Source organism: Oncorhynchus tshawytscha, linkage group LG06 (assembly GCF_018296145.1).
Source record: "Oncorhynchus tshawytscha isolate Ot180627B linkage group LG06, Otsh_v2.0, whole genome shotgun sequence".
Classification (NCBI taxonomy): Eukaryota; Metazoa; Chordata; class Actinopteri; order Salmoniformes; family Salmonidae; genus Oncorhynchus; species Oncorhynchus tshawytscha.
Genome location: NC_056434.1, coordinates 72,964,174 through 73,036,262, shown reverse-complemented (window position 1 = coordinate 73,036,262; position 72,089 = coordinate 72,964,174). Strand labels below are relative to the sequence as shown.

The 72,089-nt window shown below is 41.5% G+C and overlaps 2 protein-coding genes across 10 annotated transcripts in view; one reads left to right on the top strand and one right to left on the bottom strand.

The window, feature by feature from the left end:
• The first annotated feature begins 24,106 nt into the window (after positions 1-24,106).
• On the top strand, positions 24,107-51,432 carry mgmt (O-6-methylguanine-DNA methyltransferase). 2 transcript variants are annotated; one of them, XM_024424933.2, is made up of 6 exons: positions 24,107-24,251; positions 25,876-26,015; positions 33,591-33,757; positions 38,886-39,025; positions 41,348-41,495; positions 50,438-51,432. In XM_024424933.2, the coding sequence occupies exons 1-5, from the start codon at positions 24,243-24,245 to the stop codon at positions 41,474-41,476; spliced, it is 585 nt and encodes a 194-aa protein (XP_024280701.1). In that variant the 5' UTR covers positions 24,107-24,242; the 3' UTR covers positions 41,477-41,495; positions 50,438-51,432. The 2 variants fall into 2 exon arrangements, with proteins under 2 accessions (XP_024280701.1, XP_024280700.1); XM_024424932.2 differs by lacking the exon at positions 50,438-51,432 and having other exon boundaries at positions 41,348-45,063.
• A 9,368-nt stretch (positions 51,433-60,800) lies between these two features.
• LOC112253057 (transcription factor COE3) overlaps positions 60,801-72,089 on the bottom strand; it is a 75,085-nt gene continuing 63,796 nt past the window's right edge. For 4 of the 8 annotated variants that reach the window (XM_042323597.1, XM_042323598.1, XM_042323599.1 and 1 more), the window contains exons 11-16: positions 69,886-69,974; positions 65,014-65,079; positions 64,732-64,903; positions 64,420-64,605; positions 64,008-64,175; positions 60,801-62,540 (exon numbers count right to left, since the gene is read on the bottom strand). In XM_042323597.1, the coding sequence (XP_042179531.1) occupies positions 62,509-62,540; positions 64,008-64,175; positions 64,420-64,605; positions 64,732-64,903; positions 65,014-65,079; positions 69,886-69,974 (713 nt within the window). In that variant the 3' untranslated portion in view covers positions 60,801-62,508. The remainder of the gene's footprint in view (positions 62,541-64,007; positions 64,176-64,419; positions 64,606-64,731; positions 64,904-65,013; positions 65,080-69,885; positions 69,975-72,089) is intronic. The other 4 variants (XM_042323601.1, XM_042323602.1, XM_042323604.1 and 1 more) reach the window with 1 other exon arrangement.

The following is a 72,089-nucleotide window of genomic DNA, read 5'->3' as shown; positions in this document are numbered from 1 at the left end:
GATAACAATGTATCGAGCAAGTCAGAAAGTGTAGCCCCAGGTTAATGAAACAGGGTACCTGAAGATGATCCTAGACATGTGTGTGGTACAAGCCCACTATTCCTATCTAGTGTGGGAGGTTAGGTTCTGGATTACTAATCACGGGAGAGCTGAGAGGTGGGAGAGGAAATCTGCTTCATTCATCACAACCGTCCTCTAGTGAGGAAACATGGCAAATGGCCAAATGAATGCACTTCATAAAGCTCCACTGACTCCTTTGATATGTATCTCAATGAGTTTCTGTACTAGGGAAAGATATCTGCCGATATTACTGTCAGAGGACTGCTAAACTCAGCTTCCCCCCACCCAAACCCAAGCGTTATGGACGACTTAGTGCATGAGATACAAGAAGAACAGTACAGTGGGACGTACAATACGGCAGGGAGGTGGTGTGGGCCTGCCTGCCCTGAAACATACAGTACCTGTCCAAGGAGAAGGCAGTGACAACAAGAAAGAACTCTCTCCATTACTCTCCACTCGAGTGCTTTCTTGCATGCTCCTTCGCCTTTTTTGATAACACAAGTGTTGGTATTATGGTGGTATTATGGTCATAACCGCAGATGACAAGCCATATAACACCATCTTAAAGCACAAAGAAATTAGTTTAAATATTTTACTGAAATATTTCAACATTCAGAACAGTGTTGATACATGCTATAACACTACTATGACAATGTCATTACAATGGGAATTGTCAATATTGTCACCAGTAGTACCTTAATCTGTGAGAAATAGAGTCAAGATTTTTTGGCTTGTGTAATTACACCTCTCAAGATGGCATATTTACTGCGACTGCCCTTGAGGTCATGCCTCCGTCCTGGTAAACGTAGGGAGGTGTGAAAGAACCAATTACAGCTCAACAGGGCAACCTTTTAACAACCATTACCACATCCTATCCACACATTATCATTATAGGGCCGTGATTCCTAAGAATTACAACATTAGGGTGAGACGCATTCAACTCATGTGAGCATGTGTCTGACGATAAAGCCAGCATATCCCTGAGAATCCGCACAATGAAAAAAGACAAGTGAAAGAATAGAAAGCGAGGGGAAAAGCTGAGGGGGTGCGACAATAGACCATACAGTACATTAGCTGAGGATGTCAAGCACTCCAGTCGTTCCCAATGAAAAGCACAACAAATAAGACGTTGCCCTGTTTGTATTCATTATCAGTCAGCACACGCCCCGGCTCCTGCATTAAACATTAGACAGCCTGTGATGTCTGCTTAACAGTTTAATTCCCTCCCCGCCGCTCAGCCTGTCATAATAAACCCGGCGAAGCACACAAAGTCAAATAAGAGTGTGAGGGGGCCGCCTTTGTGTGTGAGGGGGCTGTGTGTGTGTGTGTGTGTGTGTGTGTGTGTGTGTGTGTGTGTGTGTGTGTGTGTGTGTGTGTGTGTGTGTGTGTGTGTGTGTGTGTGTGTGTGTGTGTGTGTGTGTGTGTGTGTGTGTGTGTGTGTGTGTGTAAGAGAGAAAGAGAAGAGTCATTAAGCCACTCTCCTCAGTAGCCTCTTCTTTCATTACTGCAGCAGGGATCTTTACATAGAGTAAGACCCGGAGTGACACCCGATGTTTGTCTATACCCCATCCTGTATGTGCGTGTGGGTGGGTGCGTGTGAGTGTGTGCCTGCGTGAATGCTTTTTTTGAGTGAGCTCGCTATCTCCCTGGTACAGGGAGAGGTTGGCGCACACGCCACATGGCGATAGCAGGTCCTTGAGAAGGGGACCAGCCTCTTAGGTTGGCAGGCTGGCACCAAAAAGCCCAATCCTGTCAAGAAGGAGGAGATCAAATAGACATAAATTCTCCATTCCAGAGAGATGATTAGATACATTATATAAATCCACTGTAATTCTGTGTGCTCAAGAAATATGCCAGTGGTATTGGTAAAGGTACAACCTTCCACACAGTGACCCTGATAAAAGGATGACTATCTGGGCCATAATCAGAGAGGGATGGCAATATGACGTCTTTCACTTCTGACATCAAAATTGTTTGGATATATTTAGACTTTATTGTCTGTTGGTCCCAGAAATGTGAGACACGTACAGAAAATGCACTGCGTCAAAAAAAATCCACAACCAAAACAATGACATGGTATAGACATAACATTGGTCATCCATACTCATGAAGAAGAAAAAAGAACAGCCTACAGACATAACATTAGACATCCAAACTCACGAAGAAGAAAAAAGAACAGCCTACAGACATAACATTAGACATCCAAACTCACGAAGAAGAAAAAAGAACAGCCTACAGACATAACATTAGACATCCAAACTCACGAAGAAGAAAAAAGAACAGCCTACAGACATAACATTAGACATCCAAACTCACGAAGAAGAAAAAAGAACAGCCTACAGACATAACATTAGACATCCAAACTCACGAAGAAGAAAAAAGAACAGCCTACAGACATAACATTAGACATCCAAACTCACGAAGAAGAAAAAAGAACAGCCTACAGACATAACATTAGACATCCAAACTCACGAAGAAGAAAAAAGAACAGCCTACAGACATAACATTAGACATCCAAACTCACGAAGAAGAAAAAAGAACAGCCTACATACTTTTACCCCTCCCTTCCCTGTCTTGTACATCCACAACATAAATACTCTGAATGTATGACACATCCCCTTTACAGTATGTTACTGTATGTTACAGTATTGTCTTCATCAATGTTTTCATTTATTTAGTTGTTGTCGTTTTCGTTCATGACTGAGAAGATTAAAAAACAGGCAGCTGTCAAAGCGACAACATCTCCTAGAGAAATAAACCAAATCGTTGACCTAAACATATTTCTTTATAGATATCAATATCTGACTTGAAATATATATATATATATATATATTATATATACACAGTACCAGTCAAAAGTTTGAACACACCTACTCATTCAAGGGGTTTTCTTTATTTTTACTATTTTATACATTGTAGAATAATAGTGAAGACATCAAAACTATGAAATAACACATATAATAACCAAAAAAGTGTTAAACAAATACAAATATATGTTATATTTGAGATTGATCAACGTAGCCTCCCTTTGCCTTGATGAGAGCTTTGCACACTCTTGGCATTCTCTCAACCAGCTTCATGAGGTAGTCACCTGGAATGTATTTCAATTAACAGGTGTGCCTTGTTAAAAGATCATTTGTGGAATTTCTTTCCTTTTTAATGCGTTTGAGCCAATCAGTTGTGTTGTGACAAGGTATTGGTAGTATACAGAAGATAGCCCTATTGTGTAAGACCAAGTCCATATTATGGCAAGAACAGCTCAAATAAGCAAAGAGAAATGACAGTCCATCATTACTTTAAGACATGGAGGTCAGTCAAACGGAACATTTCAAGAACTTTGAACATTTCTTCAAGTGCAGTCGCAAAAACCCTCAAGCGCTAAAATGAAACTGGCTCTCAAGAGGACCGCCACAGGAAAGGAAGACCCAGAGTTACCTCTGCTGCAGGGGATAAGTTCCTTAGAGTTAACTGCACCTCAGATTGCAGCCCAAATAAATGCTTCACAGAGTTCAGGTAATAAACACATCTCAACATCAACTGTTCAGAGGAGACTGCGTGAATCAGGCCTTCATGGTCAGATCACTGCAAAGAAACCACTACTAAAGGACACCAATAAGAAGAAGAGACTTTCTTGGGACAATAAATACGAGCAATGGACATTAGACTGGTGGAAATCTGTCCTTTGGTCTGATGAGTACAAATTTGACATTTTTGGTTGCAACCGCCATGTCTTTGTGAGATGCAGAGTAGGTGAACGGATGATCTCCGCATGCGTGGTTCTCACCGTGAAGCATGGAGGTGTGATGTTGTGGGGGTGTTTTGCTGGTGACACTCTCAGTGATTTATTTCGAATTCAAGGCACACTTAACCAGCATGGCTACCACAGCATTCTGCAGCAATATGCCGTGTTATCTGGTTTGCGCTTAGTGGGACTATCATTTGTATTTCAACATGACAGTGACCCAACACACCTCCACGCTGTGTAAGGGCTATTTGACCAAGAAGGAGAGTGATAGAGTGCTGCATCAAATGACATGGCCTCCACAATCACCTGACCTCAACCCAATTGATATGGTTTGGGATGAGTTGGACAGCAGAGTGAAAGAAAAGCAGCCAGCAAGTGCTCAGCATATGTGGGAACTCCTTCAAGACTGTTGAAAAAGCATTCCAGGTGAAGCTGGTTGAGAGAATGCCAAGAGTGTGCAAAGCTGTCATCAAGGCAAAGGATGGCTACTTTGAAGAATCTCAAATATTAAATACATTTTGATATGTTTAACACTTTTTAATTTTTATTCCATAGGTTTGAGGTCTTCACTATTATTCTACAATGTGGGAAATAGTACATTTAAGAAAAACCCATGAATGAGTAGGTTTGTCCAAACTTTTGATATACAGTATGTATACAGTATGTACTCACTTTCCCTTGCAGTAAAACACATACCACTCGGCACTGTAAGAAAGCATTGCATTTACAGATATTCTTTCACAACATGCGAACGGAGAGAAGAGTTCACATTTTCAATAATATAGATTATTAATCATGTACATGTACCATGAAGAAAGACTCACATTAGTAATTTGATGTGCCTTTTCTGGGGAAAAATATGTATTTCTATTGAACAAGGATAAAAATGGGGCCCAAAGACAACTGCTATAGTGATACAATGTGTGTCTTTTAAAAGGCATGTTTAGCCAGCAGAATGTTAACTAAGGTAAGCAGTGTTGTTTTAGCCCCAGCAGTAACCACACCAATTATCTGTAAACTTATTTTTTCGACTTCCATGCATACTTAATGCATCCCCTGTTCCCCCTCGCCATCTGCCCCCTCCCCTCCTTCTTCTCCTCCTCCTCCTCCTCCCCCTCTCCAACATTCTGGAATTTTATGAGATAGGACAAAAATGGGCACTTCCCTTATTACCATCTCACAGTGGAAATCAAATATGCAAGGAAAGTAGTGTATCTACTAATTAGTGCTGAATTCATAATTACTGTGCTCATTGATGGAGATACATTTGAATACGTTCATTTCCTTTGGGAGAGGGGCAGGCTGTCCTGGATAGTCTGGGAGAAAAAAAATACCCTAGCCCCCCCTTTTCTTTTGGAAATTAGGGATCCGTGGCACATGGCGATACTATCAGACTAAGATCCGAAATGCCCACAATTTTCTTCAGATATAATTAATCAAGTGAGGCATGTAACCTAATGAATGTGTTTGATATGACACTCCTATTCAAATATGGGCTTTATCGCGATGTGCTCCGGAATTGCTTAGAGCGATGCATAGGCATTGACATTGCTTGGAAATGTTCTTCAACAGTTTCTCTTTGCATGTAAACAATATCCATGCTTGTCAAAGCATGAAAGCAAAACTGACAGTGAAACACATTTTAATTCCTCTAGATTAATAACAATTAAACCAGAGAATGGTGGCGAGCTGACAGTACTGTGTTGTTGCCATGGAGGTGAACTCATTGACTGTATCCTTCATTCTGCCATTTAAAAAAAAACTTGTTCCTAGTGATTATACATTCACAAAAATATACATTGTCCGCAGCCATGATTTGCCAGACAGATAAATAACAATCAGATGGATCGAGTCCAATACAGTAGCCAGACAAACAGATAAATAGACAGATGGGTGAACGAGCGAACGGACAGACAAACGGACACACCGCCAGATCTTTACGTCCTTACCCTGACCGCAGGTCGTCAGACCACTGAAGTCACATGGCACACGAAACGCTCTAATGAACAGAGAGGACTCTGGGAAGTCTGGTGTATAATGAGGCACCATGCCGGACGGGCTTCCAGTGCAGTGGGGGACTCTGGCCATATGCAGGCCCAGCATCGCATGTAGGAATTTACATAGTGTAGGTCAATGGAGCATATGCACACTCCAAACTGACTAATGACTTCCTGTAGCTCCTCTCTCTGGATGAGTATGTTAACCTAATGAGATGAATGTATAGGAAGTTACTACTGTAATATATTTACTAATACATTAGGCAGATCTCTATCTACATCTTTGGAGTACAGACAGAGAGAGAAGCTGCTGTAGCATTGAGGTGGAGCAGCGAGGGGCTAAAGCCAAAATGTGGGGCAGTTAGGGTTGAAAGATTCCTGGAACTTTCAATAAATTCCCTGGTTTTCCAGAAATCATGGTTGGAGGATTCCGGAATTCCTGCTAATTCCGGGAACTCTCCAACCGGGATTTCAGGGAAACCAGGGAATTTATTGAACATTCCAGGAATTTTGCAACACTAAGTATAGTTGCCATCCTTGTCCCACACATTGACACCCACAAACAGCAGATGCTACAGTACCCACACCAGTCTGAAAGTCTGCCACCAGCAGCCCACAGCATGCATGCATGTGTGTGCGTTCGTTCGTGTGTGTGTGTGCGTGCGTGCATTCGTACGTGTGTGTACATGCATGTGTGGTGGGGGTTGTATTGGACGGGAGAATGGTGTTAAAAGTAGGGGCGGCATGGGGGGTGGCTCTTATTTGGCTGGGTGAGAGAAGAAATGCCCCCAGGTCTCCTGATGGAAGAGACAGGTATTAGCTCTGAGACCTCCACAGTCCCAGCTTGCCATTAGTTTCCTCTCCAGCTGCACCAGGATCCGGACTATGAATCTGCCACGGCTGGTCATTCATCAGTGTCACAGTCCGCACCAGCACACACACACATTCCAATAACAACACAGTGAAATAGTGAGTGAGTGAGTGAGTGAGTGAGTGAGTGAGTGAGTGAGTGAGTGAGTGAGTGAGTGAGTGAGTGAGTGAGTGAGTGAGTGACTGAGTGAGTGAGTGAGTGAGTGGGTGTTTGAGTGAGTGAGTGAGTGAGTGAGTGAGTGAGTGAGTGAGTGAGTGAGTGAGTGAGTGAGTGAGTGAGTGAGTGAGTGACTGAGTGAGTGAGTGAGTGAGTGGGTGTTTGAGTGAGTGACTGAGTGAGTGAGTGAGTGAGTGAGTGAGTGAGTGAGTGTGTGAGTGAGTGAGTGAGTGTGTGAGTGAGTGAGTGAGAGAGTGAGTGAGTGAGTGAGTGAGTGTGTGAGTGAGTGAGTGAGTGTGTGAGTGAGTGAGTGAGTGAGTGAGTGAGTGAGTGAGTGAGTGAGTGAGTGAGTGAGTGAGTGAGTGAGTGAGTGAGTGAGTGAGAAAAGGAGAGAGAAAAAGAAGTGTGAAAGAAAAACATTGTCATAGAGGCTTTACTTTAATGAGTGGTCTATGGCCACTATATAACTAGATGGCAGTTATCGGTCATTGAGAGACTGTGGGGTCGGTGCGTAGATGCAGGTGTTTGTGGCCGGTGATTTTAATGCAGGAAAATCCATTCTACTTCCTTTCTAAAAACATGTTACCTGTGCAACTAGAGATGAAAAAACTCTAGATCACCTGTAATCCACACAGAGATACATACAAAGCTCTTCCTCGTCCTCCATTTGGTAAATCTGACCATAATTCTAATCTCCTGATTCCTGCTTACAAGCAAAAACTCAAAAAGGAAGTACCAGTGACGCGCTCAATACGGAAGTGGTCTGAATAATGTTCAGCTACAGGACTGTTTTGTTAGCACAGACTGGAATATGTTCCGGGATTCATCAGATGGCATTGAAGAGTTTACCACATCAGTCACGGGTTCATTAATAAGTGCGCCAAATATGTCGTCCCCACAGTACATACCGTATCCCAACCAAAAACCATGGATTACAGGCAACATCTGCACTGAGCGAAAGGCTAGAGCAGCCGCTTTCAAGGAATGGGACACTAATCCGGACACTTATAAAATATTGTGGTATGCCCTCCGATGAACCATCAAACAGACAAAGCATCAATACAGGACCAAGATCGAATCCTACTACACTGGTTCTGATGCTCGTAGGATGTGGCAGGGCTTGCATACTATAACGGATAACAAAAAGGAATCTCAGCTGCAAACTGCCCAGTGAAGCGTGCCTAGCAGAGGAGCTAAATGCCTTAAATGCTTGCATCGAGGCAAGCAACACTGAACCATGCATGAGAGCACCAGTTGTTTCAGATGAGTGTGAGTAAGATCTTTAAGCAGGTTAACATTTACAAGGCCACAGGTCCAGACGGATTACCAGGGCGCGAACTCAGAGCATGCACTGACCATCTGGCAAGTGGTTTCACTGACATTTTCAACCTTTCCCTGACCCAGTCTGTAATACCTACATATTTCAAGCAGACCGCCATAGTCCCTGTGCCCAAGAACGCCAAGGTAACCTGTCTAAATCTCTATCGCCCAGTAGCACTCACATCTGTAGCAATGAAATGCTTTGAAAGGCTGGTCATGGCTCACATCAAAACCATCATCCTAGACACCCTGGACCCACTCCAACTTGCATACCGCTCCAACAGATCCACAGATGACGCAATCTCAATTGAACTCCACACTGCCCTTTCCCACCTGTACAAAAGGAACACCTACATTTGTGAGAATGCTGTTCATTGACCAGAGCTAAGAGTTCAACACCATAGTGCCCTCCAAGGTCGTCACTAAGTTAAGGACCCTGGGACTGAACACCTTCCTCTGCAACTGGATCCTGGACTTCCTGACAGAACGCCCCCAGGTGGTGATTGTAGGCAACAACCCGTCCGCCCCGCTGACCCTCAACATGGGGGCTCTTTAGGGGTGCGTGCATAGTTCCCTGCTGTACTCACTGTTCACCCATGATTGCGTGGCCATGCACGACTCCAACACCATTATTAAGATTGCTGACAACACCACGGTGGTAGGCCTGACCACCGACGATGAAGGAGGTCAGGTGCCAGGAGAACAACCTCTCCCTCAATGTCAGAAAGACAAAGGAGCTGATTGTAGACTACATGAAACAGAATGCCAAGCACACCCCCATTCACATCGATGGGGCTGTAGTGGAGTGGGTCAAGAGCTTCAAGTTTCTAGGTGTCCACATCACTAAATAACTATCATTGACCCCCTTTTTTTCCCTTGCACCGACTCTCTTGCACTGGCTCTATGCACACTCACTGGACTCACACATACTACACTGACACTTCAACACAAACACACACACACGTGGTGGTCGGTGCCATTTAAGATGAGGGAGGACGATCCTTTATTACACCGAATTGGATGACTGTACATCATATTCCATTCACCCAGCTCAATGTAACATTGATACTGTAGGTTTAAGACTACTACATGATACTCACATTTTCCATATACCCATCATGAGATTGCTACAACCTAGCCTGTGAATGAAAGTTTACAATGTAGGTGCACAGGTCGAGAGAAATGTGAGTAATCAAGGTTGACAGACATTGACACATTCAATACCGCCTTGCACACTCTTGCCTGCATCTAGCTGATCTAGTGTGTAATCATTAGTCCAACAGTTGCAAAGGAAAGTTTCTATTGGACAAATTCATGTATGTTTATCCCAATTTCATTCTGTTTGCTTCCCTTTAAGAAACTTTTTTCAACAGAATCGGTGGAATGAAAACACCCCTGATTACACACAAACACAGTTCACTTTCATACCAGCCACATACAAACAGCATGATCCCTTTGATCGTTGTATAATTCCTTCTCTCATCTACACGCTCTCCTCCTCTCACCTTTTCCCTTCCCTTGTGGACTTCAGTGCACAACACATCAGCTGTCTGTGTCCAAGCCAAAAAAAACTTTCCAAGCCAAACCTATCATAACCGCTAAATGCAGCCCACATCGTTGTCACCATATTAGCTAACATCATAGTCAACATAACTACTAGAACGAACACATTAGTAAACCTGCTACAATCATGCAGTACAGTGTACAGTCAGCAAGCAGTTTAGGAGTTACACCGGCGTGCCCGGAGGCAACAATTTAATAAAACCAAAAGCCTACGTTGACTTGAAAGAAATCCAGTGTTGGATAGCCATAGCCAGCTAGCTTACATAGCATCACTCTCTGTTTGAGCCTGGTGTTTGAGTAGACTAAACTAGCTAGCTGCATTTTCTAGCTAAGTAAGTGAAAGTGCTACCCTACAGATTGCTGTTGAGGGTACTGTAGACCTTCATTGCAAAACAGTGGATTTAAATAAATTATTTGGTGATGTGAATATATTTACTATCGTTTTATATCAAATAGATAACTTTAATGTTTCACTATTTTTATTTTTATGAAATTCACTGAGGAGGATGGTCCTCCTCTTCCGAGGAGCCGCCACTGACACGCACACACACGCACACACACACACACACACACACACACACACACACACACACACACACACACACACACATACACACAGCTACCATGTTTATTGTGTATCCTGATTGCTTAGTCACTTTTTTATTTATTTTTATTTTATTTCACATTTATTTAACCAGGTAGGCTAGTTGAGAACAAGTTCTCATTTACAACTGCTATAAAGCATAGCAGTGTGAACAGACCACAGAGTTACACATGGAGTAAACAATTAACAAGTCAATAACACAGTAGAAAAAAAGAGAGTCTATATACATTGTGTGCAAAAGGCATGAGGAGGTAGGCGAATAATTACAATTTTGCAGATTAACACTGGAGTGATAAACGATCAGATGGTCATGTACAGGTAGAGATACTGGTGTGCAAAAGAGCAGAAAAGTAAATAAATATAAACAGTATAGGGATGAGGTAGGTAAAATTGGGTGAGCAATTTACCGATAGACTATGTACAGCTGCAGCGATCGGTTAGCTGCTCAGATAGCAGATGTTTGAAGTTGGTGAGGGAGATAAAAGTCTCCAACTTCAGCGATTTTTGCAATTCTTTCCAGTCACAGGCAGCAGAGAACTGGAACGAAAGGCGGTCAAATGAGGTGTTGGCTTTAGGGATGATCAGTGAGATACACCTTTTACCCCTACCGACATGTACATAAACTCAGCAGAAAAAGAAACGTCCCTTTTTCAGGACCCTGTCTTTCCAAATAACTTCACAGATCTTCATTGTAAATGGTTTAACACTGTTTCCCATGCTTGTTCAATGAACCATAAACAATTAATGAACATGCACCTGTGGAATGGTCGTTAAGACACTAAAATCTTACATACGGTAGGCAATTAAGGTCACAGTTATGAAAACTTATGACACTAAAGAGGCATTTCTACTGACTCTGAAGAACACCAAAAGAAAGATGCCCAGGGTCCCTTCTCATCTGTGTGAATGTGCCATGGGCATGCTGCAAGGAGGTATGAGGACTGCAGATGTGACCAGAGCAATAAATTGCAATGTTTGTACTGTGAGATGCCTACAGGGAGACAGGACGGACAGCTGATCGTCCTCACAGTGGCAGATCACGTGTAACAACACCTGCACAGGATCGGTACATCTGACATCACACCTGCGGGACAGGTACAGGATGGCAACAACAACTGCCCGAGTTACACCAGGAACGCACAATCACTCCATCAGTGATCAGACTGTGCGCAATAGGCTGAGAGAGGCTGGACTGAGGGCTTGTAGGCCTGTTGTAAGGCAGATCCTCACCAGACATCACCGGCAACAACGTCGCCTATGGGCACAAACCCACCGTCGCTGGACCAGACAGGACTGGCAAAAAGTGGTCTTCACTGATGAGTCGCGGTTCACCGGGGGTGATGGTCGGATTCACGTTTATCGTCGAAGGAATGAGCATTACACCGAGGCCTGTACTCTGGAGTGGGATAGATTTGGAGGTGGAAGATCCGTCATGGTCTGGGGCGGTGTGTCACAGCATCATCAGACTGAGCTTGTTGTCATTGCAGGCAATCTCAACGCTGTGCGTTACAGGGAAGACATCCTCCTCCCTCATGTGGTACCCTTCCTGCAGGCTCATCCTGACATGACCCTCCAGCATGACAATGCCACCAGCCATACTGCTCGTGCGTGATTTCCTGCAAGGCAGGAATGTCAGTGTTCTGCAATGGCCAGCGAAGAGCCCGGATCTCAATCCCATTGAGCACATCTGGGACCTGTTTGTTTTGGAGGGGGAGGGCTAGGGCCATTCCCCCAGAAATGTCCGGGAACTTGCAGGTGCCTTGGTGGAAGAGTGGGGTAACATCTCACAGCAAGAACTGGCCAATCTGGTGCAGTCCATGAGGAGGAGATGCACTGCAGTACTTAATGCATCTGGTGGCCACACCAGATACTGACTATTACTTTTGATTTTGACCCCACCTTTGTTCAGGGACACATTATTCAATTTCTGTTAGTCACATATCTGTGGAACTTGTCAGTTGTTGAATCTTGTTATGTTCATACAAATATTTACACATGTTAAGTTTGCTGAAAATAAACGCAGTTGACAGTGAGAGGATTTTTTGCTGAGTTTATTGTACCACTGCACATTGAAACGGTACCGTTACTCCTTGTAGTGCATACAGGGTGGCAAGTAGTCTAGTGGTTAGAGCATTGGGCCTGTAACCAAAAGGTTGCCAGATCAAATCCCTGAGCTGAAAAAGTAAAAAATCTGTCATTCTGCCCCTGAACAAGGCAGTTAAACCCACTGTTTCTAGGCTGTCATTGTAAATAAGAATTTCTTTATAACTGACTTGCCTAGTTAAATAGCATTTTTATTTTGTTACTATTTATTTTTTATATTTAGCCAATTTTACTAACTTTTTAGCTCTGCATTGTGGGGAAAGGGCTCGTAAGTAAGCATTTCATGGTAAAGTCTACACCTGTTGTATTTCGTGCATATGACAAATACTAGTTCATTTTATTTGTGCATTCATACGTACGTATTTGTGAGCACATTTGTACGCACATGTGGACATTTTCGTGAGTGTATCCACATGGTATGTGAGAGATGAGGTGATGAGACGTGGTATAAATTATACCAGGTTCCTGCATACTGCCATTCGTTTCGCGCTGTTGAGCGCTGCTCCTGGTCCCACAGAGTGATGGGGAACTTCCTGTTAAACAGGAAGCCTTTAAATGTTGGCTGGAGAATTACGGAATTGCCTGTGGAAACATATTGGAGGAGGTCAGACAGAAAGGTCACTCCCTAAGACTTTACATGTCAAGGTCCTCTTGAGTCAGGCCCTTTGAGTCATCCTTAGGCTATTTGAATTTACATGTGCTTCTTGATATTCAGCATTTCCAAATGATGCAGCCTTTTAGCTACCATATTCATCCATAATATGAAATAAATGTAAGTATTTGGAGAACCAATAATGTCGCTATGGATCAGTGTTGTAACAAGTACGAGCTACTCCAGTAAAACAATTCTATTGTGTCATTCTGCTGTGGAACCCGAAATGGACAATGCCTAGCAATTCAGTTGCTGGGTTGATAGGAACAGGACATGGGCACGGCAGTGATAGTCCGGTTAGGCAACAGTGACACGTCGTCACCATCCATCTTCAGTCTGAAACATTTTAGGATGACTGACAGAGCGTGGAGCTTGCTTACACTCTTCCCAGAGGAAACAGTCCAGACTGGTGGCATCTTGACATGCACTAAACAGTGAGCAGTCCAGAGGTCCTAAGGGCCATTGTTTTTCCAGCCACAGACTTAAGGTTATATCCTATGAAAATGCATAAATAGGAATACAAGAGATATTTTTTATTGAAGGACTGCTGTTGAAGTTGATAATAGGATTTATTGGATATTCAAATCAATTATATTTTAAAAACTTTGTAATGCCATTGTTTGCAGATTTTTTCTGGATCCTACGCCTGTCTGTTATTCCTGTTACTAAGAGTACAAACCTGGTTAAATAAGTCAAATGAATGAATACTTAGAGTGTATGCTTTACTTCATATCAAATGTAATATGTTACCATGAAGAAAATGGGTGAAACAATTTACTTTGCTCCTCCATTCTTCATATATTTGCGATCTCTTTCACATTTTATAGCAAATCTACAGAATATGAATGTATACAAATGTATTACGTCTATTTTCTATTGTCTTAATTTTTTACTAAAATCATGTATCTTGGTCAGACACCCCAAAAAATAAAACTGGGGATAGAAAGAGAATTGAGCAGTGGTTGTAGTAATAAATCACTGGATCGCTGGTGACATTCATACAACACAGATACAGTGTTAACTCAATGAGTCGGACAGCCCTAGCCTGTTCCTCCATCCTGACCTTGCCTCCCTGTCGTAATCAATCATGTTGGCACGGCACACACGTTCCTTATTTATTATTACTCTAGACCCACATGTACTGTAAACAATGAGTAGAATACATTGGAAAGAGTGAGAGGCTTAGGGTGGGCTATTATAAGGAGGAGGTGAGGGTCCAGTGGAATAACCGCAGGGCATATGTGTCCGGCTGGATGGTTAAAGAGTGCTTAGTAGCTTGGTGAGCTGAGCACCAACCATGGCATTATGGGCTATAAGATGGAAGAATGAGCTATAGATGCTCCTCCTTGTGTCAAAGGTCACATCTCTGTATTGTCACTAGGAAGTTTACTAGCATTGCAGGTGTGATGCTCTGCATGTATTTGCTTCAATGTATTGCGTGATTATATGACATCTTACTGCACTGACTCCTAAAGAAAGGAGATTTCGTGAGAGGGTGTTTGGTAAAGGAGTGGAATTTATTGGAATGTGTTTCTGAAAATGGATTTAAGCACGGGGGTGTGTATAACTATGTATTTTTTGTCCTCCTGGAACAGAAGGTTGACCAGAGTGACTTGTTTACAATGTAGGGCTGACAGCACATACACATAAATACCATAATAATGCACCAATGGTAAATTGCCACAGTGTAACCCCTGATATTGCCTGTCGTAAAGCCAAAACTAAGACTGCCATAACGATCTATGAAAAGCAGCCAACCTGCACACACACAGATCCATATGGAGCCTATGCAGGGGGCCTGGTCTGGCAACAAAGGGGGCCCCACGTAAAGCAGGATTCCCCTCAACTCTCCATGAAGGATGGCTCGCTACGAGGAGCGGCCAAGGGGGAGACAGTTTAAAACACATACCATATGGAGTTAGGGAGAGACTCATTTATCAGCCCCTCGGACCCCTCCATCCCCCTATCACTCCCCCAGAAGGAACTCACCTCCTCACCGGTCGGTGCAGATGACAGGTTGCCGAGGCCCTGGTTCAACGGCCGCCCATCTCACTGCTCTCTTTGTAAATTACATGAGAGAGGAGTGGATGTAAGAAATAGAGCTACTGTATGATGATTTAATTAGATCAAAAAGTAGAAGTATGACAAAAATGTTATGTTTCCATATGTGTTTTTAACAATTACCATTTTATGAATCTCTCCTACTTCTTTTGACTTGATGGTTGAACTATTTCTGTTTTATTTGAACCTCGTAAAAGGCTATCTAAAATACCTCTCTTTTGCCCTTCTCTTAACCTTCCTGTCCCAGCTCTTCTTCACAGTAGGATATCATCTGGCCCGTGAAAGGCACATTGTTAAGCTCACTCTACAGCGGAGGTTAGAGCACATAAGACATGTGCAGTCGCCACACTCAGCGCAAGGTTGGAAGTTATAGCATTCAACACAAGGCTGTAAATTACATCTAGTGAACACACAAACACACTCTTCACTCAACTGCACTCCAGCAATTTAAAGCACCATTTGGAGAGCATGGCATATCCCTTCTTTTTTTTTTTTACTTCAGTCTCAAGCAGCGGGGAAGTAGCCCCATGGTGAACGACCATGGCATATACGGGGGAGATCACGGACAGACAGCTGGGCTTTGAACTTGTTACCCCGACGTTGCTGGGGTCAACAGCTCGGTGGCTGCAAAGGTCGACCTGCTGTAAGAGGCGGTCTTCAAGTGAACTGCTGGACTGTTTTCACAAAGTCCCTATGGCACGATTACCTCCTAGGGGCTGGAGGTGAAGTATTGAGGAGGTATCTGGTGTAGTGGGATTTAGGAATAACTTAGATTATATGCATAGATATAGCCAAAGTACACATACTGTAAAGAGCCCAATGAATGGTGCATGTAAACTTGGATTTGAAACATATTGTACAAGAAGATTGTTATCATTATTTTTTTACTTAATATTTTATGGTTTCCACATGCACCTTCAGGATAGAACTCTGATTTGAAGTTGAGACACAGTTGTAAATGGTTTGTAAATGTCTTAGGAGATATTTCATTCCAAATCAAACATTTCATCTGTCTGTTTGAAGAACAAGCATCCTTGTTGCTCCTCATTACAACCAATATTTACACGCTCAAATCCCATGTCTAGTCAAGGCAAGGAGCTCACTAAGATATATGGGTCACTTTATTCATAGCACTTCAATTACAAAATCATGCATTGAGGGAAGGAATAAATTAATAATAAACCCCCTATGTGAACTTCTAATATTTTGCTTGGCGAAGGGAAACGAATTACCCTTTTCAGAACTGATGATATATTACCAGCGTTGGATCCTTAGAGGTTTCACCGTGCTCACATTCATTACTTTCAAGTGCTGAGGTGTATCTGCAATTAGAAGCACCTTGCAGTGGATTCCTGACACTCCTGCAGACTTGAAACACCAGATCATAGAATTATCACAACATTATACTGCAGGAGTGAGGACGCTGAAGGTCTCCACCCCCTTATATGATGGGGGAGGGCTTAATTCAGCCATGTGCCCATAAGTGAGGGGAGCCGGTAAGCAAATGAGGACCTTTCATTAAATCAAAGGTGATTTTTGTTCTGCTAATGGGCGCCCCAAAATCTGATGCAGCAGCGAGACATGTGATCAGTCTCAGCGGAGCCTACTGTACCTCTGCAGAGCGGTCAGGACTATTCTTATTACTGTATGCATAATGTAATGAGTGTGCTTGTTTAATTTAATCACACTGAGTGCATTCTGTATTAATGTGTCATTTACCGACCTAGTCGTATCGCCATGTGGTCTGATAAAGGGAAATAAATAATACAATTACTAAATCGGATGTGCATATGAATGATGTTAGTAGTTTAAGAACGGCAGTCCCATAGACCTATGCTGTTACTGGAAGTTATTTTTTACTGTGGCATGTTCTCTTATACTGACATTAGTCCCACTGGTTCCTTTAAATGTACTCCTAAAAGAAAACTGCAGTTGTAATATTGTCCTCATGTTCCATGTCGATTGGTCAGGATGGGACAAAATGGATGTCACGTTGATGCTTCTAAGAGAGGCAAAGTAGCTTCGGCCAAAGAACACACTGAGCCATTATGTTAAAGTAAACGACAGCACTTCCTAATGTCGTTTGGCAGTGGTAGCACTGGGCAATTAGGCTCTCTCTTAATGTGACGCTGGGAACATTTCTCCTCAAGGTTAGCGCCTCATTTCCCCACGATGGGTCTGCCGGGCAGCAGCTGATGCATTCTGGGAGCTGGGGGGCGCGAGTTAAGACAGGTGTCTGCCACCTTGGAAACCTCCCCACGCAGCTGGCACCAGCTGGTACCCCTGATGCCCTATCCGGACGGTCTGCTCTCTCCTTTCTGCCGAGGGGGGGGGGCATGTCAAGGGCAGCCCCGGTACAAGCTCACTCACAGGGCATCCATGCCATGACATGACCTGGCCACTAGGGGACCATGCAGGCCAACAGTGATGGGGAGGAGTAATGTGGTGCAGCAGAAGCATGCCCGTTTGGAGACCTACTCTAGCATCCCTAATGGACCGGCAATGATGAGACCCAGCAGTGCCAGGGGGTCAAAGGCAGCTTCAGCGGAGGACACTACACAGCACACACTGGGATACAGACTATGCATTGTGTGAAGATGGTCTCTTTGGATGTAGAAGATATTTTGCCACTATTAGGGGTGAATGGAAGATGAATTAAAAGTGAACCACTATCAAAGCATGGTATACCTGTACAATACTAGCTTAATGTAAAGAGAACGCTCTATTCCAAAATGAATGCAATATAATAAACATAAGCATTGTGAATGCGAACAGAGTGTTTTCAGTCTGGTGAAATCACCTGACATTATAACCACATTACCTATCAGGCACTGCACCATAGTGATTCCCATTTCAGAATGTGGTAATTTTCTTAATACGTCTTTAATGGGGAAAGGGGTACAATTATTTAAAAGGGTTTCTATGCTGACCATTATCTGAAATCAACCGTAATGATTGCAAAGTTTTATGTTAATGACCATTATCACAGTGACTACCCTATCTGCCAAATTACCATGCATTTCTTACTTGCGACTATGTGACTTAATTTTTAGCCATGTGGTTGTGATGTTATCTAGATTTCTATGTTATCACTATTCAAACCTAGAATACTGAACCTATGTTGGTCTTTTGAAGTTGTTAGCACCATACAGTGTACAATCATTAGCCTCATAATGGATAATATCCATGCAGAGATTTCATAGTCTACATATTAAACAAAGTGTTCACCCTCAGCACAAAGGTAATTGTGAATCTATAATAATAATTTGTTATAACACACGCTGACTCGCTGTGTCGGATGCCACATGGATCCTTTGAGGTGCAGACTGTTGATTACTGTAAATGAGAGCTGTTTCAGGGTGGATTGTGGGTAATTATATGCAGTGCACCCTGGGGACCGGTGGTGGGACTCAGGGGACAGTGACTCCACACAAGAGAGCGACTACGAAGAGAGCAACACATGCTAGGCTATCGACTCAGAGCAATACAGTGCATGTACAACTATTCAACAGGGCTATCTTTTAATTGTAATATCAATGATATGTCACAGAATCCCTATAACACATTCACAAGAAGTGTGCATATTTTTATGTGATTGAACAGCATTATGTCTTAATGAACCTAAGATGCTTAAAGAAAACAGATGCAGCTGTAGTTTTCTTCCAAACTATTATTATAGCTACTAATCAAAGAAACATATAGTCAAAGTTAGATATAAAATCAAAATGAGAATCAAAACTGACAACTGAATAGGCTTTAGAACAATATTCATGACAATAAGTAAACAAGAAATTGGGAGGATAGCACAATCTGGCCGACATTGTAATCGCAGGGATACAATTAAAATTGGTCACAGCAACTGCAACACAAATTCATGGAGAACATGAACAGGGCTGTCAAGAGTTCAATATTACTGGCAAGGATAATAAAGACAATAAAAATAGCATTGTATAGGCTGAAATATATGTTTTTATAATTGTCTTTATTACACACACATACTGTACATTGGGAATTAAATTCAAATTAGAATGCACTGTGTGGTAAAGTTTCAAACCACGCTGGGAGCCCAGCAATCTCGTTCTCTTCACTTGAGCTCATTTCGCCACTAATGACTTTGCCCCCTGATGCAAGCCAAGGGATCGGCAAAGGTCCTTGAAACAAAAAAGGGAAATATAGCAATTACTGGGACTTTCATCGGCAAGAAAAGAGATTAAAAACCCTTGTGGTTGTATAAGCACCAGAGTTGCAAACCATGACTTTTTCCGTAATACGCATATATTCAAACTGCAGTTCTGTTTTCAATACATGAAATGTATTATTTCCACAACCTTAATGCATTCTCCTTAACATGATAATGGCATCAGATGTGTTATGTATTACTAATCACGATTATAGCCTTTGGTGGTAGCAATGCATGTTGATTTCAAAATGCTGTGCATGTACGGAAAGAAAAGCTATTGCTTTTTAACACGGGCCTAAGGGACTGAAATTGTCCCCTAGTCTCTATATACCCATTGACACAAAGGGTCTCTTAACAATTTCAAATTATTACTTTATTTTCTCTAATATAATCCACCCCCTTTATTAAATCTTTCACCTTCTGGGACTTTAGCGATATAATCATATTACAGTGCTAAGATGTTTACATTTGAGAGACAGGCAGCTTTACTTGTTATGAACATGTAGCCTATACCCTAAGGACTGTTAAAATACGTGTGCATGCTATTTGGTCTAAATGAGGCTCGGGTCACCCATTACCTCAGGGCATCAGGCTAAGGCTGACTGAGCAGAAAATGGCCCCTGATATCCATAGATGAGATCTATTATACATTAAACATGCTTGTAAATATTCACTAGTCAAACCATTTGAATGGAAAATATTGTTTTGTTCAGAGGTCGGTGGGAATGTTGTCTCTAGAGGAAGTCCCATTAGAATAGGACCAACAATGACAATAGGAGACACCTATAGGGGACTGGAGAGAACATTAAGAGTTGTTTAACATGTTTGACTGAAGGACAGCAATGATACCAGAGAGATACATGATGGGTACTTATCATACTGGACTAATCTGGTTTAGACACCACATCCATTGGAAAATGATAGTTATAAATTGAAGTGAATTGGAACTGCATTGCTGCAACATATTATACTGTCACATGTGGTTAACAAAAAAAATGATGCATTGGATCCTCAGAGTAGCCAATCCTACAAAAATGTATAACATTTGTTGGATTAGTGGTTTGTCTCTGTGACAGGCCTGCATGGCCTAAAATGATTGTATCATGTTGAAGTCCAACTATGGTGTTACTGATTGTTTTTGTTTCTAGCCTCATATACAATTTTAAGAGCCAGGAACAATGTGCTCTGACAGATATATTCTTTATAAGAGAGTCGTGGTCTCTCTAATTTGACACAGTTGTCAGATATAAAGCTCCTTAGAGAGTGTGGCCATGCTCTGGGTAAGAATGGGGATTAAATTAACACCCCCACATCTTGTGACCCCAATAGTGCAGAATAAAACATACACCATGACTGAATCAAAGACTACTTCATGCTTCAGACCTCATTTTATGGACTTGGTCTTCTAAAAAGATGGGGTTTTGTTTTGTTTTCTACGTGTTGTAATAGATTTTTTTATTTAACTAGGCAAGTCAGTTAAGAACAAATTCTTATTGAATGATACTAAATTGAATGATACAAAACAATATTGTATAATATAACCGACTTATTACATGGCATTGTGAATACTTGTTTCTGATTGAAGGGCATTCTAGAACATGCATTATTTCCCTATCTGACATATTTGGATATGTCATCTTCAGACACCTTTGAAGCTTTACTGCAAAAAACACCATGAAACAGTTGATATAACCTTTCATTATGTACCCCTCATAATGTTGTAAAATCAACACACATCTTTCATATAGGTACTGTAATTTAGTGGTAAAGGACACCCACTGCCACAAACTTGACATAATGTAGCAGTACTATTTAAAGGGACATTTCTAAAATCTTCATAATCTCCAGCCCAAACGCAACATCAATATATGTGAACATTGTGTTTCTATGTTTTATAGCAAAAAAGATAGGAAGATAAGTGTTTTCATTGATATCATCGATGTGCATCGTGTGATTTAACTAATTATGAGTAGGTATTGCCTAATAATGGTCTACTAAGTGGTTGATGATGTCATTGGAAACACATCTTCCTCTATATTTTTTACTACAAAACATAGAAACGCACCATTTTCACATATGTTGATGTTGACGGTGGTGCTGGAGATGATGAATATGAAGTTGAACATTTTGGAAAAGATCCTTTTAATTTCATATCAAATGGACTGACACAGAAAATCTTATCAATTCGACAGTAAAATAGATCATATCACATTCTAATGAAAGCATAACATTCTCTTAAAACGTCTGTCCCCCTGTGCAGCCAGTCAGTCTTCTGCAGATGACGTGATGAATAGGGAACACTGATGGAATATGCATCAAAGTCGAGCTCATGATTTATGTAATAGCAGTCACTTGGACAATGATTAGCTGCTCTGTCAAGCGTGTAATACAAGAGGTACAACCCCTGGTTTATCAGTCATTTATCTGAAGAGTGTCCTGATATTATCACTGGATCCTAATGTCATCATTATGCCGCGCAGCATGTGCGGGCCAGTGTATCACAGTACCGGCGACAGAGCCTGTCAGGAGTTCAAGCCTCTTCATTTGCAAAGTGCTCAGACATTGTTAACACTGTCAACAGTAAAATAGGAAAATCCACAACATTCCAGAAAAAGGGGGATAGCAGTACAGAGGCACTGAATGAGTGTACACCAGTGGGTATGAAGAATTGTGTGTGTGTGGGGGGGTGGGTGTAATGCAGTTGTCAAGCTTATTTGGTAGAAGGATGTAAACAATAAATGAGAAATAAGCATACAACTAACAAAAAAATATATGTCTCTCATGCAGTACTTCAACTATAATGGGTTTAATACAAATTCACACGTACTGTACATTACGAACAATACAGAGCCCAGGAACTCCAATGTGAGGCCCGGGAAGCATTTCTTCCTGATGAAAATTCACTCACATACCTGTGAAAGAATGATGGTGTTCATATCTCCCAGGACTTTCCTCTACTCCTCAAGCATGCTGGGTATTATAAACGGCAGCTCCTCCCACGTCAATATCAGGAGAAGTCTGCGAACAAAGGAAAAGGGCGAGACAGAGACAGACAGTATAGGACAGAGCCATGACAATCATACGTACAGGAGTGGATGGAAGAAATTGCTCATAAACAATCTCTGTGTTCATGAAGAAGGTCCTGTTATTCTCACAAACATCTGGTACCATAGGCTACACTAAGAGGAAACTGTACTTTAAGTCCATCAACACCTCACACAAACAAATATAGTGAGGGAAACTGAACAGGAAAAGGAGCTCTTTGAGTTTCAAACAAAAGAGATCAGCCTTGCTGCCAACACAGACAGGGCACCACACCTTTACACTGATGCTGCTCACAATCAAAGGAACAGCCGTCACCAGTGGAACTGTGTTTTTAAAGGATATCTTAAAAAGATTAAATTGTGTGCCACTGATGGAAAACAATTGGGACTGGAAGATTTACTGTACAGGCCATTCTCTCACTCACACACACACACATGCACGCACATGCACACACACACACACACACACATTATTCATTTGACCTCAGAGTTTTTCCTGTTTTGTTAAATATTTCCACTCATTTGATTTGAATGAATACCGCTGCGGTGACGCTTAAACCAATACATAATGTATGTGACTTGGATGTTTCAATACAGCATTGCGCCAATACAATGGGTGAGGGCAAAAGGGCAAAAGCAGGAGTAAATATAACAGATAAAAAAACAAAACTTCTTAAAGCTCATTTGAGTTACTACAACATCTTTGTTTGCTAAAATTGGAAAACTCCAATGTAAACGGTTGTAAGAGCAAGGTAGGCCTATATTTTTGTTGGCACATTATCATTAAACCAGAAGTCATGGCATCATGGCCCAGCATTTCCAGCAGAGGGGGCTGCTTACTGCAATCATATGGTGATTAATTGAGCTTGATTCTCACCATGCTGTGAACATAAGCTGTCCTACATGAAGTTATGTGAATAAAGGTCGCAATGCCTCTAATAATCCCTAACTCACTTACTTATAGCCTACATCAGAATCACATGCAGAATTAAGAAAAGTGTAATTTATATTATCACTCATGCAAGCTCATATCAAACCAGGTTATGTTCATTTTTATTAGGTCTAATTGTGCATGTTCCTCTAATTAGCTAACGAGAGACAAAAAGCAGGTTTAGAGCAGCAAAATGCAAATGACTTAGAAATTGCACAAAAAAGTAAATGGCAAGGCTGAGAATCATCTTTCATTGAAATGTCAGAGATAAATGGCTCAAATGTCACATCAATTAAAACGGGGGACAGTTAGTAGTTCATTAGAGAGAGCCATATTGCACCGTCGGGTAGCGCTGCCAACCCTTGCTATCTGGGGCAGACTGGCAGAGGGTCCAGATGGCACGGAAATCCTCAAAGATTTGAAAATGTTCTCTGCAGGGGTGGCGTTTTCTCCCCGCTCCCACCCTTACCACTGAGTGGGGTGTGGGCCTTGCCTGGCTTGCCACCCACAGAAGCTCAATTGGAAACTTGCATGGAAATATAGTACAGAGAAAGTGTAGAGAGTAGGCTACCTAGCTGCTGCAAGCTCATGAAGATACATGAGTTATGAGTGGGTCAAAGAAGCACCAGGAAAGTTGTGGGTGTCACAAATATTTTCATTTAAGTATTCTAGTGGGTGAGATTTGTTTAACTATATTTTTTTCCTACCTGCTTTTAAAAGTTTGATTAGGCATACAGCCTTCATAAGGATGACAAATTGTATATTAACTGAATACTATAGTGCATGTGTGATTTTAGTAGTATAGCTGCATTATTTGCTGTGGGGCATAGGGGGAATCATGTCTGTCCAAATACGGAGTAAAGATAAAGTAGATGCAGCCGTTTGCCTCTTTTGATTGGCTGCCTCCTACACGTTGTGGGAGAAACCAGGAAGAGAAACAACTACACATTGTTACATGGAGCAGGCAAGTATTTGGAAGCATTTGGGCATTATATAAAGTTGTAGGCTACGTTCTTGTTTGTTATTTTCCTGACAATATATTAGGCTACTCTCAATATTACTACACGTACACATGCCTTACATGTTTGCAAATGTTTTTGTTGTTCGAAGATATCAACGTGTGGTGCGCGCCTCATTCCCTCGCTAATATCTGCATCGTCCTTGTGACTCCCCTATGTAGTTGAAGTTGAGATTTGAAATGGTTAGGGTCATGTTCAGAGGGACAGTATGCGCGCGAATTCCAGAGTAGTTAGCGCATTATTTAGTCTCGCGAGGCCATCCAAATCTCGTCTCGCTGACCACGGACACAGTGTTAGACTAGTTGTATGGATTTGTCTGTTCATTATGTGTACAAATAGGCTAAATAAACATAGTATACTGTAAGCTATACTTAAATGCATACACAGTTATTTGCACCAAATTTATCAAATGTATATTAGGTCTAATCAGCACATCAAACAGCTGAACTCTATATTCCGCCTTATCATTTTACATTTTTGGTTACGATACCCTTAGTTTGTTTAGGATAAAAAATATTGTACGTGTGTCATATGTGTAAAGTACCCCAGTGTCAAAGCTGTTTCATTGCTTGGTTTGCTATTGTGGGCGCTGCTCTGCAACATTGCAGCTTGATTGTCTTAGTTCATAGCCCCCCCCTCTCCCCTCCCCCAACCTGGGAGTTGCTGGAAGAGTTAGGGAGGAGTTTACGTGCTCTCCTTTTCCTGGAAGCTATTATGTGGTTACTGTAGATAGAGAGGAAGGGAATTGAGCTATAGGTCCAGTTAAACAGATCTAAATCACTTAAATTATTATGACAGCAACAAATTATTGTATCATGGTTATGTTTTTGTCTGTACCTCCTGTTTACTTTAACAAGTGCATGATGATAATGGGGAAATGTAAACCCATTGTTATTTCTAGACTTTATAACTGATGTGCAGGCCTGTATAGAAAATAGAGATTTCTTGGAATCAATGTGACCTTTATGTATTATAACCCCCATACCTCAAAAAGTCGCAATATAACATAGTCAATCATCTCTCCTTCCCTCAAAGTAAAAATAAAAAATAAAGTGCTGTCTGGTTATTGCCAAAATCCATCTCAGTCGTCAGAAAAGCTGCACGTTTTCACTGTTGTTAAGGGCTGGAAACCGGAATCCCCTTGGAGTTGCACCCTAAGGAACAAATTTAATGCTAGGAAAACATCCCGGCCATCAACCAAAAATGATGGATTGAAAATAATGTTGAGCTATCTAGGGAATCCCTCACCAGACAAGGGAACATACTGCATTGTTTTTCTCATTTATATGATATATAGAAAAGAAATGCGGGGAAAAAACGAGCGATTTATTGGTTAGATGGGCAGATAGTTTTTTTTCTCCATAAAACAAAGAAATACAGGATTTTAATGCAAGGATCATGTCACATCATGACATTGTTTCAAGGGTAGGTATACAAATCATTAACATTTGACTCGTACTTGGCTTGCTTGCTTGCTTTACAACAATTCCTTCAATATAGAATGTGTAAAAAAAAATCTGAAATTTAGCCACCTACATGAATACAACATTGCATACGTTTCCCTACCAGGGCAATGACATGAAGAGTCTGAGTCAGTGCAGACAGAGGACCATCTCGTTGCAAAGTCCCCTGGGAAAGATCCAAGTCAGCGGATGTGAAAATGGTGTGCACACCATCCAGATCTTAATGGATGTTCCACCTGCAGAAAGGTACTGTACTGTACAGCCACCGACATTCTAAACAAAGGTGTGCAATTTACAGGCAGACAGCATCCACCCGTGTGATCGAGTGCTCCCAATTCCTCATTGGAAGCAGGGGCATTTTTGTTGATCCCTTAAGAAATATCCCAAAGAAAGTTGGGCAAAATATAGGAGACACTAGAAATATGAGGGGCACTAGAATACAGTTGCGCTTGGAATTTGATTTCTGATGGCACATTATTCCTGCAGTATATTTGAGATCTTCTGAAATCTAACTGTTTATTACCAACAGGGGTGACTATTAGAGTGGAAGGCTAGGGCCAGCTAAGGGCATAGGGAACATGGCCTTTTCTGTACTGTATACCGGTATGTATTTTGCTTCCTAGTTAGAACTGATATTTATCAGTTCTAGAAAAACCCTTTTACACTCCTCAAACAGGTACAGTGGGATTTCAGAGCAATCATTGCTCAATAATATTGACTATTTGCAATCTTGAATGATTGGAACTGATTAAAATCTGCATAAATAAGTATGTAGTCTTTAATTTTCAACAAATTCCAATTTTCAGGTCCATGCCCTACATTTCAAATTGGTTTTGATTAGATGGAAATTAAATATCCCTGTATCACAGATTCAAATTTGATCAACTTGATTGGTTTGGGAAATTAAAGCTTTTTCACATTCACCAAAAAGGAAGTCACCCTTTTAGTAATGTATGGAAAACTGTAATTTATGGAAACATATTAATGCCCTTGTATATTTTAAATCAATATGTCTGCTACCTAGCTGTCTCCCATCCCTTAAAATTCATCAAGCAGTAAAAACATTATACTTGTTAATCAGCAGAAGTGTAGAAATTAATAATATGGAATGTGATTATCGAATATGTCCTGTAACCATGCACAAGCACCTTTTCTGCCCCTCGTTCTGGATGTGGTTTAATTTGTGTGTTCAGGTTCAGTGAGAATATGCAAATGAATTTAATGATTTGCATCAGTAGATGCTGCGTTTAATATAATTTGCTATGTCGGTCATCAGAGTAGTTTCTATTAGGCTGCAGTGTATCTTCCCAAATGTAAGAACAAGTAAGGATTTAATTTGGATAATGTTTGAATGCTATCACGATCAGTTAGATACTGGCATTGGTAAATTGAGTATGTCAGCAACAACTTAATTGTAAAGTAGCCTATACAATTAGCATCAAAATGGCAAAACAAAGCAAAAAGAATCCAATTGTCTAAGCCAGTCTTCCTCAAGATTTATAATTCTCCAAAAAGTGTGTAATTTTTTGGTTTTGGTCCAGGAGTGTTTAGCACTAGAAGAGTTGGCAACCAAAGATGTGTGCTTGGTTGAAGCCGAGGGTTAGCATTGTTCAGTGCAAAACAACAGCAGTGGTAACAAAGCATTTGCCATATTGAAAAAGTGTGATTGATAAATGACATTATAGTCACACAAATGCACTTGAAGCATTGCTTACACACCATGACCGTCAGCTTTTCTAATAGAAACGTCTCAAGCCCCTTTTGCTTCCTAACTGATATGGCTAGGCAACATTTGCTGAAATAAACCTCCACCAGTCTAACGACAGCCCTGAAGGCAGCGTCAGATGAACAAATTCATTATATCTCAACAACCCCTGTTGGGGACTAAGCCACCCAACACACTGTTAACCAGCATTCCCTTTTTAACATGGCCATAACATTGTTCACTGAAAAATGATACACATTTTGTTTACAGGAGATTACTATTATCTGAAATATGATGCTTCTCACCCCAAAACAGAGACATGTTATACAGAGGAAAAACACAGACTACTTTTTTTGTTAGGGTGAAAAATGGAAAAAGGCTGGACTTTTGGCCCCAAGACATTTTGTGGGCATATTATTTTACAATGCTTTGATCAATTTTTCTGTCAACCTTACTGAGATGTGGGAGAGCTGGAAAAAGCAATTTAGCTTGTGAGGTCCTCAATAGAAATGTAGTGCAGATGCCTGTGTATGACATGTTGCATTAGTTCTTGAGTAGTCTTTATTGCCTGATAATGTTGCAAGGCGATACTGATATCAATCATTCTTTAACAGCTACCAGTATGCTGCAATTTTGTAACAAAAATAATGCATACAATAATTGATTTAATTCAAAGGTAAAGTATTAAAGTGATATATATTCCTGCTTTAACAACTAAAAAACATACAGTAGGACAAACAGAAAATGTGGTGCTCTAACAGAAACTGTTAGAAATACTATCGGCTGGCCCGCGTATGGTTCCATAGATATTCTCATTAATACTACACGGATAAACAATGAACACTCTGTCTCATTTGCATATAGATATAAACAATATATTTGTGCATCCGAATTCCCATCACACATGGATCATGTGATGCGTCGGAAATCCTAAGTGGCTCAAACCAAAATTGTCATTATACTTCCCTATGCCATAAATCCAGCTTTTTTCCTCTCTCACAAAGCTGTATAAATCTGTGTCTGATTTTTCAAAAGTGCACATTGTTTTTAGTTAATTGTTTTCATCTGTTTGTTTTGCCTCTGATAGCAGGGAAATCTACCATATGCTCTTCCAAAAGACAAATGATTAGCAAATGAAATTCTGGACAGCTGTCTGACTGAAAGCATTTGGTTGATAGCATTCTGCTACCATAATTAGCTTAAGCTTTGGGTTAATTAACTTTCTACCTGGATATGCATAATAATAGCAGCACCCTGCACAAAACCAAGGAGCTTGTGGTATATCAGCAGGAAAGGCTGTCTTCATTTTATATTTCAACAGCATATTTCAATTTCAAGAGGCGATTTAACTCGGGAATATCATCAAAAATTGTAGATTTTCTTTTCCGAGCCAGATAATTCTGAAACAATAGGGGTGTATTATGTGGCAGAAATGCCATTTCTGAATGTAATTAAAATGGATGAAAGCAATCACTGATTTTTAAATGCTTTTGTTCAGCATCAGGCCTGCTTGTAAAAGAAACACCCATTGAGAGGAGAAAGAGACAAGAAACCCTTACAGTACACGAGTAATTAGTATTTTGTACGAATGTGCTCACCATACTTGTTATAGTAAAGCATAAGAGAGAAAGACTGTTACACACAAGAGGAATGGATATTGTCAGTGTTTTAGTCTATTTAGCCCCAGCTAGTATAACCTTACACTCTCCATTGTCATAGACCACATGAGGCCGAGTGTTTGATTTGTAACTGTTCTCCCTCAAAATGTTCACTGTCAAACTGTCTAAGCATGCCTGCTATATTCTGTCTAATACCCCAGCTGTCACAGCAGTTTTAACACACTACTAATACTACTAACACTAGTGCCCAGACTCTGTCCTCGGGACTTCAAGGAGTGCATGTTTTGGTTTTTGCCCTAACACTACAAAGCTGATTTTAAATTATCAACTAATCATCAAGCTTTTGAATCAGCTGTGTAGTGTTAGGGCAAAAAACACAACTTCCACCCCTTGGGGTCCCGAGGACCGAGTTTGGGAAACGCTGGTTAAACTATGTCATCATTTTGCATTTAGATTTTATAATGGCCTTAGGTACTGTAGATGTATTTTGTTTTTCTGGCCTAGTGCTCAGCTGCAGGTTCATTAAGGTGCAGTTCCCCGTGGCCCTTGGACCCATCTGTGCTCTGTGCCTATAGCTCTGTCTCCTGGGACTCTTTCCCCAATCAGGCTGCCTGTGTCATTTCCTGTGGAAACCAACACCTGTGTTGACACACTACCTGTAAACAACCCAACACAGCCATTCATTTGTGAATGTAGATTCACCCAGAGCTGAATCCTAACTTGAGATCTGTGTGAAAATGGGAGCACAGATCTCAAGTTATGCCGGTTTGGATTCATGTTGGATTTATTTTAACCAGGGAAGCTGTATTTTTTTTAAGCCGTTCTAGATCAGAATGTTCTATCATTATCTGAACTTTTGATGGTAGCATGATGCCATGTGGCTTGTTTTTGAGACTGAATGTATTCTACATTTGTGCTATTCAACACTGTACAGTGTATGGTGTACTGAGGCAGGAAGATGGTTGTGTTCTGACATCTTGAAGAGAAGTATGAGTCAATTATGGCCAAGTGTTGTTCTTGCTTATCTTCCTGCGGCACCAAACAAGGATTTAGTCAAGGATTTAGGGGTGAGGGGGGCGGTGGTGGGGATCATGGTAAGCGGTTCACAACAAAACACTCAAAACTCCTGGGAACGGGCACTGATTTAAAAATAAATTACAGAAGACGAAGCGCTAACACTCAAGGGCCCTCAGCAGGGCTGGCATACACAGGTGAAGATTACCCTCCTCACTAATCAGAGGAACAAGGCAGTCATTTGCTCCGAACACAGACAGCAATTAGGACTTGGTGACACTGGATTCCCATAATGCCTTTGTGCTTGACATGGTCAAATTTCGACAGAGGCTATCCATGCAGGGTCACTGTCCCTCTCTCTCAGCCCAGGATAGACAGTTGTGGCTCCAGAGGTCCTCATTCCAGGGGATCCTTAATACATTTACTCCCTCACTGCCTTGTTACTGTACCACTCTGGTAATTAGAATCTCCTTGGAAGACACTGGAGACTAGAGGCTGAAAACACTATTTAAAACTGCTCACTAGTCCCATGTAGATACATATTGCTGAGTGGGTTGTATATGGATGATAGAGTAAGAAATAAGCCACTGGTAATGTGTGTCTACTTAGAGTCCATGGTTACTAAGCCGTGTGCTACAGCCAGCTTGAAGTACCTCACTGTCTCTGTGGCTATTGTAGCTAGATACTGTAGTGGGCTACCAGCGGAATTTCAACTGCTTGAGTGAGCTTCATTGAGCAAGTGGCATACAATTGTAACACACCCTTTGCCTTGAAGCCTTCCTTTTTTAGATAGTCATTTCAGGCTGTTTTCATGCTCTCTCGAGTTCTAACATCTCAGCGTTAAGTATCTGCTACTGTAAGGCTAAGGAAAATATGGACCGGTCTTGCCCTTTTCTGTTTCATCCTCTGACCCGCCATGTTAGCCATGATTGGTGAAGGAGAACTCTGGTAAGTGGTGCCAAATGTGGCTGCCAATCGAGACAGGATAAGCAAGATCACACTTCACAGGATGGAGGCATGAAAGCTGAAGGTTTTTCCTCCTTCTAAAATACTCTGACAACAATGTCGACAATTAGATGAAAGCAATTCCTTTTAATGACAGTAGATACTCCCACCAAAGTATGTCCCTGATACACACTGTGCAGTAGATAGCATAAGTCATACTGTAGAAGACCTATAAGTTTTGACAAAACATGGCAACAATATTTTTGTTGATGCGGTATCGCTCCCTGATTAATTTTTTCTGTTCATCCTAGGGTAAATGAAATAGCCATCCTAATAACTATATACATGCTCAATTCATTATTTGCATTAGCTCAAATAAAATAGGTAGAGTGCTAAACGACTCTCACACTGCACAGCAATGATTTATGGTAATTGCAAATCGATTGTGACAGGAGCACAATATTAGAAATTCTTTCAACTCACAATCCACTATCAAGGGAAATATGTTGTCCTCTGACGCAAAGCCTTGCCTGTGGAAACGAATAACCGATGGAAAAAACAGGTCACGGGATGTTAAAAATATTCCGTTCTAAACTATGGAAAAGTAACATTAAAATTGTGCGATTTTAAAAGGGCCTTCAAGGAATTGAACACTTCATTTGAGGGTTGGTTGGTATACAAAAGCTGTATGCGATTTGGCTTTCTTTTTGTTTATCTCAAGACACAAGTATTTCTCCTGGGAGAGTGTTATTGTAATTGGAAGAACATTGAAGACATTGATTGGATATCTCTGATCTCACATTTCAAGGTCATGGTTTCTAATCTTCCTCCCATAAAGTAAAAAAAAAAATGTATTTGCTTTTTCTGTTGAAAGAGATGCTCTCGTACTTAATCTGAGTTTACAAATTGCATATGACGATAAAGAGTACAAACGCCCAGCCTCTCCCAATATGTCTTCAGCTAAACTAACTTTGTAACAATTACACAATAACATGTATGTTTGCTGACTGTATTATATTGACTTGTACTAAATGTAAAATTCAATGTAGGATCACTCATACACCCTCATTGTGAGGGTCTATAGCAGAGGCCTGTGGGATAACAGCCATAGTGACAGGTCTAAAGTGTGAGTGGAGGTTAAAGGTCCCCTGCCTTAAGCAAAGGTGCTCTAGCCTCTGTCCAGTAGATTGTAAGGCCTGCGGGTCCAACAGGAACATTTCCACAAACAATATCCCTGAGCTGTCAGTGTGCAGTGGCTGGAACATCCTCACTGAGAGAAAGAGAGGGATGGGGATGGGGGGTCTGGAGAGGGAATAGAGAAATTCAGAGAAGGGAGAAATGAGGAGAGAAGGGGGAGCGGCGATTGGGGAGGGGGAGAAGGGGGTGAGGGAGAGACAATGAAAAGTAGGGGCTGGCTGGGCGCTCACCCATGCCGAAAGAGATTGCTATGAGCCAGAGCCATTGTTTGACTGGGTCTCGGCTTGGACCAGGGCTAGGTGTCTGAGTTGTCAGCACTTGACTATAAACTCAACTGTGGTTTGGTGTATTTTGATATGAGTATTTACACCTTTTACAGTGTTCACACCTACTGTAAAATAGCACCCCTGAGAGTTTCATTACAACCACAAACACCTAGGCGTTTGCTGCTTTCTGAAAACTGAACTGCACCATAACACACTAGCTAGTAAACCTCAGCCAAGGATGTTGAATTCATGTTTTTTTTCTTTTTTTCTTTGCACAAACTGTTTCCTGCAGCAGTGTTAAAAAGTACACCATGTTGACTTACTTATTGTGGGTTCGAAAAAATGTGCTCTTTGTGTTTAACAAACTAAATGTGTATTATTAATACTATACAGGATAAACCAATCTTCCAAAAAGGCACTTAAATGGTGTCATTATTTATTTACACGTCCATACACCAGTTAATGGAATTGGCGGTGTTGAGCTGCAACACAGCTTGGGGTCTACTTTACTGAAATGCACATGTTCAGAAATGGCTATCCCAGTAGGGTCTTTACATGTCCAATATGGGTCAGTCCACTTGCGGACCTAGAGGCTGGTCAGCATCACAGAGCAACCTCATCTTCGTTAAGTGATGCTAGCTCAACCATAGGCAAAGTGCTTTCCCAGGTGCAAGTCCAAGATTTGTTTGTTGCTTGTAGGCACCCCTTTATATTGATATATGCTGCCTTTGTTTACTGGGACTAAACTAAACTAGTTTTAGAGCCTTGCTGCCATAAGAATAATTGTAAATCCTGTTATTTTTGACAACTGACATGCAATAACACTTTTGCATGAAATACTTAGCTTTTGATGTCATGCCAAACTATTCAGCTGTTTCATTCACATCAACAACCTCTGTCCGTTTGCATACAATGAAACACTTTTGTCATTACTCTATCTATCTATCTATTCATGCCCTTTCATTCAGGACTTTTATTACACACATGCCATGCTATGATACTGTCTAACCGAGAATGGTCTCCTAGTAATCTACTTCTTTTGTGTGGGGGGGGGTGCTTCTCATATCTCTCACAGGAGTGGCGACACCTCCCTAAGCTGTGTGGTCACTGTTAGCAATGGCCAAGAGGAAATGGGCCCAGAGTTGCAGCACTGCGTGGAATGGCTTCGGGCCTACTTCAGCGAGCCGTGGACCGTGGGGAGGCTCCCACTCCCAGTCTTTCATCACCCCACCCTGCATGGAGGTCTGTCGCCATGGATAAATACTTTTTCAGAGCCATGACTGGAATCAGGCTTTCACTCTTAATTGTCAGTTACCTCACTTACACTCTCTGGCTCACTGTGTTATAATGAAGTATTTTATGGCAGAGAGAGAGAACAGAACCCGGAGCTGTAACTTGGTTCAGTAATCTGTGGCAGCCCTTACCATGCGTGTTAGTCTTGGCCGCTGTTCCCATGATTCTTGGCACATTCTTGAAAACTGATCAAATTCCACTCTTGACATGTTCAGACAGGAAGCTTTTTTTTTAATGAGAACATGTGAATGTTAGTAAAGTTTCAATGAGGGCATTGTTGGCTTGACCAGTCACCCACAGCAGGGGACAAGAGAGCCTTCACAATGGACAGTTAGTGTGCTTTCAAGAAATAGCTGTGATTTTATAGTTTATAGGCAGCAGTACATAGGTAGGCAATTATTAGAGCATTTTCTGCTAGAATAAATGAGTATCATAATGCCATAAGACACCATAAATCATTTCCAAGAAAATTACAAATCAGTCAGTTAGACTTTTAAATCTGAATGCTTATTGTATTGAAGCTGATCATTTTCCGAAGCGGTTAAATTTAGGAGGAAATAAAGCGCACCTACACCCCCAAAAATATGACAGCACTCAAATCCACTCCATTGCATGTACTCAACAACCGTGCTACTCTTCCCCTGCTATTAGGTTTTAGTTGCAGTCTAATTTCATGCAGATCCACACAGTGCTTGAGTGATGGCATTTTCAATGAGTAGGTACTCCATTGAGACTCTGTATACTGCAACGAGTCCCACGCTCCCGCAAAGGCAATGCAGAAATACATCAGGAGCAATTACGATATCAACTTCCAGCGTGATTCCCTCCACCACCAAGTGCTTGTGTACCCGCCCCGGGCTCTTTCAAATCGCATCTCATCTGAAGTCTTTGGGGTTTTAATTAAATTTCTGGATAGATGGAATTCTTCATTAGTACCTGATCTGAATAAATGATTGTGCTCTGTTAACCCCCCACCCACACACACACACACACACATCTCTGTTGTTCTGAGGTTGGGTAAATAGATGGTAGCCTAGGAGTGAATTGCTCTCAGTGGTCCAATAGCTGTAACGGTTGTCAGTGAAGACATGTTAAATGCAGGCAGCATGAGTATTTGTCTATTGAGGGAAGAAAATGCTCTTTCTAGATTTTTGATGATCATCAGAATTTTTACATTTTCTTCTGGTTATGAGCAGGGTACGGATGTGTTTACAGTTTGAATGATTTGCTAGTTATACTAACCTGTTGTTAAGTGCCCTCAGGAGATTCATGAAATGCATAGAGTAATTAGAACGACTCATGTCCAACATAAAGGCTTTGTTTTTTTGGGGGTGAGAAAAGCTGAATGTCACATTACTTACAGCTTCTCACAGGAATCATTGCCTCTACTTTTTCAATGTTGTCACGTTCATTTGCTCTGTTCATATGAAATGGAACCACTTTTAATATTAAGCTTCTTTGCGTAAAGTAGCAACCCGGTTGAGGTGACATGAAACAAGATGTGAAACTTGTTTTCCTTCACTCCCTGTCATGCACCACATCACACACAAACTTTGGTTGGTCGAGAAGAGATGGAGAAAGTGAGTGTGTGTCTCCTCAAACACAGACACCACAGGTTCTCAGAATGATGCATATTCTTTCATTAATTATACATCCATATGTAAAAGACGAGAGGATCTTAGTCTGGGTAAGCGGCATGGGGAACGTGTGGGGAGGGGGGAAGGGCGCTCTTCAAAGCCCATATGACTGGGTTCCTGCAGGAGTCTGAACCTCCCTCTGTGCACAGCGCAGTGCGAGATGAGACTCTCCAGGACCCGCCCCTGTGATGTGGAGAGGAATTAGGGAAATGAACGTTTTCAGAATATCGAATAATCAGAGAATCATGAACACCCCGTCAGCCTTCAAAAGTATGGATCCCCTAAGACTCAGGAGACACTTTGACTAGGAGCCAAATTCTCTCCTCCCTGCCATTAGACACAAAGGATAATGAGGGAGCCGCATTTCCACTATTATACTTTATGCTCACAACTACAGAGGGTTGGGTAGCAACTGGAAAATGATCTCTCCAAATCTCATTGTTAGTTAGCTAGGCTCATGTAGTGTCTGCAAATGTTCCACACAGTCACCTACACAACATTTTGAACGGCTAATAAACTACTGGATTTATTATTTTATGTACAGTATTACATTTAAAAAGAACAATTACATCAATAGATTTAAAATCATATAATCCATTCCTACCCATCGATTTTAGTCCCAGCCAATCTGGCCTCTCCAATGTCCCTGTCACCTGCGCTTATGGTAGGTAATGACCTGTGACATCATTATGGGATGTCTGTAAAGGTGTAAGTGGTGCCCCTCAACTTTTATTTAAACAATTGACATCGGTGTGACCCTATCTAAACAGGGTCTTGACCCCAGACACACCATATTAAGCCCTTTATGAAGTATGGGGCTAAGGGACCGCTCTCAAATCATTGCTGGTCACCTGAGGTGACCCTCGTGAAACTCTCCAACACTGTTGAGGCCGGAGTTGTTTAACCTCTAGATGTGTAGGTTTATGTCTGTGGAACCAGTATAAACCTTTTTCTTGTTTGACCAAGAAACTGGGGGTGTACTCACTTAAGACATATAGTGCAAGTTAACATAGACTCGGTCATGATGTAGAGTCTGTCAATTTGACATTGACTAGTTGTTTGTCGATAATGTGTACATAAACACTGATTTGTATCTGTAGTCAGGAAGTGGTGTTGTTTAGCCACCAGAGTCACAGCGGTATCAATATGTAACACACACGCCATGCACGCGAATCCATAATTTACAAGCAAGAATAATCTATTTAAAAATTGAGGATAAAGCTTCCTCTCTCCTCTTTACATGAAGTCTGCCTTCGTAAGAACCCATCAGCTCGTTGACAGCGTGATTATTACCTGAAAAATTATTAAACAGTACCTACGGGCCTCGTTGAAGACAAAGAACTCACATGGGTACGCATCAATCAAATATATCCCCTTCAGGTGTTACACTTATTCCCCCCAGTTTAGGCAAATTGCCTTGTTGGCGTGGCTTTGTGTAGCGGAGAGTGACTATAAGGTGAGAGCCTAGGGAGTGAAGGATGTTCGCTCTGTAGAAGAGATACTGGGGGGGGGTTACATGTTTTCACACAATGCCAATTTAGAGTGATTTCACCTACTGTAGATCACTTGTCATGTGCTCTCTTAGACCAGAATGAGATGGCATGGTAGATGGCTAATTGACTGTGTAGGATGCATGAATTAAAGGACCAACAAGCTTAAGCTGTTCACTATTTCACTTTACAAAGGTACGGTTCAATTGTACACAGATAGTCAATGTTCAGAGTAAAAGATCAGTTTTGAATATATTGCATTTCTACTGTAAGTAATCAGAGTAGTCTGGTAGTACAGCTGAAGATAATGCTACCGCTCAAGTGTTAATGAAATCAAAGCTGTTAATGTGGCTTCTTAAACTGCAAATCATTTCTGAATTCCACTATTTAAGAGAGCCTGATATAATGAATCTACTCTCAATAGAAAGCAATTAAAAGGACACATTAGTCTTATTAACCTCGAAGTCATCCCACTGCCACAAATGGTGTGCAACATTCAAATTATTTTTATTCCAAAAATTAGAACAGATTTGGTGTCTATTTGGCCTCTCTTAATCCTTTTAAATGAAAGAGCGACCTTATAATTGTAGCTGTGACCTTATCTAATATAACCTAGATTGTCCTTCTTCAGAAATCATTTCCTTCATGTAAAACTCTTTCTCTTTTGTAGCTGTTATTGGCAGAAAGGTTTGGAAAGCTCTTTCTTAGTTGTCTATTAAAGATGCACTATTCAGAAATCGCTCTGCCATTTCTTGGTTGCTAAAATCTATTAGTTTGCCTAATTCAGTTTATTTTACAAAACAAGCAAGAATTAGTGTAGAGAATCATTGTACCATCTAAAGCTCTGTGAAGCATTTTGAACCATACCCAAAAATAAAGTAATTTTAGCTGTTTGAAGCTGGTGTACAAAACTGAAAGTAAAAGACGCAAAAACAAAACTTAAGCACAGGAAGCATAGAAATTGAGCACATGGAACAGATCTACCACTTACACTTGTTTTCAATGAGTGACAGATCTATAAATCACATTTCTGTTTGAATTTGATCAGGTCACCCAAAAAGTTACATAAAATCACATTTTATTTGTCACGTGTGGAATACAACATGCGTAGACCTTACAGTGAAATGCTTACTACAAGCCCTTAACCAACAATGCAGTTTTAAGAAAAATAAGTGTTATGAAAGTATTTACAAAAATGAACTGAAGTAAAAAAGAAAGAAATAAAGTAGAAACATAACAAATAATTAAAGAGCAACAATAAAATAACAGTAGCGAGGCTAAATACAGGGGATATCGGAACAGAGTCCGTGTGCGTGGCCACAGGTTAGTCGAGGGAATAAAGGTAATATGTACATGTAGGAAGAGGTAAAGTGACTATGCATAGATAATAAACAGAGAGTAGCAGCAGCGTAGAAGGGAGGGGCAATGCAAATAGTCTGGGTAGCCATTTGATGAGCTGTTCAGGAGTCTCATGTCTTGTGGATAGAAGCTGTTAAGAAGTATTTTGGACATAGACTTGGCGCTCCGGTACCGCTTGCCGTGCGGTAGCAAAGAGAACAGTCTATGACTAGGGTGGCTGGAGTCTTTTTGACATATTCTAGGGCCTTCCTCAGACACCGCCTGGTATAGATGTCCAGGATGGCAGGAAGCTTGGCCCCAGTGATGGACTGGGCCGTACGTACTACCATATTCCAGTTTTAACTCATTTACTGCCTGGTGATGTCACCAAAACAGGCTGAAATTTCAGGCGGTCTTTTCAAACAGCTAAAAGGGCATTATCATAATTTTCACAATTTCACTATATTATTCCAACATCATAGTGTGAAATATTATGTATATAAAATACAGGAAAATCACTTTTTACTGCACTGTGACTAATTATGCATCAATCTCTACCTTTATACCTCCGACTCACTCCCTCTATTTTACTCTTTCTCTTTTATCTTGCAGATTCCTTCACCAGCCGGGTTCTGCAGACTCTTGTGCGGGACGTGAAGGTGGGAGAGACGGTGTCGTATAAGCGGCTGGCTGAGATGGCAGGAAACCCCAGGGCCGTGAGAGCTGTGGGAGGGGCCATGAGGAGGAACCCGGTCAGTAGGGCTCTCTTTGATTGACACTTACACTCCTCTGAGATTAGCCATAAGTAGTCAGGACACCACAGTTGGCTTTAATTTTACCAAAGGTATACCTCTTTTAGTAGTGGGTATCAAGTACATGGGTACGAAGTACAAGTACATACCTGTTACAGCTTCAGTAAGGCACAGACAGCTTTAGCATCCAGCCGTGATCGGGAGTCCCATGGGGCGGCTCACAATTGGCCCAGTGTTGTTTGGCCGGTGTAGGCCGTCATTGTAAATAACAATTTGTTCTTTTTGTCCTTAACTGACTTGCCTAGTTATATAAAGGTTTATTTTTTTTTAAATGATAATTTATTCAAAATAACAACTCAATCATGAATTTTATTATGAGTATCTGCATTATTGTAAAGGCTATGTTCAAATGTATGGCTCTTGTAGGAAACCAGTCATATCCTCTATCTTTTTTTACTGGTGATTTTATTCAGTCTGTACAAAATGAAAAGCTAGAGGGAAAACGCTGTGTCTGCTTTTGATCAGAACCTTTGATCAAAGCCCGTTTAGCTCTGCCCATGTAGTGCTGTGGGCTAGTCGACTAAACTAAACTCCACGATTTGCGATGGAGTTGGGCAGAGACTAGTGTAGGCCGACTGGAGCTCCGACTTCACATAAGATTACTTTCTTTAATCAAAAACTACTGATTTCAGCACCCAAAAAATAGCCGCAATATCACAGAACAATGTCATTCATTTTATGTGACATCGGAGCTCCAGTCGGCCCACACTAGTCGCCAGTCAACTCCATCGTAAATCGTGGAGTTGAGTTTAATCGGCTAGCTGTGGGCATGTGTTGGAGGCACTGCACAGCAGTAGTAGTAATAGTAGTTTTGTGAAGACACACACATTGTGTTTTTACAAAGTAATCAATGTATGTTTTAAAGTCTAAATGTATGGAAAAATAAGTACAATATTATGTGTTATGTTACACTGTAATATGCACTAAAAGTACCCTTACTCACGATTACATTCTAGAGTACCGTACTACCTTCCAGTTAAACAATAAAGAGTCTAGCCTTTTGGCTCATGATCTAGAATCAGATCCTCTCAATGTCAATTACTTGTCAGTACTGCTGATACACTTGGGCTTCAGCTGTGAAAAGCTCTGGAAAGTATTGATTTTTGCCTCTCTGTGGCACTTCTTTACCAGGATTTGAGTATTGATAAGCTTTAGTGTTCTTTCCCCGAGTGAAGAGGCCGATCCAAAGGCCTTGAGAGTACCCTACCTAGACTGCTCTTCAAACCCGGGGAACCCAGTATCGATCCACATAGCGTTGAAGCTTCCCTCTGTCAGTAAGGTTAATCTGGGGTCTGAAGGTTTTATTGCTGTTGACATGAGAGTGGTTTTAATGATCGATTTAAAACACACAGGATTTCCTACAGTAAGAGAAGGGCTGAAGGTACAGCCATCAAACTGTGACAACCAACCCTGAACTAGTGAAATCTAGTTAAATTACAGGGCTATGCCAGCTAATATGTAATTACTAATAACATGTTTTTAATATTTGATCATGACAGCAAAATCCAGGTAATATGCAGGCAATATACAGGCGGCAAAAGGGCAACTCGATGTAAGCTAGGCTAACGTTTGAAAATGCAAACAACTGTTATGAAGTGCCCGCCCTATTGCCACTATTCTTGTTGGGATTCCACAATGAATGAACTTGTGTACTCTCACTTGTTTTATCCTTCACCACTCATTTAGTTTACAAAGAACTCCAGACCCCCTGGCAGTCATCTGCAACAAGAGTAAACGCACCATCGACTTCCTCTTTTTAATGATCACAGGGTTATCAGATCTTAATGTTGACACCCTCTCCATTGAATATTCATCCTGCTGGTGTTTTTGCCCATTAATTTTTGATTGCTGCTTTGCTTTATACTATTAAAGAGTCAAAAATCATTTATAACCAAAGACTGAGAGTTCACGTTCAATGTGGATCCGTTCAGGATCAAACAAAGACACTTTTGACGTGGCTTTTTTACATGATCAAATGAAGGGAAAATGTTGTAGATTCATGTTTTCATATATAGCAAATCAGGGATGCCTCAGTGGTTCTGTGTTATCAAAGCATCAACAAGTATGCTACATTCACAGTGTCTGTCTGTGTCAACATGAGAATGCAGTCCCTGAATTGTCACGTCACTTGACTAAACGTTGTTATGACATGGACGTATTATCTTCATAACTAGTGGTGTGAAACATAAGGAGAGGCTTGTTCAACCAATTGTACCCCCAATATTGCCAAAATATGCTATTTTATTCATCTCTTCACCTCAGGTGCCTCTTCTCATCCCCTGCCACCGCGTCATCTCCAGCAGTGGTCAGAGTGGGATGTACATGGGCGGCAAAGGTAACCATCTCAAACAATGGCTGCTCACCCACGAGATGGTCAAAGAGGAAGACTGAAGCACAATGACGTGATATAGTAAGACCAGTGTGGGATTATATTTTACAAAGCAGGGTTGACGTGTTATCCAGACAACTTCTATACCCATTCTGAAACCACTGTACTTCCTGAAGCAGTTAAGAGCTTTCTTTGTGTTATATGAGTGAACACCAACTATTATTTTTGACTGTTTATCACAGTAAGCAAGCTAACTCCTTTATCCTGCTTTGTGAAATACAACAGTAAGCAAGATGCGATGTCAACAATGAACCACAGCTGAGGAAACCTGTACATAGTTGCGTGACATGTGCACATGGGGCGGCTTCACAGTTGAAATGTGTGTCAGCTGTGCCTTATTTTGAAAATGCTGTCTATAACCCAAGGGAGAGCTTTCATGTTTTGATTTTATATCTGCTTCTGTTCTGCTTTGTCCGACTGTCCAGTCTGTGTTCTAATTGAATTCATGTGAAAGAATAAAGTGGAGGTTTAAGGGTTTGGCGGTGTTAGGGGGGTTAGTGTAGAGGCCTCAGTCTACCCCCCCTAGTTGAACCTCAGTTTTAGAACGGCAGTAACAACGCTTTCTGCATTCCGGCAGCACAGTGAAATAGATTCTAACTATACTGCAGCGGGACAAGACAGGACAATCACACCCATAAAGAACAACTATGTGTATGCCAATACTACTGGTCTTATGTTCTACTAATCATACTGTATAGTTAATGTTGGTCTGAAATTAGAAGGCACTAAAATAACTTTAACATTGAACATTAGGAATTACAAACATATGTTCCCATGGGTGCCAGTTTGGGTTGCCAGTTATTGTTGGAATGGTTTCTCTAAATAATTATTTCCCCAAAAATATGTCACTTGAATCGTTTTCCTCCCTATGCTAAATCACTCTTTGTACCTTTCATTGGTTATTGTATTTCCTGCCAAGTGAATGCTTTGTTCAACATCCAGGAAAAAGGCTTGAAATTGTTTGTGAGTCATTAGTTTTTCTTCATTTAAGATTCACCTACAACGACAGTGTTGAAATGTATTTTTATTTTTCATAAATACATTTAAAGTTTCAAAAGCTTCATCTTGCATAACCACTCACTTAATTATTTTAAATGTTGTAGTTATACCGGAACAAACTAGAGATATAGTTTGAAATAGATGTTATTGTGTTCAGTTAGCCATCTCAAATATGGCTGAAATTTGAAGCACCATTCAGAGAATAATATTAGAGCTTCTTTCTTGTAAAAATGATGATTTCCATTAGAGGGCAGTGTAGAACGGGAAACAGGCATACACATTCAGCTTTCAATTCTTCAGTTGAACAATGGGATCAATTTCCAATTTGATGCCATTGAGATAAATTAAATATTTTTCCTGACAGCGAGGTATATGAAAGCAGCCTTGTAAAGAGTGCATGGACATTTTTCTGTGAGGATTAGATTGACAGTCATTTTAATCTATGCATTATATCATTTCTGCTATTCTATTTTTGCAAACCAGTATCTCACTGACTTTTACTGATTAATCAATGTCTACTGAACTGTAGTACATTTTGAAGCATCTTTGAATGCATCTCTGCTGTACTGTTGGACTCACTTACAGCACTGTGCCATCAGAGCACAATTCCAGCCTCGATGTTGAAGCAGGCAGGCAGAAGGCTGTAGACCGTCAGATGAAGAATGCATTTCAGTGTGTGGTTTCACACAGGACTAATGATGCCTGTGGTGGCTACAGGCTACAGTCAGCCCGTAACCAAGGCTGCTGTGACAGAGCCACCAGGGGATCATATTTAAAAGGAGCACACTCTGAAGTGCACTGTAAGCGCCCTCTTTGCTTGTGGCTAAGTCAAGTCTATGTAATAGGCTACACCACACAACAGAGGGAGTAAAAGGTAAACGATACGTTCTATGTATTTAGTCAGAGAGACAGGCTGACAGATTAGCAGATGTGTGAGTAGTTTGGCCGATACAGTTCAGGGATCAGAGAAAAATGCGTGATTCACTTTGATAACTTATTAGTATCATGCATGTGCAAGTACTCTGTTTCAGTATCATCCTGGCCATGTGATTCAATGGAATTATAATGGAATTATGGACACCATTAAAAGCGGTTGAGACTACTACTTTTATTATCCGCTCTGTGAAACCTCAAATTTTGTCCTAATATTTGCTTCTGTGTGCGTGCGTGTGTGTCTGTGTCTGTGTGTGTGTGCAGGCATGTGTGTGGGGGTAAAGTGGATGATATTGAGTCTGACTTCATAAATCACCCAGACACTGATAAACTCCCCATACACCCACACACCGCTAATGGGCAACCCTTAAGGAGTGTGGGTGTCTCGTGCAGCGTTTGATTCAACATTTATTAACGCCCTCACACACACACACGTGCACACACACACACACTCAAAAGAGCTTCTGGAGGCCCGAGGAAAGGGTCGGTGGCATTCACATCGTTATTACAAGGATGTGACCAAGTCAGGCTGAATTAATCATTGCTGATACTGTTAAGATGTATTTTGGCTTCTGTAACAATATTTCACACCATTCCATTTCATAAGTTATATGCTGTCTCTAATGTAACTCCCTACTTCCCATCTCATATCCTGCCATCCCTCCTCATAACACAGTAATTGTCTGCCCCCACATCAAATACAGACACTCTGTGCTCCAACCTCACACAGTCGACCATAGTTACTCCCTATACTAATCCATCACATACCAGTGTAGTCACAACTCACATCGGCAATTTCTATAAAAGTCCTTCTCTGCTTACCTATCATGCAATATGTACATCAGTCCAGCAGCCTCATTTTACACGGTAGGCTTACACATACCGTTTGGTTGTGTATTCTAGTACCTCAACATGTTAGTAGAACTAGAACCCAGCAAGAGGCAGTATAATGCCTTTGAGATTCCAGAGTATTACACATGCAGATAAGCATTGACCAACAGACCGATATTATACTGGACTCCACTGCCCTATCATGTTCCCTCCCCCTCTGTCATGATGCCTCTCCGAGGCCCTGACACCAAGGCACCATGCAGCCAGACCAGCTTCCACAGCTGCTGCTCCAGCAGTCTAATACACTGCGGATGTAGCTAGGCAGGGGCAAGGCCATGCAGATGTGGTCTGAGTTTGGCAGTGGACACATTGTATCATCTGCAATGTCACACATAATGTTAACCCTTACGGAAAAACCACATGATTGCACATGTGAAAATGTCCATGTTTTGCTTCACATGTGAAATCATGTGATGATATTTCATGAGATTTCACAGGTGATGCCCTCTGCAAACCAAAATAAGTTGTTAAGATGTCATGCAGTTGCAGTGTTTTCAACATGTTGTGCATGTTAATTCACTCAGTTTTTATTATTCAACATGTCCTTATCTGGGATTTGAACTCAGAACCTCGTGGTTCATAGTATCCCGATCTTCCTGCTACGCCACCATGTCTGCGTCAATAACTGATTTCACCTGTATTCCTACACGTTGGACTTTAAAGTAAACCTCAGCTTTGTTAAAAAAATACACAAGAAAAACTGTTATATTTATCATAGTGATTCAGGAGTAACATTAAAACAAAACAATATGCCCTAACAACATTAGACAACTATACAGAAAATCCTCAAATTGCTGAAATAAGTCAATTAAAGCAATGATGAGAGAATAGTCAGATTAGCTGATAACTAAAATTTGCAGAGCAGATGGCACTCTGTTGCTAAGGGCTGATGTGTATTATAGGTATTGAATCTGTAGGGGACTTCAGTGAGTGCTACATACTTTGTGGTGCAGTAGAAAGATCAGCATACTCTAAATAAAGACGTGGGGTGGGCATTCTATGTTTTGTTCTATGTTTTTTATTTCTGTGTTTCGCCTGGTATGGTTCCCAATCAGAGGCAGCTGTCTATCGTTGTCTCTGATTGAGAACCATACTTAGGTAGCCTGTTCCCACCTGTGTTTGTGGGTAGTTGTTTCCTGTTTTGTGTTGTTTCACCTGACAGGACTGTTTCGTTTCTTACATTCTCGTTGTTATTTTTGTTTCGTGCTCTGTTATATTAATATATTAACATGGACACTTACCACGCTGCGTGGTGGTCCAATCTTGACTACTCTTCCTCAGACGAAGAGGAGAATCGTTACATTAAAAGTATTTTCTAAGGCGTTCCAAGACTGGCGCAGAGTACATAAAAGCCCTTTTACCAAATTCAGTTCGGACATTTGGAACAGTTAGCAGGATAAAGTCCAGCGAACGAAGAGAGTACCCACCACATTTCTGAACAATAAAAATGCCCAAATAAAAAGGTAGTAAACCCAAAATGGTTTTGTAAATAAAAGTATAGAATGAAGAATTTATAGAATGAAGAATACAATTGAACAAAGCTGGACAAAATATAAAGATTTTCTCCAAACGATTTGAGGGAGTGCGCACATGTTGCTATTCTGTGTTGAGCGGTTAACAAAGAAATAGGTACCCCTATATACTTAATTTATAGTTATTAATGTGACTTTAGTTGTTCTACAAACTTTGGACTATATTATTTGATTTTAAATACATTGTAAGGCTGCATGATGAGACTCTGATGATGATTTTTTTTCTTAAAAGGCATGAGCTCTGCTTTGTTTTTTTTTTGCGCAGGCTGTATACATTTCAATAGTCTCTCATTCACAATTTGACAAGCTCTTGATAATTGCTCGAATTTCACAGCAGCATCCCATTTGTGTCCATAATGCACCCTAAAAAAAAATTATGCCTTTTGCGGCCCGAAGCGCCTCTCACTCACATGGCTCTCCATCACATGATCGGTTTTCTTACAGGCTACAAGTGAAGACAGACACATCAGGGACACAAATGCACGCGTCCTTATCCAATTTCAAGGTGCATATCGAAGATATTGGAAGAACTGTCCACATTTACTTTTTGTCAGCCAACAAGATGAGTTGGCCTAACAAACAGCAAAAGCACTAGACTATGTAAATCTATTATCACCATAGTACAAAAGTCTACCTATGTTATTCTCTGCAGTAAATAAATATTCCAAACATAGTCTGGGACAGTTGTGGGATGCAATAGATCCCAAATTAATACAGCCACTAGCATCAAAAAACACAATGTGATTGACAACAGATCTGAACATTTAGCTTAAAATGTTGATAAACTATTAGGCTATTTCTTCACATTATAAGCTCAGCAATGCGCACACGGCAGAAGGCTATAATCGCAAATGTTGCATTAGCGGGAAAACACCATTATCAAAAGTGACCGCAAATGCTATTACTCATGCAATGCTTTTATTATAAAGGTGCATTTTATTGTGAAAATGATCTTCCCCAAACTTGAACCTCACATGCTGCTTATGTATGCCAGTTAGGCTCTACACCCGTTATAAAGTGGATTAATGTCCTTCATTTTAAGAAGTTATTTGGCCACTTTAGTTGTGATACAAACCTTATCAAAACATATAGGCCTATGGGCTAGACTATATGAGGTGTGCCACTATGATTCAAAAAGTCGAAGGGAAAAAAAGCAGTTTCTTAAGCTGGACATTATTCACAAGTGATATGTAATTCACAAGTGATAGGCTAATATTGTCACCCATCAGAATATTCTTGATTTAATCTTGTCTTTACATATACTAAATCATACATGTGTGACATTTGTTTTGATTTAGAATGGACCATTGTCATGCATCTGTCTCGATACAGGGGCAGTGGAAAAAATATGTCATCTATGCACTTAAGTAACGAATGGAGGACACATTTCCTGTCATGCCAGCCAGGTATGCTACACTCCTGTTGTAAAGATAAACAATGTACTTCATATTATGAAAGTTAAGAAAGTAGGCCTAGTCTATAGAAAGCTGATGGGATCCTCCTTTTAGTAGAGACCATCACTCTGTTTTCTTGCGCAATTGCATAGCCTATAGAAATGTTGCACAACATGAGCTCATGGACACTCATGAAATGTTTGATTAGAATTTCGATCACATTTGCATTGATGTCAGAGTGATTAGCGGGACAATAGAGTGCTGAGTACCAGGCAGTTAGCAAGTTTGGTAGGCTACTAATGACCATCAGCAGCATCAGAGCTTGGAGAAGCCTAGTTACGTGACTAAACGGTCACGTGGAATTTGACTTCCTTCATGACTCGTGACCACCAGTGTGGCGGTAATACTTAACACACCTAGTTACAATTCATCCCAAAGGTGTTCGATGGGGTTGAGGTCAGGGCTCTGTGCAGGCCAGTCAAGTTCTTCCACACTGATCTCGGCCATGGAAACCCATTTCATGAAGCTCCCGACAAACAGTTCTTGGAACTCGGTAGTGAGTGTTGCAACTGAGGACAGACCATTTTTACTCGCTACGTGCTTCAGCACTCGGTTGTTCTGTTCTGTGAGCTTGCGTGGCCTACTACTTCGTGGCTGAGCCGTTGTTGCTGCTAGATGTTTCCACTTCACAATAACAGCACTTACAGTTGACCGGGGCAGCTCTAGCAGGTCAGAAATTTTACGAACTGAGTTGTTGAAAAGGTGGCATCCAATGACGGTGCCACGTTGAAAATCACTGACTTCTTCAAATAAGGCTTTTCTATTGCCAATGTATGTCTATGGAGATTACATGGCTGTGTGCTGTCAGCAACGGGTGTGGCTAAAATAGCCAAATCCACTAATTTGAAGGGGTGTCCACCAACTTTTGTATATATAGTGTATCACATGTTGAAATTTTGCATCTTCATGTTGTCACATTTATTTCTTCACAGGAGATCATGTTTTCACATGGGCTCAAATGTTTTCACATGTGTAGTTTCATGTTATCATTAACTTCACATAAGATCACAAGATTTTTTTCCATAAGGGAATCTCCAAAAGGTAGCATATAGTCCAGAACACTCAGACTTGTGTTTGTGGGAGTGTCCGTGTGAACTTGTGAACGTGTGTGGTGCTGTATGCACTGCAGGGAGAGACATGGGCTGAGTGTGACTGAGTGTGTGTATTCCTTCACGTATTATTAACCTATGACTACAGCCTAGTTTTTAGAGAGTGTGAACCAGAGTGTCTCAGAAAGTGCAGGTCTAGCCTTGTTCTGTTGACGAAGGGGCGGCACTTCAGAGGCTCCAGGACCCCCTGGCACCAGTCTCCCCAGTCCCCCAGACAGACTGGGAGCATCTGGGCTCCGTCAGCACCTCTGGCCCCCGCAGACTGCGATCTATATGACGAGTCTGGGACAGGAGTGGACTGGATCAGGGAGAAGGAAAATAAGAGCCTTGGTGCCAAATACTGTCTGCAGCCTTGTGAGAAATACACTTTACCTATTAGAAGTTCTGTATGACTCGAGAAGATGCACTGTAGATATTGACCAATGTCTAGTGTCTTGTTTTTCTGTAATTCTATCAGTTTAATTATATTTTAAATTGAAGTGGGGGTATCTATGGCATCTGGATGTAATATACAAGTCTGTCTGAATGTAGTAGTAGTCAATAACATTAGTGTATACAGTATTTATACTGTGTTGTAAAGTGTGTTACAAATTGGATTCCATGTTCATACAAATACTCATGCAGGTCTACTGTATGTGTCAAGCTCTGGACTCATCCAGAGATAATTGTTGATCAGTTATATGTGTTTGATTGGTGGAGCAGGAAAGCTTTCTCTGACTAGTCATGATTAATTATTATCCATTTATAAGAAATACACCTGGCCCAATCAAACATGACAATATGTAACAACTCAGTATCTTTAAAATGTTTGAGATATTTTATTTAAAATAATATAGATGTGATTATTTTATTATGATTGATGATTTATAATTAAGTCAACCTGCCATGGCAATACAAAAGCCTGTGGGTTGGAATTGAATCTGACACATACACAGTTCTGCGTGTTAGGTAATTTGTTGACGAAGGGCCAAATTAATTTATGGAACAGCAGTATTGGCAGGCCTGGACACTCTGCTAAAAAGCAACGATAATCACAGAGGTTTGGCGCGGTGTTGACGTTTATTGTCATGAATCTTGTCCTGGAGGCAGTACTGAGGAATTTCTCCTTAGATAGGCCAGCTGCGAAGGGAAAATTGGCTATAGTGTAAAAATGTATGGATTTTTTGTTGTTGTTGCTTTTTTCAGGTTAGGTTTAAAATCAGATTTTACGACGTGCTAGCTGGTGACCACGAAAGCCTCCAGAACAAGATGCATGATGAAAAACGCTAACCTGCGTGTGACAAGGACTCTTCAGGAAAGGCCCTTACACGCAGGCTTTTGTTGGCCATCGCTCTGTTAGGTGGAGACGTCTTCATAAGGCCATGAAGGATAGTATTTTCTGTAGCGTGTAGACAATTTATGAGACATGTTCTTTTAGAGGATGTAAATTATAATGTTTTTATAGTGCCCTAGTTTTTTTGAGTGAATGGGGGGGAATTACATGCTGGGTGCTGAGAAAGGTTTTAAGGCTGAACAGTAAGATACAGGTAAGGGTCCAGGCACATACTCTGGGGAGTTCAGGGATATGGGGTAAGAGTATTTGAACAATTTTGTGTCAGTTGATCGAGGACCCTGTCTCAAGCTTCCTAATCACTGTTCAGGTTTCTTTAAAACACACAGTTAATGATCCTCATTGACAGTCAAACTGGTGCTGTCACCCCCCTAGGACACACAGCTCTCAGACCCTGCCTGTTTGTCACAGTGTCTCCCACTCCGTGTCGACTGTAAGACCATGGCTGGTAGACAGTTAGTGGTTTGTACAGCGGTTCTGACTGAAAATGTCACGCTTCCTGTTGCTTTGCAGCTGCCACCTCTGCTACTTCCATTACTTTCTATAATATGCAGATGTTGTAACAACATTCCCAGACAAGGGGACTACAATAACTGTGTGATTCATGCAATGTTTCAGAGGCCCGTCAATTTCTGAAGTGGTACAATTAAAGGGAGAAATACAGTACCAGGTTTTTCACAGGCGCTGAAATGTGATTTTTTTTCTTTCTTTCTAGGAGTACTGTTTCATAAGGGTTCAGAAATCCACCCAATTTTTACAGCCCTTTTCCTGAGTTGAGCTGTTCTGTGAGTCTTTGTGCGGCAAACCTGTCGCGACCCTCAGCGGATATGGAAATGGGGTAAGGTTTTATGGGCCAAAAGGAATGGACACAGTCAAGCTCAGGGGGCATGAATATTGGATGTTATTTCTGGTCTCTTTTTATGTAATCCATTGCCAATACATTATTAATAGATGATATCATATCCAGAACTAGTGGACAAAGCACTACTGAGGGGTACTATGAAGGGAGTTCTATGTGTCAGAGTATGGCATAAAAATGCAGTTGAAGTGATATTATTTTATCACTGTCGTCTCTCACTTTCTGACCTGGGTTTCTGTACTATGACTGTTCTTGGTTGAGTGTGCTTTATGGAAGAAAAATTTAGTAAATCCTGCATATGTGGGTCTGAAATACACTAGATCATTAATATAGTATCGAATGATTTTTTACCATTAGGATACTTTGCTATTCCACAGTGAATAAAGTAGATATATTTCTGCTGACCTATCTTTATCTATTTTTTCAAGCAGACCGGATTGCAGATAGACAGACCAGTGGTCACCCATGTGAACACATGATTTTATGTAAAGTTAATGTGATAACATGACAACATGTGAAGCAACATGTAAAAACAACATGGGGATGCAACATTTCATTTCTCAGAATGTTGTATGATAGTACACTGGGGGTTTGTGTCTAGTTGTGGTGAAAATACGATAAATCTACAACCAGTTACTGTGTTTTAACACCTAAATTAAGGTGTTAATATTAAAGGACAGTATGCTGATATATGTTGATTAGTCGCGACTCAACCTCACTTAGGATTTTAACTCACAATCTTTTGGTTGTTAGCTACCTGAAGTTCCTCCTGCGCCACCATGTCTGTACATTTATTGCCAAGAATATGTTTCTGCACTTTGCCGAAAGCTACAGTAAAAATAAAGTAAATATATACGACAACTTCAAGGGGTTATTTTTATAAAATGACAGTATGCTGCTGTATTCTGATTTCAATGTTGTACAATCGTCTAAAATGTTGCACTGTGACCACACTTGGGACTCAGCCTTACCTGGGATTTGAACTCACAACCTCTTATCAACCTGAAATTTCCTGCTACAGTATCAGATTGTAAAACAGATATGGCCACAGAGTTATTGGCAAGAATGCATTTCTGCACTATGCTGAAAGCTGCCCAGAATCAAGTAAATAATTGTCCAATTATCACCACCAGCGTAACATCAACGTAAAACTAACAGTGCTCAAGGAGACTTGATGAGCAGTGGTATTCAAACTTTTTCAGCAGGGACCTGTCACATCTACACCCACTCCCCCTCTCCGGCGCTCGACGTCGCCGGTCTACTAACCATCGGTCCTGGCAACCCATCATTACGCATACCTGGCAAACTTCACCAAGAGCTCCAAGGTTGCCACGGTCATTTCCCTGCTGACCGGATGGGCATTGGAGTGGGCTACAACCACCTGGGAGAGAAGAGAAGAGAAGAGAAGAGGAGAGAAGAGGAGCTGGGTTTGAATGAGAGGTTCCTGGCATTGTTCAGGACGGTCTTCGATCATCCTCCAGAGGGTAGAAAGGGAGGTGAGTTACTCTTCCAGCTCCGGCAGGATGGCCAAACTGCTGCTCAGTGCGCCCTCACCTTTCACACTGGCAGCCTGAGGTGGGTGGATTGAGCCGGCTCTCTGCACTCTATTCCACAGTGGTGTGCGCGAGGAGGTCCAGATGGAGTTGGCATGTCGGGATGACAACGTATCCTTGAACACTCTCATCTCGACCATCCATCTGGATAACTTTCTTCGGGAGCGCCAGTGTCCACCTCGCCACTTGCCTCCCTGCTTTGGCTGTCCTGAGGCAGAGCCTGAACCCATGGAGGTAGGGGCCACACACCTCTCCGCGACAGAGCAGTGTCGCCAGAGACCGCTGGGGCTCTGTCTCTATTGCGGCCAGGAGGAACACCAGCTTCAGTGGTGTCCGGTGCGCCCTAACCCAGGGTTCACTAGAGCAGAGGGGTGGCCCCGTGACCTTACATCTCCCAGGGTAGACGTTATCATCGTTTTCCGCCAAACCCTTTCTGGTTCCTATTTCACTGGCTGGCTGTCCCTCAAGTGTTGTCTCTACAGCTCTAGTGGACTCTGGTGCTGTTGGGAGCTTAATCGACCAGGCCCCTGCCCCCTCCCTTAACTTAACCTCATACCCCGCTCTTCTCTCCTTTTCCTGTCCATGCCCTAGATACGCAACCATTAGCATCTGGCACAATTACGCGCATCACCGCACCACTCACCCTCACTGTGGGACCCATACACCAGGAAACCTCCCCTTCATCACCACCTCACCTGTACACAAGGTAATCCTCCAACTTCTGTGGCTCCAGCGTCACAACCCCACCATATCATGGTCGAGCATGAAAATCACCGCCTGGAACCGGGCTGTCGGAGGACCTGCTTCCCCATACCCTGTGGTTCCACGCCGGTTTAGAGTCCTGTAAGTGCCCACCAGCCCATCATGGGACATAGATGGGAACCCGCTCCTGCCACCTGCCCTCCAGAACGCATCTACGTCCCCACGGGGGTGAGAGATCGGCTGTTGACCTGGGCACACACATCCCTTGCTGCTGGACACCCAGGTATCACCTGCACCATCCAATCCCTCTCCAAGAAGTACTGGTGGCCCACCTTGGCGCAGGACTTCACCCACTATGTCAACTCATGCTCCATATGTTTCCAATCCAAATCTCCCCGGCACGGAAACTCCTTCCCGTGCCTCAGCGGCCTTGGTCCAATCTGTCCATAGATTTTGTTACTGATTTTCCCCTGTCTGATGGTTTCACCACTGTTATGGTTGTTGTGGACAGATTTTCCAAATCTTGCCGTTTTATCCCCCTCTCTGGTCTCCTTACCGTTCTCCAGGTCGCTGAGGCACTGTTATAGCAGGTCTTCCAACAGTGACTAGGCAACAGAATCTATAATAGACAGTAGCAGCAGCAGCCTATGTGGCATATGTGGTGTGTGTGTAGGTGTGTGTTGGGATGTCAGTGGAAGTACTGCATGTGTGTCCGCAGGGTCAGTGTACGAGACAAAAAAAAAGGACAAGTCTTTGACAATATCGTCTGACACCGCCTGGTGTAGAGGTCCTGGATGGCAGGGAGCTTGGCCCCAGTGAAGTACTGGGCCGTACTCACCACTCTCTATAACACCTTGCAGTCGAGTGCCTTGCAGTTGCTGTACCAAGTGTTGATGCAACCAGTCAATATGCTCTCAATGGTGCAGCTGTACAACTTTTCGAGGCTCTGAGGGCCAATGCCAAATCTTTTCAGCCTCCTGAGGGGGAAGAGGCACTAATGTGCCCTCTTCACAACTGTATGTGTGGACCATGTTAATTCGTTAGTGATGTGGACACCGAGGAACTTGAAGCTCTCAATCCGCTCCGCTGTGGCCCCATTGATGTGGATGGGAGGCGTGCTCGACCCTCTGTTTCCTGTAGTCCACGATCAGCTCCTTTGAATATCACTGACATAGGGTATAGAGTACCAGTCCCCACACACCAACACAGTCGTGAAAAAGGTACGACAATGCCTTAGGAGGCTGAAAATATTTGGCTGCACCATTGAGAGCATCTTGACTGACTGCATCAATGGTTAGAATACGTGGACAACTACAAATACCTAGGTGTCTGGTTAGACTGTAAACTCTCCTTCCAGACCCATATCAAACATCTCCAATCCAAAGTTAAATCTAGAATTGGCTTCCTATTTCGCAACAAAGCATCCTTCACTCATGCTGCCAAACATACCCTTGTAAAACTGACCATCCTACCGTACCTCGACTTCGGCGATGTAATTTACAAAATAGCCTCCAATACCCTACTCAACAAATTGGATGCAGTCTATCACAGTGCCATATGTTTTGTCACCAAAGCCCCATATACTACCCACCATTATGACCTGTGCGCTCTCGTTGGCTGGCCCTCGCCAAACCCACTGGCTCCAGGTCATCTACAAGACCCTGCTAGGTAAAGTCCCCCCTTATCTCAGCTCGCTGGTCACCATAGCATCACACACCTGTAGCACGCGCTCCAGCAGGTATATCTCTGGTCACCCCCAAAACAAATGTATTTCTTTGGCCGCCTCTCCTTCCAGTTCTCTGCTGCCAATGACTGGAACAAGCTACAAAAATCTCTGAAACTGGAAACACTTATCTCCCTCACTAGCTTTAAGCACCAGCTGTCAGAGCAGCTCACAGATTACTGTACCTGTACATAGCCCATCTATAATTTAGCCCAAACGACTACCTCTTTCCCATTTTTTTATTTATTTAATTTTTTTGCTCCTTTGCACCCCATTATTTTTATTTCTACTTTGCACATTCTTCCACTGCAAATCTACCATTCCAGTGTTTTACTTGCTATATTGTATTTACTTTGCCACCATGACCTTTTTTTTGCCTTTACCTCCCTTATCTCACCTCATTTGCTCACATGGTATATAGACTTGTTTCTACTGTATTATTGACTGTATGTTTGTTTTACTCCATGTGTAACTCTGTGTCGTTGTATGTGTCAAACTGCTTTGCTTTATCTTGGCCAGGTCGCAATTGTAAATGAGAACTTGTTCTCAACTTGCCTACCTGGTTAAATAAAGGTGAAATAAATAAATAAATCTGACCACAAGACGCTACAGAGGGTAGTGCATATGGCCCAGTACATCACTGGGGCCAAGCTCCCTGCCATCCAAGACCTCTATACCAGGCGGTGTAAAATAAAAATTGTCTAAAGACACCAGCCACCCAAGTCATAGACTGTTCTTTCTGCTGTTGATTGGCAAGCAGTACCGATGCACCAAGTCTGGAACCAACAGGACCTTTAACAGCTTCTACCCCCAAGCCATAAGACTGATAAATAGTTAACCAAATAGCTACCCAGACTATCTGCATTGACCCTTTTTGCTCATTCCATACACTGCTGCTGTTTATCTATCATGTTGCCTAGTCACTTTACTCCAACCTAAATGTACATATCTACCTAAATGACCTAGTACCCCTGCACATTGACTCGACACTGCTACCCTGTGTATATAGCCATGGTACCGTTACTCATTGTGTTTATACCTCATGTTATTATTTTTCAATCATTTTTCCATTTTTCTCTCTGGGTTTTTGGGAAGAGCATGTAAGTAAGCATTTCACTGTTAGTCTACACCTGTTGTTCATAAAGCATGTGACAAATACAATTTAATTGATGGATTGATAGAATAACACTGTGAACTTGTGAAAATTATGATAATGGTGACATCACCAGGTGGTAAATTAATGAATAGACCAATAGGTTTTCCCCGCCCAACTCCAACCACTCCCAGAAATTCTTGCTTGAGAAATGTATCTTTGCTAAGAAGCGGGTTTTGTTTATTTTTGACCATATTAATTGAAAACAATCACAGTAAGAAAAAAAACAGCTGCATTAGACCTTTTAATGTTACTTCTGAATCACAATGATAAATGTTTTTCTTGTGTATTTTTTACAAAACTGAGATTTACTTTGAAGTCAAAGTGTAGGAATACAGGTGAAATCAGTCATTTACATATACAGTGGGGCAAAAAAGTATTTAGTCAGCCACCAATTGTGCAAGTTCTCTCACTTAAAAAGATGAGGCCTGTAATTTTCATCATAGGTACACTTCAACTATGACAGACAAAATGAGAAAAAAAATCCAGAAAATCACATTGTAGGATTTTTAATGAATTTATTTGCAAATTATGGTGTAAAATAAGTATTTGGTCAATAACAAAAGTTTCTCAATACTTTGTTATATACCCTTTGTTGGCACTGACAGAGGTCAAATGTTTTCTGTAAGTCTTCACAAGGTTTTCACACACTGTTGCTGGTATTTTGGCCCATTCCTCCATGCAGATCTCCTCTAGAGCAGTGATGTTTTGGGGCTGTTGCTGGGCAACACAGACTTTCAACTCTATCCAAAGATTTTCTATGGGGTTGAGATCTGGAGACTGGCTAGGCCACTCCAGGACCTTGAAATGCTTCTTACGAAGCCACTCCTTCGTTGCCCGGGTTGGTGTGTTTGGGATCATTGTCATACTGAAAGACCCAGCCACGTTTCATCTTCAATGCCCTTGCTGATGGAAGGAGGTTTTCACTCAAAATATCACGATACATGGCACCATTCATTCTTCCTTTACACGGATCAGTCGTCCTGGTCCCTTTGCAGAAAAACAGCCCCAAAGCATTATGTTTCCACCCCCATGCTTCACAGTAGGTATGGTGTTCTTTGGATGCAACTCAGCATTCTTTGTCCTCTGTTACGAATCCCTTTTGGCCCGACAGTCTAGGGGGGGGATGGTAATGAGACCCGTAACATAACTCATGCAAATTATAATTGTGACAAAGTAAAAGTGTGAACGAAATAACCAGGACAACTGAAATTATACCGTCAAACTCAGGGTTTATTGTAAAACACACGGTAATGGGGGGAGCAGGAAAAGGGGCTGAGCTGGACCCAAGGAAAGAAACAATAAGCATCCAAAACACCCCTAAGCTAGACTAGTCTATTTTAACAACAGCTAACTAACCAAAAATACAGTGGGTGGTCCGCCCAGTTCTAACTAGTGTTTTTAACAAAGTCTACCTACGGGTAGTGTATGCCCATGGGCGACTTGTCTTGGTTTCCCCCTTTTCCCACCAGCAACAAACAAACACCATAACCAAAACAATATGACAAAGTGCTATGGAGGTGCTCAAACAAAAGAGAGGTTAAGACACAAAGCGAGAGTGAAACACAGAGACCTACAGACATGGCATTTACAGAGAGATTGAGCTCTAGAGCAAACAAATGGGGTTTTTAAACCATGGGGAAGGAACTGTGATAGGGTAGGAAATAGGAGGAGGTGTGTCTTCTGATTGATGATTGATTGTTGACTGATTGGGGAGTGATGATTTTCACCTGTGAGGGGAGAAGGAGAGAAAAGAACACAGGATACACACACACAGGATACCTGTATCCGTAACATCCTCCAAACACGACGAGTTGAGTTTTTACCAAAAAGTTATATTTTGGTTTCATCTGACCATATGACATTCTCCCAATCTTCTGGATCATCCAAATGCTCTCTAGCAAACTTCAGACAGGCCTGGACATGTACTGGCTTAAACAGGGGGACACGTCTGGCACTGCAGGATTTGAGTCCCTGGCGGCGTAGTATCTTACTGATGGTAGGCTTGGTTACTTTGGTCCCAGCAGGTCATTCACTAGGTCCCCCCGTGTGGTTCTGGGATTTTTGCTCACCGTTCTTGTGATCATTTTGACCCCACGGAGTGAGATCTTGCGTGGAGCCCCAGATCGAGGGAGATTATCAGTGGTCTTGTATGTCTTCCATTTCCTAATAATTGCTCCCACAGTTGATTTCTTCAAACCAAGCTGCTTACCTATTGCAGATTCAGTCTTCCCAGTTGGTGCAGGTCTACAATTTTGTTTCTGGTGTCCTTTGACAGCTCTTTGGTCTTGGCCATAGTGGAGTTTGGAGTGTGACTGTTTGAGGTTGTGGACAGATGTCTTTTATACTGATAACAAGTTCAAACAGGTGCCATTAATACAGATAACGAGTGGAGGACAGAGGAGCCTCTTAAAGAAGAAGTTACAGGTCTGTGAGAGCCAGAAATCTTGCTTGTTTGTAGGTGATCAAATACTTATTTTCCACCATAATTTGCAAATAATTTCATTAAAAATCCTACAAAGTGATTTTCTGGATGTTTTTTTCTCATTTTGTCTGTCATAGTTCAAGTGTACCTACGATGAAAATTACAGGCCTCTCTCATCTTTTTAAGTAGGAGAACTTGCACAATTGGTGGCTGACTAAATACTTTTTTGCACCACTGTACATGGTGGCGTAGCAGGAAGAATGATGGAATTCTGTGAACCAAGAGGTTGTGAGTTCAAATCTCAGGTTGAATAATAATTACTGTATAAATGAACATCTTGATATTGTACACATGAGGCTACAAAGCCATTACATCAGTACCCCTGAACGTGAACATATAAGCACCTGAATATATGTAAGGTAATATTCTCTTTTAAGGTCAGTTTGAATTGTTTTTCCTCATGGGAAACTGTGGATTGATAAAGACCGAACAAAACCCCTTTTCTGAATGCTTGTCCTCTATGGCCTCAATGAAGGTTTCATTCCTTTATATCGTCCAGCCCAATTCCCAGCATGCACAGCCATTGTGACTCTTTCAACTGGATCTCTCCATTGACTGGCTCATTGTCCAGGCAGGCTTTTGTGTGGCACTATCACTGGAGTGCAATCTTTCACCTGAACACTATAGGAACATTGCAGTGATATGGCCAGGTATAACATCTGAGGCAACCACATCTGAGAGGAATAAAGCAATGGTAGAGACAAAATATCTAGAACAACAGGTGCTGTGTCAGTAGTAGCAAATTAAATAGTCAGTTCATAAACATTGAATAGATATATTCAACGTTACCTTCTTATTTGTGTAATGAAGAGGGGGTATTTTAAAATGTAACAATATGTGAGCTGTTAAGATTTCTCTCTTTTGACAGATAACCACTACTGAGGAAAGTCTAGATAAGAGTAGCAACATACTGTATGGATGTGGTGAGCCTTGGCCTCCTTTGATTGCATGACCTCTTGACCCCAGCCTGTGTTGGAGAGTGTGGGTGTCTGACAGGCCCTGGTTATAGGGCGTTATTGACTTAGGATTTATAAATATTGAATGCACACATTAAGAGCATGGTGGAGGACGGCCAGGCCATTAGAGTTCTCCAATAAAGAGGCTCTCACTATGATTGAGTGTTGTGGCTATGGACTGGCTTTTGGTACAGAGAGAGCCTGGTTTGATTTCCAAGCATTAGTATATTCCTGCCTGGCATTACTGGGCATGCACCAAAATGTTTGTTATCCTACTATTAAAGGTCTCAGATGCACATTAAATCATTGTTCATTGATAGACATAGATAAGGGATGGGCAACTGGCAGCCTGCGACCCCCCTTTTGTAGGCCAGTCGGGGTCTCAACTTACTGTTGAGAGTTAGATTAAAGTGCAATTTCGACCTATGAGCCACTGCGGCCCCTATGATGATTTTTTTGAGGCCCCACCCCCATCAAAGTTGCCCATCCCAGACATACTGTAAATATAACACTTAATGTATGCTAGGACTAGAAATGATAACAAATGTTTATATGGAATAGATGGATGAAGTTTTTCCTTTTAACTAGGTTTTTACATTTTTGAAGAGAGAAAAGGCCAGAAGCAGGTATGTGACTATTGTTATCAGACACGTCAGATTAACGAGGGAATCTTTTGACGCACACAGCAATCACAGTTGAAAATTGTATCATTCTCTGGTGTATCTGACCTCACACTATCAGCATCACCTGCATTATCTTATGTGCCATGACATCTATGCATTCCGCTGGCATAATAAGCTGGGATTTGCTGATTCCTGCTCAACTTGCATTCACTTAAACGTGATTATAGGGTGAGATGGTCATGGACACTGTTGCCTTGATGAGAAATTGACATTTTGTGACCTGGTGTCCAGGACCACTCAGAAAGCCAGATAAGATGTTTAGTTGTTTTACAGGAGAGGCGCTATTCTTCCCTGTCGCTTCTCTATCTCTGTTTGACCCACTTGATGAGTATAGATTTCACAGGGCCCCCTTTCAGAGTTCAAACTATGAGTTTCAAAACAATACCAACCCCTTATAGACAAAGGATAACCTTGCTCTTTCAATGTATTGATTCTTTATTAACTAGGCGGCCTAATGCAATGAAATGAGGGATTTTAATGGAGCCTCTTTAGGGTGCTTTGAATAAAAAGCTCACGCCATTTATGAAAGGCTACAATGCATTTAACAGGCTATTTTAAAGCATGGCAGTAGAGAGCAATGCCGATATAAAGATCAATAGGAATGTGCCTCAAAGTCAAATTGCTGTGTCAATAGAGTAAAACAGAACCGCACAGAGATTTGTTGTTGACTATTTCGGGAAGATTAGAAATACGTTTTAAGTTTCTTTTAAAACGTATTTCTAATCTTCGCCCAAAATTGTCAAAACAAATCTGTGTGCGGTTCTGTTCTATTGGCCCAGCTTCCTGTTGCAACCTGTTTCTGAATCTAAAAGGCTAGAAACTACCATGGAGAGAGTGGACATCCCTGGTTCTTACAGGGGCAATCCAAGGTTTCATGTACAAAAGTGTTCCCTGTATTTTATCATTGTCTTTTGCTGTCGTATTTCAGGTAAAGATAACAACTGAAGAAATCCACAGGCAGTAGCAAGTTTTTTTTTTTTTTTTACTGAAAATTTTAATAAAACATGACTTGTTCATTTCTGTTTCCATTCCAAATTTTGACATTTTGAATTTTTGTTCCCTGTAAACACATTTAAGCTATGTGGCAGAGTCATAAGTGGTGAGTAAAAGTGACTTGTATACATTCTACAAAACAGAAAGAAAATACTACCACAAATGGAGTCCCTTCCTCCAAGGTTGTCCCTCATGCACATTGTTTCTATTGTATCTTAACAACTATCATATGGGTCACAAACTATTTATTTGACAATACAACCAACAAAGTTTTCTCCAAAAATGGTCTGTATAGATAATTTAAAATCAATATAAAAATAAACAATGAAGTTTGACTTCCCTTTTAAAAAATGGACAGAGAGTCTTGACAGAGTAACAAACTTTGAAGATACATGTGAAATATATGGACATTGCATTTGATCAAATACAAAAAAAACATGAAGGCAACAGTTCTTGGCTGAAATTCTGTGCTGCATCACTATTAAGGGCATGACAATTAATACATACATAATGAAAAGCAATATACAAAATATCAGAGATAAATACAATATTTATAGTTGATATGTTACAAAATTTCCCTCAAGTGAGCGCAAGTGTGTATTGGAACGGAAATATGACAATGAACTACTTTCCATTTTAGATGGAGTTAATTTTGCTTTAAATGTTGTTGATCTAAAATAACATGGGAAAAAAGACAGATGCATAAATATTTAGCACAATTTTGGCAATCTCACAATATTCTACAAGTTTATAACCACATATAAAACACATAAGGGGATTTGGAGCTAGAAGGAAGAGGATGGCCCTCTTCAACAAGAAACAGACTTCACAGTAGCCTAGGAATGCAGTAATATACAGTGCTAGCAAAAAGTCCAAATAAACGTGGCAAAACACACTTGCTTAAAAGGAAGCTCTAGCCAGGCGTTCTATGTACGCCTGTGTACTTATTGAATCCAAGATCATTTTCACTTTCGAAGATGAATTTCTAGCTACAATAAATTACTCATTTAATTTAAGATGTATGAATGAAACATGACACAATCTTACCCACCCACCCAGCCCCACCCATTTACTTGCATTTGCTGTATTTTATGATTGATTTCTACATTATATATCTCATATATTTTCCAGTTGAAAATCTTAAACCTTCTTGGCCCCACTGTATTTTCTCACACATAAAAATACAAAAAAGTCACATTATAAAGACACACAATTGTGAATCTATTGAAAGAGAGTTAAAACAAAAAACATTTTCTGAGGCAAACAAGTTCATAGGTAAATGTACATCAGTGTTTACATTAAAACCAAATTATGAGTCCACAGAGTTTCTTCCAGTATATGGTTCACTGGACAAATCCCAAGTTCAACCCGATAGGTATGCAAAACGTACACTCCATCGTCCTTTGTCTTCTTCCAGGTTGATCAAATGGAGAGAAAAAAATGAGGGAAAAAAGCTACAATTGTTGAGTTCCTAATGAAATGTTTAGTCCAAATGTCCAAATCTTAACTCTTGAAATAGTCTTTTAAAAGAAAATCATGTTTTAAATCTTCATTAAAAACAGAATAAGATGTTGACTATATCCTCAGTATTTTAGATTACGCCAGTGTCTTTGCTGTGTGATAAAGGGGTGTCCTGTATCGTGGTGAGAAGATTGGTGCTTGAGAGGATGAAAGTGCATTTACATTGGAGGTACAACCAGACCGGACATAGCTGGAAAAGAGAGAGAGAGAAATTGTATTCAGCAAATTCACCCTTTCCAATGTATTCAATTGGATAAGCAAAACATTTAGCTATTTACATTTTGGAACTTTAAAACAGATGTTAAGTTATGATGTTGTATGTGAGACTGTGTGTATGTGTGCATGTGCGCCTGTGTGTATGTGTGGTGTGTCTGTGCATGTCTGAGTGCAAACCTCTCTAACAGGATAGTTTTAAAAGCCTCCCTCTTGCTCTGACATTTAAGGCCCCAGCAGGCCAGCGTGGCTACGTGTGATATTCCTCCTGGTGTTGAGGTAATGGCAAACAGTGACTCCTAGGAGAGACGGCCCTGCCGACCATGGAACAACAACACGCCACTACCCACAATGCTGTGCTTTTCGTCACTTAAGGACTCAACTGACTCCCCTCAGACTCAGCTGACTCCCCTCAGGCTGATCAGACTCAGCTGACTCCCCTCAGACTCAGCTGACCCCTCAAATTCAGCTGACTCCCCTAAGACTCAGCTGACTCCCCTCAGACTCAGCTGACTCCCCTCAGGCTGATCTGACTCCCCTCAGACTCAGCTGACTCCCCTTAGACTGATCTGACTCCCCTTAGACTGATCTGACTCCCCTCAGACTGATCTGACTCCCCTCAGACTGATCTGACTCCCCTCAGACTGATCTGACTCCCCTCAGACTGATCTGACTCCCCTCAGACTGATCTGACTCCCCTCAGACTCAACCATTCTCCATACTGAAGATGGAGCCACTGCATTACACTCTTATTTCCACAATCACTACACTACTCCAATTTCAAAATCATTATCCACAAGCTTAGACAGAGATCAAAGGTAGTTTCCATTCTTTTACCCAGACCATCTGCTAGGATATCATTAGCAACTCTAGCTTATACAGAGAGTTAATATACTCAGTATTTCACACATTTTGAACAATTAGGTGGCTAGTAAAGTGCCAGGATGAAAAATCATTGAGTATTTGTAGTGTCATGGTTGGAATGCTTTTAAGTTTGCCAGCACAGATGATGGCAAGGCATTGCTCATTAATTTCTGCACAACATGTATTAATAAGTATGATCGTGTAGCAAGATGAACTTTAATTTCCCACTTCATTAAGCTCAATGTTATTAATCTTGGGGCGCACACTACGGCTAAGCTTGTTTTCAAAGCAATCATGTTGGTCATGACACACACAAAACCTAATAAACATAATTACTAAAACAAGCCTGGGAAGGTGTTGTCCTTAGACCTTGGAATATATAATTTGCTATACTGGATGGGTTGTGTGTGTGGTGTGTTTGCATGTCTGCTTATGTTTGTGTGTGTGTGTGTGTGTGTACATGTGTGTGTGTACATGTGTGTGCCCTCATGCTTGCTTGTGTATTTGAATGTAACCTCAAAGGTGTAAATAATAAATTGCAGCCTGTTAAAATGCATATTTGTAATGATTAGTCCCTCACCAAACCGGACAGAGGCATGAGCCGCGGTATCTGCCCAGTAGTCCGAAGGGAAGGGATGAGGGGGTGAGGGGGGCTCACCTTGCAGTCCGTTGCCATTTGCGCTGGTGCAGGAAGGGGGTGGGGAGGCCTGGGGTCGGACCACAGGGGCGAAGGCGCTCTTTTGTTTAACTGCACACAAGATATGGGGGGGCAGGGTGTGGGGTGGGGGGGTAAGAACATGCTATCGGACTAAACTGGGCTGTATTCAGTGAGGTGCAACGTTCAGAACATTGCCTATAGAAATGTAAAGAATAGAGTCTAACATGATTCTGATTCGCTACCTGACAGACAAGTCTAACACAATACATTTCCATCTGAACATTGTGTAACTTTGCTTGCTCCTGAACAGGTCTGAGATGGCAGCTCTACTCACTTCCATATGGAGAGTTGGCAGAAGATCCGTTGAGGAACCCAGGGGAGCTGGAAACTCCCAGGTTGGACATGCCAGAGTTCCCGTAGCCATTCATACTGTTACTGACAGAGTTGTAGCTGGACTGCTGTGGGGTGCTGCTGGTGATATACCCTCGTGGAGACACACTGCTGGTGTTCCGGCTGTAGCCTGCCGACAAAGAAGAAGAGGAGGATGGGGTGGTTCAAGGTCTATAGGATTAATTTATTCTTTAATTCATGACTTACTTAGCTGACTGTGAATGATTCTTGACCACTAAGCATAAGTTCCACTTACCCTGGTCGTTTCCCTGGGACTCAGACACGTTGACGGCTAGCTGGCTGCTGAAGGAGTTGACTCCCATCATGCCGTGGGAAGCTGTGTTGGCGAGGGAGGGGATCTGGTTGTGGTTACGGGGAACACTGTACAGGGCCTCCGCTATGTCCGCTGCCCTCTTCAGAATGATCTCCTGTGAAACATGGAGGGAGAAGTTAAGAGTTATTGAGCTGCTCTCCCTCAGTCATCCATTATGGTAGCTCCGTTTGTCTGTAAGACGTGTGTGTCTGTCAGTCTGCATACCTGGTTGTTGTGGGGCATCCCATACAATGCTTCAACAAGGTCAGCTGCTCTCTTCAGCAATACCTCCTGATTAAAAAAATAGGAAAGACAGACATTATTGAAATGTTGATGGCAGACTAAGTTCAATGATACTGTTCAACAAACACCATGACATGGAATGTAACAATTAGTATTTTTTTTATACACATATACGTACAATAAGAGGTATTTGTTAGGTGGGTAAATAAAAGTGACCCTGTATTGAGAGGCACCAACACTGCATTAGGCCACCAACTCTTCCTAGAACCACTGGGAACAATGAATAATGTCCCATCTCTTAATTAAACCAGCGTAGGCCTTAAAAACAACACCTCACCCTCTAATTCTGGGCTCGCGTTTGCACAAGAGTTCAGCACTGGAGTCTCCTTTCTTCAGAACAATAAAGTGAATTAGCTTGGGTTAATCTAGTTCTGCCGTAATGACATTAAGACATTTTTCAATTAACCTCTTTGACTGGCTGTTGTAAAGGACTTCACAAATGACTTCCCATCCAGCGAGAGTCTGGGTGCTTGTGCCTCGGGGACATGGATGCATGGGATGTATCCTTATCCATGTCTGCATGCTTGTCCCTGCTTCACCAATAAGGATTAGCCATGTTGCTTTGGTTCTTAACACTGAGAAGGACTTGGCCCTGGATCCTGTTCCCTGCTCTACTTCAGAATAGAGCGTGTTAGTGTGCTTTTATCTGCTCTTTGAATTGAGCACTTAATGAAATCATTCATGGAGCACAGCACTGCTTTGTTTAGTGTGATGCTCCAAGCAATATGTTAGGAAAAGCATCTCCTCCACTTAGGAGCATTTATTCTCACAAAGACACGCTTGAGCTATTGCTGTGGTGTTTTATTTGAATGCTTCTTTACTGTCACCTGCTGTATTGCAGCAATTTGTTGACTTTCCGTCAGAACCCCGGTTAAAAGCGATGCAAATCTGTCACTAGAAACATCTCAGATGGCGCTTGTTTTCTTCCCACATTGCGTGTTTTCCTTCACGGGCCTCAGTAATTTGTGTGAAGTGTTCCATCACTTGGCAATAGCAATCTGGGATTAAGACGGCAGCTGCCGTAAATGAATGTAAACACAGCCATCGCGCCTTCAAACAGCGGCCTCCAAGACTTGGCCTGCGTTTCTAAGGCAGAGCGTATGGAGCGTGTATGGAGTGTGTATGGGCCTCCTTTCATCCTGAAGAGCCATATCTTCCTAAAATCCTTGATTTATCAAGATGAAACGCTGTAGAAGCCACTTCTAGCATGTGCCATGCTCTTATAGAAACATAGAGCTTAATCCACCAAGTTACCGGATGGGTGGCTCTCTTTAAAATGAGCATTTACCTCTGAAATTGGTGTGTATGCTCAACGTTGCATGCATCTAGTTTGCATACAAATAAAGAATTATGGTTGTCATGAAGCAGGTTCACTAAATGAGAGGACCAGCTGTCTTGCTGTGTTCTCATCAGGCAGAACAGATTCCTCTCTTGCTCGATGAGTGAGACAAAGTGTTTTTTCTTTCCTTTTTCCTGCAGTTAATAATTACCAATAATCTATTCTATCATATTTGAAGATCTTCTACATGCCTCTCAATTTCAAACAACAATTAAAGCAATTAAGACTGTCACGTTCGCATGCCATGTTTCATTCTCTGAAAACCTCCTCTCCATCCTTGTCCATATGGTACTTTGCAGCAGCAACATAAGGACAGCTTGGAAAAAAGAGAGAAAACGATATTGCCTCTCATCCTTAATCTGTCGTTTACCGCGTGGCGTCTTAACTAACCAAGCTCACTCGCAGGGCTATGCTTAAGTGGTAGCCTAGTCATATCCGAGGATGATGGGAAGTGTGATACCCAATCAACCAAGGAGTTTGTTTTGTTTCCGACGAGACACTTTCACGCGTATCGGCTCACGCTGTGAATACGATTAGCACCGAATGGCGTTCTGAGGGCATTTCCATGTAAATCTGGATACTGCTTCAGCATAAAATGTAATTGGCTTTCTTGTCATGGAGACAGACATATCAGAACCCCATGTTAAATTGAAAACAATTAAAGCCGTAGATGATCTCTTGTTTTGTGACAAAGGCATGACAGCTTTTCTGGTATTCCTTGTTCTACACGTTTTACACATGCTCAACAACTGATCACAGGTCAGCAAGATCTAGACACCATTAAAACCATCAAATGAACTGTTGTTACCTGACAAAGGCTTGAGAAATTTTGAGGTATTGCATGTTTTACACGGTAGCCTAAAACCCTTCTAAATGTGATTCTCCACATGGTAGATTAGCTAGGATTGTGTATTTATGTTATCACAGTTAATAAAAGGGGGCCCAGGTTATGTAGCTTGGAGTGGTAATGCCATTATAAAACTGTAAGGCAATTACTGTGTTAGCTCTAGCCTGAGGTAATGAATACATTCAGAAGGATAGGGCCATTAGATGTAGGTACTTCAAAGAGCACAAGAATAGACATTCATTTAAATACATGGATAATTGCTTGACATGAACACATTTGTAATATTTATTTTCTCCTTGTGGATTTCACAAAGAATTGGAAAAGAATAGGTTTGTGTTCATTTTGGGGGAAAAAGAGAGAAGCAAATGCAATCAATGTAATAATAAAACAATATTGAGTTTCTGCTTTTAATTTTGTAATGAATCTAATTTGTTACAGAAGAAAGGAGAAATTGAGTGTGTTACAATGTGATATCTAGTCTATTTGTCCATTACTGCCACAGGGCACAAAATGGTATTATAAATTGTATTTTTTTATGGGAGGAATCTAAAATTGTTTTATAACAAGATCTTAAAAAGGAGGGTGAATTCCTAAGTCTCTGTTCACTTAACGCCATGCCCACAAACTAATCTCCTTTCGCATCACTTGACTGTTCACACTTGTTACTTTCATATTCACTCTGGACTCTGCATTGGATTTTTATATCGCTGCTTGTCCCTTAGGGTCAGTCTGTCATCTGCAATGTTGTCTTAAAATTACAAGGTAAACTTCAATCAGAGCACACTTCCCCCCCCTTTTTCTCAGTGTAGCAACAATATTAGCGTGCATCCCTAGCAATCCATGAGCACGCCCATATTGGCTTTCTGTCTCCTCACAATTACCACGTGTCTTACTGGTCCTGGGGAAAAGGCTGGTGGAAATCAATAGCGCCATAATATTATCAACTGGAGGGTGAAGTCATTGAGGGAGGGGGGCCGGTGTCGATTTGCCTTTCAGCTAATGCATACTTCACCTCCTCCAGCTTTATCTCCTTTTTATAGTCTCTTCGCTTCACCTGCAGCCCATAATGTCTCTTCTCTTCACGCAGTATCTCTTCTCGTTCACAATGTACATGCTAGCTAGCCTGAGGCTCTTATATTGAGAATTTGCTGTTGAACCCGAGAGGCGACCCTCAGATGGCAAGCTTAACAATGATGAATCACTCTGTAGGATCATTTACTTGGCCCCCTGAACCCCATATTTGGGTCCATTAGAGAGCAAATCAAATATGTATATTGTTTATTAGAAGGGTTTCATTTCACTCTGAGCTTGGGCCATGTGAGGGCTGGGGGGAGACCCTGCTATATTAAGTAAGTAAGCACACTGAGGAAACTCATCTCAGATTCTGAGTGAAAGATTGTTTTATCGCCAAAAGGCATTTTGTAGATGCTGTAAAACAAGTATGCATCACTGTATTCCTTGTCATATTCAAATTGTAGATTTTTACTTTTTTTTGTAGATGTACTGACTAAATTGAGTGTGCAGACAGATACCCAGGGCAGGGAGACTTGGAGAGAAACTCACAGCCATAAAAACTAAGTGAACCTTTCCTTTGGTCTTACAAAATGTTCTGTTGAAATTAGAGTAACATTTCATGTCCAGGTGTTGTTTTTCCACGGGGACCAATGTCTAATTGAAACACTTCATATTGTGCACCAGAGATGTCGTATATCTTCCCATTGACTTAGCCCAGTGTCCATACTACACCACACAGCCTGGTCTTTATTAAATTGTCCGTTGGACGTTAATGATATTGCAGTGTTGCATGCTGGGCTTTAATAGATAAGGTCTTAAAAGGCTTTATGGTCATATTAAAACTCTAAGGTGGTCACCACTTTACTACATGCCAAGGGAGTCTGTGCAAACTAATCAGTCATAATATTACACTTGACGCAACTGGAATGCCAGTTATACCCAATGGGAATTAGCAGGGTCGCAATCAGACGAGCCCAGTAATAGATTTTATCAGAGTAAATCGAAATACTAAGGAATCAAAGAATGGCTGAAATATGTAGTTTCTTTTTCATGTTGAAGAAATATGCCAAAAAGTGTCACGAGCATTTGGAAATAAAGAGTCTTTCAATACCTTTACTGAGTTCTAAAGAAAGCAGTGAGACCTAAAGCATTATAATGTGTCCCTGGCCTTATTAGCCACACTAAGACGGGGGGCGTAGTCATGTAAACAACAGATTAAACCAAATGGAGCTGTGTAGAATGAAAGGAAAACATGAGTGGGGTAATGATGGCCCAGACGACCAGTAGATTATCATCTCCACAGACTACTGGAGAGGAAAGATGTCTGATTGAGCTATTTTACCACACGCATGCCTCCCTCTCTCGCTTCTCACTAAACCAATACAATCCCAAATCAATGCTAGATGGAGGCACCAGAGTGTTTCTATATTGTATTTCTATTTGGTTAAAAGGTTTGAACTTCTTTTGATGTTGTTTTGTTTCTTGGTCTTTGATGATGTTGTTGGGTTAGCAGCTTTGGTGTGTGTATGGTGTGGTTTGTTGTGTCTGTGGTGTTGTTTTGTCTGTTTTTGTGAAGATGAGATGTAACACTGACCTTTGGTAACCTCTCAGGGTCACCCGGGTGCCTGGGGATGACCTTCTGCAGCCTCTGGAATCCATAGTCGATGGTTGGCTCATTGAGGGCTAAAAAAATATAAATAAATATCCAATGGTTAGACAATGTGTAGAGAAGTAAATAACTACTCTATAAACCAATGTCTGCAATGCACAGCAACTAGTAGGAATACTCTGTCACAAGTGTCACAAATCCCCTGCATCCAGGTACATTTTAATTGAGCAAAATAGCCATGATGACATGATGCAGTACATCAGTCTAGAGCAGGTCGCATATCTCTCACAGGGCGCTCTTCTTTTTATCTTCCATTGAATATTGAGTGCAAATGACATAGTGGGGTGTGTTAATCAAACCAAGCTTTAATAATCTGTGAAAGGCCTGTCCACAAATTGATCTAGCGTGAGTTGCTGTCACTCCAACGCTGCACCTACTGTACCACCCCGCTGCTCTACTGAAATACTACAGCAGATCACACAGAGCGATCAATCTCACCCACCCCTCAAATAGTAATCTGGAGCAGCGAGCCGTATTGGGCTATGAATCAGAGGCACAAAGTAAATGAATCATAAGCCAGACTTTGGTAAGACTAAGGCGTTTTATGTCTGACAGTCATAATGGGTAATTTAAGGCTTCCTTACAGCGCTCGCTGATTCTAAACAATCATGTACACCCGTAGGCCAGGGGGGAGGAAGGAGAGAGGAGGGAGAGAGGGAAGGGGGAGGAGGGGGAACGGGGGAAGGAACGACTTAATAGAGAACATCACTTCTCAATGTAGATATCATTTTCAGCAGAGTAACTCAGACGAGTGCGGCGGTGCGTCATAAATCAATGGCTTTCAGTGGAGACTAATAAGAGCTGCCTGCCTCTATTCATTGTTCAGCCTGTAATTTGGCCCATCACTCATTACTCAGCATGTAATTTCAGCATTAACGGAATAAGGCTCGCAGAACCTGCTGAACACAAGAGGACATAAACGAAAACGCCAAACGTACAGCCAGAGCCACTGACACACAGACCAGGGAGCCACAGACACGCACACACAACCTACCAAATCGTTGCTAGACAGGTACAGGGCTGTTGACCACACAAAGTGAGCTTCCAACAACCAAACGCACCACACACCGCCCGTCACAACATACACTCCTGGAAATCTGATTTGACATCTCATCATGCATCCCGGAACGACAAAGGTCCGCTTTAGAATGTGAGGGAACGCCATTTTCTCCATGATAAAGGATTGATCCGTGGTATTGATCTCACATGACAAGGCCCTAGCTGGGATTTTGCCCTCTTTCTTTTGTTATTTCTGTACACACCGCAAGGTGTGTGTGTGTGTGTGCGTGTGTGTGTGCGTGTGTGTTGTAGCCCTGCCAGACCCCGCTGCCCAGTGTGATGTAAATTGTGTATCTGTAAAAAACACTCCATAATCAGGCCATCAATCATCCCCGGCTGTCAGTAGGCTCTCACTGGGTGATGCATCATGCTCTCCTGTCCTCTGCCTCAGCTGGGGCCTGCACTGCACAACACACTACACTCAACACTGCAGCCGGGCATGCTGGGTACAGATACAGTAGCTAGCTACACCACAAAACCAGGGTAATAAAGGAGAAGTATGCATATTTTGGAAGTATTTACAATTACAGTAATCCTGAAGTATGTAGTTTGAAAAATCTTTTTGAGCATCTTGATATGTCAAACACATTTAAACATAGTTGACGTTTAATTCTCTATAATTTCTGTTTGAAAACACTAAATTACTTTAACTACTATGGCATCTAGGGGGAAAGGGGGACTAGAACATGAGCATCACAAACCACAGATAGTAAACAAGATGTCTCTTATCTCTTGCACTTTAAGATATGGATTAAAGCATGTCTCAAGGTTCTGTGATTGGGGTGCAACTCTGGGCCATGAGCAGCGCATGTCGACGTGTCGCAATCTCATCTATCATGGAGATGATCTTTGTAACAACCCCGCGTAATGAAATTGGTGACACAGACCTCCATCTGCTATCGATTTCATGCAAATGACGTTGACAGCTGATGGAGACTTGCATTAGCGCTAAACGGTGCTGTCAGTTGATGAGTTGACAGTTCTGTAGTCGACCATGTATACACAGAGACAAAAACTGTCAATAATCCTATAAGGACTGATGACGACATATACTGAGCACTTGTATTATT

What these genes read in the sequence shown, in the direction of transcription:
- mgmt (XM_024424933.2), top strand. An exon ending in TCACCCCACCCTGCATGGAG is followed by an intron (nt 33,758 to 38,885) that starts GTCTGTCGCCAT and finishes TTTATCTTGCAG; the next exon opens with ATTCCTTCACCAGCCGGGTT. An exon ending in GGGCCATGAGGAGGAACCCG is followed by an intron (nt 39,026 to 41,347) that starts GTCAGTAGGGCT and finishes TCTTCACCTCAG; the next exon opens with GTGCCTCTTCTCATCCCCTG.